The sequence below is a fragment of the Helianthus annuus genome, chromosome 9 (assembly GCF_002127325.2).
Source record: "Helianthus annuus cultivar XRQ/B chromosome 9, HanXRQr2.0-SUNRISE, whole genome shotgun sequence".
Taxonomy (NCBI): Eukaryota; Viridiplantae; Streptophyta; class Magnoliopsida; order Asterales; family Asteraceae; genus Helianthus; species Helianthus annuus.
Genome location: NC_035441.2, coordinates 179099500 through 179171588, shown reverse-complemented (window position 1 = coordinate 179171588; position 72089 = coordinate 179099500). Strand labels below are relative to the sequence as shown.

Here is a 72089-nt window from a genome sequence, read left to right as displayed (position 1 = left end):
AATTTTAAGTATATAACATTGTTGATATTTAAAATTTAAACTCTACACGTCATCAATTAGAGTAGAACACCATGTTGATAACTTAAGTTGCAAGCTTATTGTGGGGGCAGTGAATTTAATAGCCACGTTTTTTTATTGTTTGACACCTCATGCAATTTTGTTTAGCTTCGAAGAAAACTTGGGTGCAAAGGAAATAAGGTGGTACACATATATATGCGCACATAGCTTAAGTTTTGAATGACAGAAAAAATAAATAAAATATATACTAGGGGAGTTTAGAGTAACCGAGAGTATATAAATATCTATGGCATTAAACTCTGATGGTAACATGGTATATGTATTTTCCATGATATATGTATTTTATATAAAACAGGCCCTTGTAGCCCTATTTGAAAAAGTGTCAATAATAACAAAAAATGAATTTGGAGACCCTCTAAAAGAGGGAAAAAAATCCTCTAACTACACCAGGCCCTTGGTCATCATCGTCATTCACCCGACTTTAAAAATGGGAAAATGGTCACGGTAAACGGCACAGCACAAGTCAGATAAATGACCCATAAGAGTTCCCTGGAGCACTCTTTGAAAAAAGTGTCAAAAATGAAAAAAAGGATTTTCGGTCCCCTCTAATGAGGGAAAATCCTCCAATGAAACCAGACCCTTGGTCATCCTCGTCATTCTCCCGACTTTAAAACATGAAAAAAAAACAGTGACGGTAACCGGCACAGCAACGGTCAGATAAATGTCCCAAAACTGTGCACTATAGCCCTTTTTGAAAAAGTATCAAAATGACAAAAAAGGATTTTCAGGCTGCTCTTTAAGAGGAAAAACATCCTCCCACGACACCAGGCCCTTGGTCTTCCTCGTTATTCACCTGACTTTAAAACATGAAAAAGAATGGTGACGGTAAGCGAAGCAGCACCAGTTATATAAATGACCCAAAACAGGCCCTTGGAGCCCTTTTTTTAAAAGTGTTAAAATGACAAGTGAAAAGACTATTGAAATAAGGGATCACGATGAATAAACAACATTATATAAACACATATACTGCATATATACATATTTAGATAATATACCATTATTTGTTTTATGTTGTATCTAAATATATGAACAATTACTTGTTTACTGGTAATTTATATATATAGAAAATATAGTTACTAGTAGATACAGAAAATATAGTTACTAGTAGTTTATACATAAAGAAAATATAGATTGTGTGTTGGTCGTCAAAATGGATGGGTACATATTTAAGGATTATTTATATGGATAATTTTAACTATATAACATTATTAATATTTAAAATTTAAACTTTACACGTCATCAATTAGATTAGAACACCACGTTGATAACTTAAGTTGCAAGCTTATTGTGGTAGCAGTGAATTTAATAGCCATGTTTTATTGTTTGACACCTCATGCAGTTTTGTTTAGCTTCAAAGAAAACTTAGGTGTGAAGGGAATAAGGGGGTACACATATATATATGCGCACATAGTTTAAGTTTTGAATGACACAAAAAAATAAATAAAATATATACTATGTGAATTTAGAGTAACCGAGAGTGTATAAATATCTGTGGCGTTAAATTCTGGTGGTAACATGGTATATGTATTTTCCATGATATATGTATTTTTTTTAAAAAGGCCCTTGTAGCCCTATCTGGTCAAAAATAACAAAAAAAATTTTCGGGCCTCTCTAAAAAAGGGAAAAAATCCTCTAACGACACCAGGCCCTTGGTCATACTCGTCATTCACCCGACTTTGAATATGAAAAAAACGATCACGGTAAACGGCGCAGCACCGGTCAGATAAATGACCCAAAACAGGCCCCTGGATCCATTTTGAAAAAATGTCAAAAATGATAAAAAAGGATTTTTGGGCCCCTCTAAAAAAGGAAAAATATCCTCCAACGACACCAGGCCCTTGGTCTTTCTCGTCATTCACCCGACTTTAAAACATGAAAAAGAACGGTGATGGTAATCGGCGCAGCACCGGTCATATAAATGACCCAAAACAGGCCCCTGGAGTCCTTTTTTAAAATGTGTTAAAAATGACAAGTGAAAAGACTATTGAAATAAGGGATCATGATGAATAAACAAAATTATATATACATACATATTGTATATATACATATCTAGATAATATACCTTTATTAGTTTTATATAGTATCTAAATATATGAACAATTACTAGTTTACTAGTAATTTATATATATAGAAAATATAGTCACTAGTAGATATAGAAAATATAGTTACTAGTAGTTTATATATAAAGAAAATATAGATTGTGAGTTGACCGTCAAAAAGGATGGGCACATATTTAAGGATTATTTTCTTGGATAATTTTAACTATAAAACATTAATAATATTTAAAATTTAAACTCTACACGTCATCAATTAGATTAGAACACCACGTTGATAACTTAAATTACAAGGTTGTTGTGGTGGCAGTGAATTTAATAGCCACGTTTTATTGTTTGACACCTCATGCAGTTTTGTTTAGCTTCGAAGAAAACTTGGGGTGAATGGAATAAGGGGGTACACATATATATGCGCACATATCTTAAGTTTTGAATGACAGAAAAATAAATAATATATATACTATGGGAATTTGGAGTAACCGAAGAGTGTATAAATACAGTGGCATTAAATTCTGGTGGTAACATGGTATATATATTTTCTATGATATATGTATTTTATATTAAACAGTCCCTTGTTGCCCTATTTCAAAACTTGTCAAAAATAACAAAAATTGATTTTCAGACCCCTCTAAACGAGGGGAAAAAATTCCTCTAACGACACCGGTCCTTGGTCGTCCTCGTCATTCACCCAACTTTAAAAATGATAAAAACGGTCACGGTAAATGGCGTAGCACCGGTCAGATAAATGACCCAAAACAGGGCCCTGGAGCCTGTCGCAACCCCCGATCCCTTTCCCCGGGAGCGGGCCGCCGCGAGTCTAGAGCAGGTTGTATCGGTGTTTATTAGTTTAACAGCGAAAAATACATCAGGAACGTAGTTAGGAAATAGTTTATCAGAGTAAAATACCACACCATTATAATAATAAATACATGGGGAAGACCCAAGTTTCTATTACAAATATGTTTATAGGGATAAACACTAATTTATTGAAATAAAACTTCTTTCTTGTTTAAGTAACTTTTATAGCCACTTTTCCAAGCCTTTAGTGCTCTCCAACTGGCTTCTATTTGGCTTTCACATTTTGTTACCAGAAACGCATTTTAAAAAGTTTTATCGTCAAGAAATACTGGCGAGTGAATCCAAGTTTAATCAAAACAGGTTTTATCATTTCACAGTATTGAGGGCATCTGCAATTACATTTGTTTATATCTATCAATTTACCACCCACGGTACTGTCAATCCTGACTTGTAGTCATGCTACTACTCACAATGTAGTAACATGTAATGTATACAAACCCACAACATACCGACAGTAATTGTAGAATCGCAAATACTCAATCACTGTTAATTATAATTTAAAACAATTGAGGTTTTGTAAAAACAGTTTACAAAAAGGAGAATAAGTCACATTGCTATTTTAGATAATTCCTGGTGACTTCCTGGTTATAATCTATTTAAAATAAACAGTGCCCACGTTAGTATAATAACCCAATTTACATTAGCTATACCCTCCCCCCGAGACAGAACTCCAACGACTGAGTCGGGCTGAGCCTTGACATGCGTTACGGAGCTCTAGATCAATCGGGCAGAGTAACTAATACGTAAACGGGGGTTATAATACTTACAACGAGGCAGAGCTTCGCTTTTTAGTGGTATAATACCCGAGAGTTTTAGCTTTAATATTAGAGAGAGAGAAATAAATTGTGAGCGACTGAAACTGAGGCCGAAGCCCCCTTTTATAGGGCTGTTCGGGTGGCGGCTCGCGCCCCGCGACGCCCCACTCTTCCTCTTCCGCGGCCCGCGAGCTAGGCTGGCTAGGGCCTAGCCTTGGTGAGTCAACTCAGTAGCTTCAACGCGTAACCGGACACATGGCGGCCTAGGGGCTCACCTGGTGTCACCTTGTCGCGGCCCGCGACGGACATTCCTAAGGGTGTCGCGCCCCGCGAGAGCCCCCAAATTTTTGTTTTTTTTTTCTATTTTTAATTATATAAAGGTATTTTGGGGCCGTTTTTGGTATACAGGGTGTATTTTGGGACATATAGGGGTGTTTTAAGGATTTTAGGAAAGTTGTTATATCCTCTCCACCTTGTTTTAGAACTCGTCCTCGAGGTCTATTGGAACATGTGTGGATATTTCCTCTGCATCTCTGATTCGAGCTCCCAAGTGTATTCTGGTCCTCTCTTGGAATCCCATTTCACTTTGACCAGAACTAATCTTTTGTGTTTGAGATTCTTGATCTTTCTATCTTCAATCTGTAGGGGTTTCTCTACAAACTTAAGTTTCTCATTTACTTCTATGTCCATAAGAGGTACCACTAATGACTCATCTGCTAAGCATTTCTTGAGATTACATATATGAAATACATCATGTATTCCTGCCATTTCCTCTGGCAGTTGTAGCTGGTAAGCTACTGATCCTATCCTTCTAATAATCTCAAAAGGTCCAACACACCTAGGGCTTAGCTTTCCTCTTTTTATGAATCTGACCACACCTTTCCATGGAGAAGCTTTTAGTAATACTTTATCTCCTACTTGAAATTCCAACGGTTTTCGTCTGTTGTAAGCATAACTCTTTTGACGATCGCGTGTTGCTTTTAATCTTTCCTTGACATGAATAATCTTGTCCATTGTTTCTTGCACTATCTCTGGTCCAGACAGTTGCTTTTCTCCAATTTCTGCTCAACAGACTGGGGTTCGGCACTTTCGTCCATAAAGTGCTTCAAATGGTGCAGCATTGATACTGGTATGATAGCTGTTATTGTAGGAAAATTCTATTAATGGTAAATAATCGTCCCAATTTCCTCTGAAATCAATTACACAAGCTCTAAGCATATCTTCCATTGTCTGAATTTTCATTTCGCTTTGTCCGTCCGTTTAAGGATGATAAGCAGTGCTTAGATTTAGCTTGGTTCCAATTGCTTTTTGGAAACTACTCCAAAAATGAGAAGTAAAACGGCTATCTCTATCAGAAACAATAGATAAAGGAATTCCATGTAATGAAACTATTTCATTTAAATATAACTTGGCTAATTGTTCCATACTGAAAGTTTCCTTCATTGGTAAGAAATGGGCAGACTTAGTTAATCTGTCTACAATCACCCAGATTGTATCATTACCTTTTCGTGTCTTGGGTAATTTAGTAACAAAGTCCATTGTTATCAATTCCCACCTCCATATTGGCATTTCTAGTTGCTACAATAAACCTGAGGGTTTCTGATGTTCAGCTTTAACCTGTGAACAGGTTAGACATTTGGCAACATAGGTTGCTATATCCTTTTTCATTCCTATCCACCAGAAATTCTTTCTTAAGTCTTGATACATTTTATCACTACCGGGATGTATCGTATACTTAGACTTATGGGCTTCTTCAAAAATTCGGTGGCGTAGGTTTCCTTGTTTGGGTATCCAAATTCTTTTCTTATGGAATCTCCAAATTCCATCTGTTCCTTGTTCTAATTCCTTAATCATCCCTTCTAATTTTTCAGTATCGTTCTTGATTACTAATTCCTGTATTTCTCTAATTTGTTCATTTAAATCTATCTGCAGATTTAACTTAAGAGAACGTACCCGTCTTGGCTTTTCATGATACTTTCGACTTAAAGCATCAGCTACTACATTAGCCTTTCCTGCATGGTACTGGATATTACAATCATAATCACTAAGAATTTCCATCCATCGTCTCTTTCTCATATTTAACTCTTTTTGCCCGAAAACATATCTTAAACTCTTATGATCGGTGAAAATAGTAAACTTGCTACCGTAAAGATAGTGTCTCCAAATCTTAAGGGCAAAAATTATAGCTCCTAACTCTAGATCATGGGTTGTATAATTCTCTTCATGATTCTTAAGTTGTCTAGAGGCATAGGCTATAACCTTTTGACGTAGGATCAACACACATCCATAACCTAACTTAGAAGCGTCACAACAGACTACAAAGTCTTCAGTTCCTTCTAGTAACGCGAGTATGGGTGCGTTGGTTAATCTTTGCTTAAGAATTCTAAAAGCTTCTTCCTGTTTTGATCCCCATTCAAACATAACTGATTTGCAAGTCAGTTTTGTTAAAGGAATAGCTATTCTAGAAAAATCTCGGATAAACCGTCTATAATACCCTGCTAATCCAAGAAAACTTCTTACTTCTGTTGGTGACTCAGGGACTTTCCATTTAGTAATTGCTTCGATCTTTCTGGGATCCACATGAATTCCTTCAAGATTAACTAAATGTCCAAGAAATTGCACTTCTTCTAACCAAAATTCACATCTTAAGAATTTAGCATAAAGCTTTTCTTTTCTCAGTAATGTAAGGAGTGAATGCAGATGCGATGCATGTTCCTCTTTACTCTTAGAGTAAATTAGAATATCATCTATAAAGACAATTATGAATTTATCCAGATATGGTTTACATATTCTGTTCATCATGTCCATAAATGCGGCTGGGGCATTGGTTAAACCAAATGGCATGACTGTAAATTCATAATGACCATACCTTGTTCTTGAAGCAGTTTTAGGAATGTCCTCCTCCTGTAATTTCAATTGATGATATCCTGAGCGTAAATCGATCTTAGAAAAGAATCGAGCTCCTTGAAGTTAATCAAACAGATCATCGATTCTTGGTAGTGGGTACCGATTTTTAATCGTGACCTTGTTCAGTTCTCGGTAATCAATACACATACGCATTGATCCGTCCTTCTTCTTGACAAACAGGATTGGTGAACCCCATGGTGATGAACTAGGCTGTATGAAACCTTTCTCCAGTAGTTCGTCCAATTGTTACTTCAGTTCTTGCATCTCTGCTGGTGCCAAACGGTAAGGTGCCTTGGCAATCGGTGTTGTCTCTGGTAGTAGATGAATTCTGAATTCAACCTCTCTATCTGGTGGTAGTCCAGGTAGCTCTTCTGGGAAAACATCTGAGAATTGAGATACTACAGGAATATCTTTCAATTCTTTTCCTTTAGTGTTAATGATTATAGAAATCAGAAACGGGTTCAGGAGAAAACGCTCAAAAGTGTGAGAACGGTGAGAACGCTTCCTGGGCTAACACGTGTCCCGCGTCATAGAGAAGGGCGGAGGGGCTTTTTTGTCTTTTCATTCTTCTTTTATTTTCCCAACGTGGTATAATATTTTATGGCGTCTAACTTTTTTTGGCGTTAATCGTATTTTTTAAACGTTTTGGCGTTGAATTAATTGTTTTTGTGTCACATATATAATTTTTTGGCGTTACAGAGTTTTCTGGTTAATTTTTTAGGCGTTATGGCGTTTTGTACAATAATTCACGTCGAGTCTCTAATATTTGCATAAGATTACAATAAGACCAATTTTTTTTGGCGTTTAGTGAATCTTTTGGCGTTTAATAACCTTTACAATGTTTTTTGCCAGCAGCTTTCTCCCAGTTTCCATACTTCTAGCTTTTTGGTGTTTGTAGTTTTTAGCGTTTTATATAATAATGTTATTTTTTTATAGAGAACTAGTTAACATCTCCGTCCAGCACCCACCACCATCCACCGTCCACCACCACCACCATACTTCTAGCTTAATTGGTTTCTTTATACCCCCTTTCTTTTGGGTTTTGAGTGGGTTTGCATCATTGTATGTGAAAATCAAAACACAATTGGATGTACAAATGTGAACCTTCTCAAGGCCCAACATAAAGGTTACTTGCACAATTAAATTAAAGATCTTAGCCCAGTAGTATAGTATGATTGCTACTTAAATAATTAATCTCTTTTACTTAAGATAAGATACAATAATGCTTTTATCTTATACCTTTGTGGATGTGCAAGTCACCTATGCCTATGTTGATAACCGTCGTGGCTTTTTAGTTGACTTTTGTGGAACACAGCCGACAGTGTAACTGAAAAGGATTCATTTCAACTATTTTATCTTATAGAACTTTGTAAGGTTCGGTCCAGAGCTGATTTCACTGTAACCCGGTTTAGTGGTGCACAAAAAACCTAAACCCGGATCTGAACTTGAAAATAAAACTCGAAACCGGGTATTATAAAACCCGGGTTTTTTATACCCGAACCCGACCCTAACCATAGGGTAGGGGTTGGGTATGCATTTCTGTTATAAAACCCGAACCCGGAACCGGGTTTTTTATACCCGTTTTCAACCCGGGTTTTACGAGTACCCGGTTTCAACCCGAACCCGGAACCGGGTTTTTTCAATACCCAGTCCGGGTTTCCCAATACCCTGTTCAGGTTTTTTCGTTTTTTTTGTGTTTTTCGAGTTTTGTACCTTGGTAACGGCTATATAGCCGTTAGAAAGTGTATTATGATCATTTGTTTGGTTTACATTGTAACTCTGTACCCTATAAAAGGGGTCTTTAATGACGAACAATAAACGAAGACGATCAAGTTATTCGAAGCTATCTATGTTCATCAACTTATTCGATCCGGTTCAATGATTATTTAGGTGTCATGTATATCTATGTTTTATGAAATAAAAAGGTTTTGCATTTTATGTTTCTATGATTTATCCAAAAAAAAATGAATACTCGAGGCATACCCGAACCAAACCCGAACCCAACCCGATCCATACCTGACCCTACCCGAACCCGAAAATAGGGTATTATAATACCCGGGTATTAGAAAACCCGACCCGAACCCTACCTGAACCCGGGTATATAGTGTGTATATTTTTTATATAAAACCCGGACGTGGACCTGACCCGGGTATTGTCAATACCCGATTTTGTAGAACCGGATCGTACCTGAATCCGGTTCCATACCCGAAACCGGGTATTTAGAAAACCCGATTTGTGCACCACTAACCCGGTTCCAGGCAATAACATACACTGAATAAATTAAATATATTTATATCAAATACTCTTTATATATCAGATGATTAAATTTTGGTGATGGTTCAACTCAATGATTTTTTTCATTATAAAACTACAATTCCAATTTACAATAATTTAAATTTAATCGAAGCATTAATTCTTTTTATTGCCAAAACAACAAGAAACAACGGTTGAGCGATTTTTTAACACACGATAAATACATGTAAAATTGAACAAATCCTTAAACAATTGTCGTGAAAGATATCGAAACAATTTTCGATAAAAGCATTATTAACATGATAAATTAAAGTTCATGACTTCGTGACAACATATCACAATGGTTTAACCAATTCACAAGATCAGTATTAGCATAAGAAGCCATGCATAGCGATAGCCAAAAGAGTTACCGATAACCGGCCACGCTGCCGAGTCTTTTTGCTCGCTAACGACTCCATCAATCTGAATCAAGTTAGTGGCCTTGGACGCATCGGTGTTCTGGCCATAGGCGATCTCATGGTTCTTAGCGTTTATGACGTACACCCTCACGAAATATGTAGCCGAGGGGGTGTCTCTTGGAATTGTCCATATAAACGTGTTGTTTGAGCGTTTGTATGGCCCATCCGTGATGTCAAACGGGCAGGTCTTGTCAAGATCGAGATTGTCATCTGTTTTTCTGTCATCTCTGCCCGTTTGGCTCACGGGTGCATAGCATAGCTTCGCTTCAATAGTGGTGTAGTTCGCATCCGAAACTGTGAGGTTCGGGTTGTAGGCCCATGTGATGGTAATTGTATCGGTCCCTGCCTTCGACACTACAAAAAAGAATTGTTACCGGTTACATTTCACTTCATTATAAAAAATATATCCATGAGATTTTTAACAGTGACGAAACCAAAACCTATTAGTCAGGGTCATCATAAGGTTATTTTCTCTGTCAATTAAAACTAGAGGACGCAACTCATATTTTTCGTCAAAAAAAACTCGGATTTCAATTATAAATTATAAATATCCAATAAATTATGGTGACAGGGTAGCGGGCCCTCTTGACCCCCTTGGCTTACACCCATGTTTTCAAGTTCAATTTAATGCTCAATATTGGGCTTTATGGATTAGGTTTCCGAGCTAGAATTCGAGTTCATTTGAACTCGATGTTGAGCCCGGACCAGTCATAGAAGTTAGGAATTTATGAGAAACATGGCTAACCTTGGCCCGGTGTAGCGGAAGCGGTAACAATGAGAGATTGGTTAAGAGTGGAGAGGTGGACATTATGAGCATAAGAAGCAATCGTGAAGCACGAAAGAAGCAGAAGAAGAGCAGCAGGATGAACCTCCATTGAAAGGTTGACTTTTGAATGTAAAATATAGTTAATTTAAGAGGCAATTTGTGATTAAGAAGTTGGGCCGGTACACTATTTATAGATGGTTATATGAAACGATTCTATTATCAAATTATTAAATTAGATCACAAAATTTATCTATAAAGTCTAATTAACTTTAACTATACCATAATATATACATTTGAGTTGGTTGACATTTTTTAATGGTTTGTCTAAAATAGTCGGTGTTAACTACTTAGTTCCTGGAATTAGTATGTCTGTGTTAAGGATGAGATCTAAAACACACTATAAAGTTAAGCAAAATAATGTAAACTTGCCTCACACATATTTTGTATCTTAAAACGAAATAAAAATTGAAATCCTTTTACGTGTTTTATATGAAGTAAGATGTGTAACAATAATACATCAAATATATTGTCAGAAAAAAAAATCATATCAAGCATATTACAATTTTGCCAAATGTGAGAGTAACCAAGATAATTGATGTAAAGTAGATAAACATTTGTCATTCAAAAAACAAAAAAAAAAACCATGTGACAGTTTTGTTAAATCGGATTTAACAACATTACATCATATTATATAGTTCAATGGCACCAAGTTCAGGCCATCAAAAACCTCTACCTCGGCATTTTACATCAGATTTCAAAGCAACCTAAAAAACTTTCATTATTCCTCCAACTCCAAACATACACAAACTTCTACCTCACACTTAAATTTACTATAAAATTTATATAAAAAAGAAAGTTTGTGAGAGTGGTACTCACACACTTGCTCCGAATGAGTCCACATCCACGGACCAAACCACCCGGACACCTCCCCCCTTCAATGCATCATAGGATCGTGGGATAGTTTTGAAATTCTAGACCTTGCCGCATCTCTATTAAAATTTAGAGGAAAAAAACTACTAAAATATCACTTCACTATGCTGAGATTTAATTAATTTTATCATATACCTTTAAAGTTATATAACACTTTATTAAATCTCATATTGATAAATGATATTTTTATAGTTTTTTTTTCTTAAATTTAATAGAGTTAGAAAATCTTATTGAATATTTACCAAGTATAATAATTAGCTAATAGAAAAAATCAAATCAATCTAATTACATTAAAAAAATTATTAATTAATTATTTATTAAATTTTCTCAAGGTTCTAAGTTCGAACTCCTGTCAACTATGGATAATTATACCAAAAGTCAAACTAATAAAAGAAATGGGATTGTATTATACAAATAGAATAATAGGTGCATAATGTAGTACATAATATCGTACATTGTGTACTTACAAGATCGAATTACACTCCCTCATTTCATCCATTTTTTTAAGTATGGCAAATGCGTCAGGGAACGAAGATTATTGATTAGTAATTTAGTATTGAGCACAAAATGCCAATGAGGTGGTGGTGGAGTGGTATGGAAAAGATTTGGTGTTTTAAGGGACCCAAGTTCGATTCCTGCTCTCTCCATTATTTTATGCGGCACCTGGTTATGACGGGAGACTAGGCGAGTAGGCGGAGATCGCTAATTCGATCCTTGAACTGAGCTGGTTATGACGGGAGACTAGGCGAGTAGGCGGAGATCGCTAATTCGATCCTTGAACTGAGCGGGTTTTACTTCACTGCACTATCGTGCCTTCAGACGAGTGTTCACACGAATTACTTGAAATAAGATTTTTTTTTTTTTTTTACTTTTACACAAACCATATAACTTTTGTATAGTTTATAATTAGAGAATATAACGGGACCTAATTCATCAAACTTTAAAAATATGTTTTGTATACTTGTTAACGACATGATTGCTATTATATAGTTAGGTAACTATTTTTACTATACGTATAAGTTGGTTTATAAGTATGTAGGTAACTATTTTTACTGTACGTATAAGATGGTTTGTAAGTATGTGCATTTTTGAAAAGATAAAAATGTATGTTCACCAAGATAGAAACTTCAGTAGTTAAGTATTTAAGAAAAATAAGCCACTTGGGTGAAACTTATTAAAGGTTATTGACATTATAGAGATAGGGCTATCTGTTTTGTTCTATTATCATTTACGTATTAAAAAAGTAATATCCCGCATATGGTTTTTTTAATTGTTTGACCAAATGTGCATATTGCTTGGCGTCGACCTAGTTATGATCACTTTTATTTTGCATCTTGTACTTATTTCATGTATAAGAATCTACAAAATATTTGTATTAATTTTTTTATAGAATATATGCTGTTTTGAGAGACTTTGATCAATGGTTCAGCATGCACGATGCTTCTTCACCTTGTTTACTTGTTATTATGAATATCAATAGATACTTGATACTTCACATATTATGTTTTTAGTGATTAAGTGAGACTTGATTTCTAGTTGTTTGATATTAGTGCCAAATCTTTTTTATTGATTCTGTTTACAAATTTTAACAAAGCTGGATAATTTTGTATGTTAAATAAGGTGTTTGTCTTTCGGTTTAAATTGATAGCAAATGGGCTGAAAACAAGATGTCCATTTCTAATGCTGGCCCGCAGGCCCAATCTGATTTCGTTTCAACTTTATAAGATTTGTGCTACATCTTCTATTATGAATAATTTCAACTATAAAGGCCATTTTTTCGTTTGATTATGATATGACCATGAACCAGATAGGTAAAAGTTGAAATCTATTCTTTTATAAGTAATGAAAAACGGTAAAATACAAAAGTCTCTTACTGTGTGAAGCGTACGCGACCACAAAATAACATGCATGATTTTCTAATGTTTGTTCATGCGTGATTAGAATAAACATGTGTGATTAGGTTTCCTCATGCTTGATTATGTGATGTTTTGTTCATGCGTGATTACATGTGTTGTTCATGTGTGATTATGTGATGTTTGCTCATGCGTGATTAGGGTTAGAGTTTTATAGCATGCGTAATTTACTCGTGTACGCTTCGCACGTTAAGGGGCTCTTCTATGTTAACTCATAATAATAAGGTTGATACATGTATTTATAGAGGTACAAAAGGTTAAATTATAAGATCTACCTATAGCTTATGGATACATTTATACGTGTGAACTTATCCGATGTAGAGGTTTTATATGCCCCTTGCAAGTGAAAAGCAGAGATCAAAGTGGAGCTTGTCACAGAAAATGCAAACTTAGGACGTGATTTAGTGAAGATATCAAAATTGAATGTTTGTACCAATGAACTGAACTTGTACTTCTTTTGTACAACCTGTTCTTAAACAAATTGAGGTGAACTTTAATGTGGTACACACAATGAATTTGGAGTTGCTCGAAATGGGGAAGCAACACTCGATACTTGTGGAGAATTGCAGTCCATATGGTAAACTATAGAAACACCGGTTCTAATCTGCGTGGGGTTAGAACCAAAGAGATAGTCTCGACAGGGTGGTTAATCTCTAATCTCTCCATAATCGACAAGGCTCGTAAAGATCTGTAAAACAAAACACCGTGAAGCTCGTTACTAGAAGGAGAGTGAGAGTAAGTATTGCTTAAGAAGACATAAGTATCGCTTAAGAACCCCCCACAATCTCCTTCTCGTAATCACCCTCAGGCGTGAGAATAAGTATTTGCTTAAGAAGAAATAAACAAGCGTGTTAAGAGTGAGAGTGAGGGGAATCAGATCCTTAAACTTGTGATATAAGGTTGGTATTTATAGCCGAAGGGTGTAGAAAAGGAATTAGGTTGATGGGCCTTGGGTCAGGCGTCACCAACAAAGAATGTTCGGTTTTTCCCCTCTGGGTGGAGAGTCGTTGGCGCACGGTGATTGGTGGCACATGGCCTGCCGAGTGTACTTGTTGTCGAGTCTGTCATCAGTTGTGCATGGAACAGTGAATGGCGCACGTTGATTAGCTACACATCACTGTCCAATTGTACTATTTACCTTCTGCATGATTGATCATCATCGGGCTTGTACGGGCAGAAACTGGTGCACACTGATTGGTTGCATGTTCCTCCCACTTGGACTGGTTGTACCTCTATGAGTTGTCAACGCTGTGCGTACGGCTATAACACCTCGCAAGACCATGGAAAAGACTGAGTGTTGATGTGATTAAGTTTGGGTATGGTCCTTTGCGTGCATGGCTTGCGCAGGATTTGGACCACCCCTTCATGAACGAATGATATATTGGTAAAGTTATGTTCAAGTACTAAGACTAAGTTAAAATATGGCTCGGACCCTCCGTGGGTCCGGGGAAAGCCCAGACTCAACCCATAATCTAGACAATTGGGGAAGAAAAATGACCCGCAGGGTCTACCCAAGAGAAAAAAAAAAGACATCCTGAATGTAACACCTGGTCAATGACGTTTTGCGGATCACTATACCCTTTATCTCCACTAGCGATTATCATAGGAGGAACCAAAAGTACAGTAGGTAGCAACGTCTAGCCATTCACGTTCGCGGATTCCTAACCCTCTAAACATCATTAACGGTTATCACAGAAGAGACCACAAAGACAACCCGATAGCCATGCCCAAGGGTCTTGTTTATTCCACATCCGGCCCATCCCAACCACCATCAGTTTCACCTCCTAAATCGGCTTAATGGGTGAAGGACTATGTCAACATATCAAGCCAACACATCTTCTCATAAGGAATGACCTTCAGGTCTTCAACATTGGCATCAAGATGGCGAAAACTCATTGCCACCTGAATGACTTCAGAATGAATATAGAAAAATTTTGTCCTCCATCCATGAAAGCTTTATGGAGATTCACTCGCACGATGGGTAATCCCATTCTTCCAACTAAAGGAAAACCAACTCGCCTGCCCTAGAGTTTATAAAAAAACATGGACATGTCATTGGTCGGCACTATTCCCAAGGGCTTGCAACAGAATTCGAAATGAGCCATCTGGAAAATGCCCATAGGATGTATCTGGGAAATATGCACCTTGTAGAAGGTCAAAAGACTCACCAAGAACTTGGTGTTAGGAAAACGGAAGTTGCAACTAGTAAAGAATTGTGCATGCAAAGGGATATTCTCGGTCGATGGGTTGGCCACCGTACGGCCTTCAGCTAGATATTCGGCCTCCCATAACTCATCAATGTCATAGTTGTGTTAAAGAGTCTGGAAGTCTTCAGCCTTCCACTTAATTGGAATGTCAATAATGGTAGTAGGCGGCACACCACATTGACCACCTTTCTTCTTTGCCTGAATAGGGTATGATGATGAAGCCACCAGAAAATATAGAGAAAGCTCAAGAAAAGAAAGAGGATTTTGGATTTCTGGAAGAAAGAGGATGAAACGTATGAAGGCGATGAGGGAAAAGCGAAGGTTTTCGCCCCTTTTATCAGCATTGTGTTAAATGTGACCGGGAAACGTGCCTACTCAAGTGCTTTCGTCGACCAATAGGTGGATGACACATCACATGAGAAACATATTGGCGGCCTAAAGAAGGAAGCGAGACTCACTACTTCTGAAAAAGCATAAAGCATGATGATGGAAAGGTACGTCGAGGCGTCCCCCAGAGTGTCAGATGTCCTTTCAAAATTCAAATAACAAAGGCACTCCAGTCCCACAGCCAACATACCACATCAGCATATAAAGGAGAATATACACAAGGGACCAACCCTGGGCAGAACAAGCCACACATCAGGAAATCAAACCCGTGAAAAAAACAAAACAACAGCACAAGTCCAGTACTCCACCCACACGTCTACATACACAGGAGAAACACTAGAGTGTGGGGACTTGAAGAGATATGGGTCTGGACTCCCCGTGGGTCCGGGGAAAGCTTAGAATCAACCCATATCCCAAACAGTTGGCAAAGACAAACGAGCCATGGGGTTTACCTGCCATTCAAATTCACCAGGACAAATGAGATAAAAAAAGACATCCTGAAAGCGATGTCTGACCAATGACATTCCATGGATCACTATACCCTTGATCTTCATTTACGGTTATCACAGGAGGATCCAAAAGTACAACATATATCGACGTCTAGCTTCTTACCACAATCACATTCCTCGAATTCGTGATCCTTTGAACCTCCATTAGCGGTTATCACAAAAGAGGCCACAAGGACATCCCGTTAAAGACGTCCAGCTAATGACGTTCCGAGAATGCACACCCTCCTTTGCCGCCACTAATGATCAGCAAGGGTGGGACCAAAGAGATATTTCGAAATTGACATCTCAACCAATAGCTTCTTACCATCGTGGCTATAAATACCACTCTCCTCATTCAGGTGAAATAATCATGCACTCTCTATTCTCACTCATACTCACAAAAGAGCAATTACTTATTCTCACGTCGAAGGGTGGTTACGAGAAGAACCCCCAAACTCTCCTTCTTGTGACGAGCCTAAGTGCTATTTAATTTTGTAGATCAAACCATCATAGGGAATTCTTGAAGATCAGAGTTCCATATCTTGTGGAACATTATCTAATCGACCCAATTAGATTGGTGTTTCTTCAGTAATAATGGAAAAATGTTATTAGTAATCCTACCGATAGCAGCATGGGTTCTAGTATTCCTACCGATTGCTACATGGGTTTTAATATGCCTATTGATGGCTAATGTTCCTATTGATAGGGCAACATTGTGCTTCCTTCTCTTAATCCCTTGTGCTTCCTTCTCTTAATCCCTCGATCGGGTCAATGATTTTCTTAAGAAAGTGGTATTGATCTGAGTCTATATTTTAATTAATAGTAGCGAGTTGGCGAATGGCGGATGTGCATTTTTGTATCGGCGTGAAACTTCGTTTGCCCCTCCTGTCGTAACGTTCTTGAAACCATTCTTCGCTTGCTTCGATGTCTCCTACAATCTTTAAAAATAAATCTTTTGGTAAACGAAACCGATCTCTAAACGTTTCGGCATTCTAGACCAGATTCTCCACAAAATAATCCTTCATTAACACTTCGTTGGCATGTATACGATCACAATCCACCATTTTCTTCTTTGGGCGGCTCAAACCTTCAAGTTCGTTATACGCCTTCTCGAAAAATTCAAGCGTGTCATTGTCGGAAGACGTAGAGCTATGGCTGTCTAACGGAAAGGAATCGGTGGGAAATTCCATTTTTAAAATTATGCAAGATTGTATTTTTGTAGGTGAAAAGGATGGTATTTTTTTTTTTTTTTTTTTTTTTTTTGAGTTTGAAGATTGTATGTATACATATAGCATGGAACACAAGGTTTTTTATAAAACCTCCTCCCAACGGTAAAAAACAACGGTCATAATTCACACACACAATGGTAACAAAATTCAAGTTTCACGCGTGATCATGGCAATACGTTACAAAGTCCACGCGTGAAAACATGGAGCTGCGGCAGTGTATAACGGGCAATCACGAGTGATCAGATTTTAATAACGCGGCGCCCCTACACCTAATAGTCCTAGCCCGCTTATACAGTTGGGCATAAAGCCCATCTACACTAGGTTTTTTAAGCTGAATTAATATACCATAAAAACCTAAACCTTCACTCAAAAAAGATGAAATATAATGCTGCAAGTGGTACAATAAATTACATCATAAATTGGGTTTGTGATGCATCTTTTATCACGGTGACTGTTTAGCTAATGAAAGAACACAATCTTGTTCACAAAAGGTTAAGATTCGGAAACCAAGAACAAACAATTGCATGTTATATGACTCATCACTTCAATCCAGTCCCCACCAACCAGATGCCCAAAGATGTTTCTTCCTCCAATGACATCATAATTTTCAACTTATTTGGTCTCTTCAAGTCCATGAGGTGTTTCAATCTCATAGCCCATATTCCATTCAAAAGACAATTTTAACCTTTTTTATATGGTTTTATTGTTTTTGTGATCAGTCACTTTGTAAAAGTTGGTGGTCCAAAAAGAAGAACCGGAAGGAATCCCATTTCCATGGATAACCAAACACTCGATAAGTGACCTTTTTCTTGGCCCCTTCCACAAATAACCTACTTAGCTAGCCCTTAATTCCACATGCCATGTTATCATCAACCATCATGTATATTTCAAATGTATATACACATACTATAAAACTATCAATTATGATACGATTGGATTGTATCCACAAACATTTGCACCCTTAAAATATAATAAGTAGCCTTGTTAACTTAAATAATTCAATGTATGTATACATATACACTTAGTATCGAAATTTTGACACATATGGTCTCAATATCTCATTCAACCTTCCATGCATATAGAAAGAGGCAAAACTCATGTAACCCACTTGGATCAAGCCCATCTACCGAACCCGAACTCTGAGACGACAATGGTGAAGACGGAACGGATATCGCCCGAGAAGTCGCCGGAATAGAGAGTTTAAAAATAAACAATGCATGCCTTAAACCAGGACTAAAAAGCCAATCATGAATATCCCAATAAACTTCAATTCTCACTTTACTAAAATGAATACATTCATTACCTCTAAACTTCCATTGAAGATGCTTCACATTAATCATCAAATGCCCATCTATTCTTATCTCCATCGCCGGAGCAACCCCATCTCCACCGGTTTTGTTCTTGCATTCGATTGAAAGCTCATGTAATCTCCCTTTTTCATGAAACTTTAATCGTGTCGAAAACTTTTTCTTACCAAAAACATGTTCTTTTCTTGATACTAAAACTGGATCAATTAAAGCCGGTCTACAACCGGTTTTTCTATAAGCATCTTTCTTCAAATCACCTAGCAAAAGCACCACTTCTTGATCACAAACCACCGCAACATAATACTCCGAACTCGGTTCGGTCTCACCATTAAATTTAGCAGCTTTAAGGTCCCAAAAAACATCAAGACTTTTAGTACCACCAATGCTAAACCTTTTGGATCCTTGTTTTCTCCAAAAGCTCCATGGTTTTAGCTCCACTTTACATGTGGATAACTCAGCCTCCGGTGACTCATCTCCGTCAACAGAAACCGTTAACCCGTGAAGCAGCAGGTGCTTGAACCATGTGACGGTGATGCAACGGCAGTTACCGGCGATTTGGGTCTTGTAAACGGACATGAAGAGGGTCTGACCGGACTTTGTGATGGTTGCATGGTGGGTGGTTGATGAAAAACAAGATGGGATTCCGATTGGGTCCTGTAGCATCTTTAGGGTTTGAAGGTGGATGATGAGAAATGTGAGGGTTTTGGCTGTTTTATGGCAGAAAATGTTTGTTGTCAGTAATGAAATACAAGAAAGTGTTCAAAGTTCAAACTAGAGGGTAGATGAGCAGTCAGAGAATGAAAGTGAGTGCATTAAACCATTGTTTTGATTTTTGAATATCCAAATATCTGTTGTTTGCATTGAAATATATAATATTATATGCTTCTCAACCACTTGGATTTGCCTTGCAAGAGTAGATAATTATTCCTACTTTCAACACTTGATTGTAGAGGTGCATAAAGCGGGTATATACATGGGTTCGGGTATATACTCGGATACGGGTATGAGCGGGTTTTGATTTTTTGGGTATTGGTCATATCCGGGTCAGGTTCGGGTCCGGGTATTGGCCAGAAAATCTATACCCTGTATACCTGGGTTCGGGTTTTCAATACCCGGGTATTAGAATACCCTATTTCCGGGTCCGGGTAGGGTTTGGGTATGGTTCAGGTTCGGGTATAGATCGGGTTTTTCGATTCATTTTTTGGGCATAAAACATAGAAATATAATAGAAACATTTATTTATACATATCCTATGCCTTAAAATCTACCTAAAAAAGTCTTACACAAGCTCTAAATGTTCAAAAAAAGTTGTTGTACACAACGGGTCGGGTATTACGAAAACCCAGGTCCGGTATTAAAACCCGATTACGGGTATTACGAAAACCCGGGTACGGATTTTATGGAAACCCGGGTATGCTAAAAACTCGGGTACAAACCGGGTACGAAAAAACCCGGGTTCGGGTTCTGGTATTGAACAGAATATGCATACCCGGTCCCTAGGGTCGGGTTCGGGTTTTTTCCCGGGTTCAATTCCGGGTCTGGGTTTTTTTGTGCACCTCAACTTTGCTGTTTGCTGGTTAAAAAATATGTAAAGAAAAGTCATTAGATATAATTAATTGTTTTTTACATTTATAATTGCAAAATACGTAAATAAAATTTACATATTTATATGTAGAATATTTGACTCTCTAATATTATATACTAGTCTTAAGCTTCCCGCGTTGCGGGCCAGTGAACATAAAAACGTGCTATCAACGTTGAGGAGATGGGAACGTAAAACCATGCTAAGTAGCATCGAACGAAAACCAAAACCGGGTAAAGCGTAAAAAAACACGAATTTCCAACACAAAGTGACTTACGTGAAATAATACATAGAAGGAGTCGAATTTATAACGATGTGTATTAGAAAATGGAGGGGGTAAAAAAAACTTAAAAAACCAAATGTGACCACCAAATACGAATGAAATAAAAAACCCTGAAGGGCCAAATGTGACTATTAAACACTGTGCTAAATAGTAACGAACGACGAACAAGTCCGAGAAAAAACGTAAAATAAAAACTAATAAAAAAACTAAAATATTTAACCTTTGTGACACAAATTATAAAAACTAAAGTTTTGTTACAAAATGAAAAATCATAATGCCTAAAAAAAGAAGACAAAAAGACAAAAAAGATACTATTCCTCTGTATGTTATTAAAATTAAAATTGAGAGATTTAATAATAATAATAATAATAATAAATAATAATAATAATTATAATAATAATAATAATAATAAGGATAACCATAAAATATTAAAATTGAAATTAAGAGATTTATAGATAATAATAATAATAATAATAATAATAATAATAATAAGGATAACAAAATATTTTAAATAAAAATATAATTGTGAAGTTGAAGGAGAAATTGCCACGTGGCATTAATAGTAGTCTTTTATTAATATTTAGATTAGATAAATAAAAAAAATAAAAAGCAAGTTAGGTTTATATCACTCTAAAAACTATATATGAATACAAAAGATAGAAAGTAAGTTAGCTTAACATATCTTATGTTATTTCAAATGAAACAGGATTAGATATGAAAAATATATAAGTTATATATCATAGAGCTAAAAATTTGACTGGTATGAACATTAATGTTTTTGTCCCGTGCGATGCGGTGGTGAACATAACACTTAAAGGCCCGGTCGAACCAAGGTTAGCCTCAAAATTGTACCGAGCTAGCTCGGGTCAACTCAAATTTAAAATCTAGCTTAATTCTTAAACTCAAGTTTGGCTCGATCAAAAATTAAGTTGACTTACTCAACTTAATTTGGCTTGATTTTATAACTTAATTTATCATAAGGGTCAAACATATAATTTACTAGGTTATCACCCGCGAATTTCGCGGGTAGAAAAAATTACTTTATATTAATCGAGTTATGTCATTAAATAAAATAAAAATACATGTTTTCAAACGTAATTTTTTTTATAATTGTTTTGAATTGAAAGTTGTAGTCAATGGGTTGCGAGTAAGGTCAGAAACTTCGGGCAAGAACCGGAGGCAGAAACTTGCCTCTCTGAACGACCCATGAAACAAAAAAAAACTTTTCTTTTTTATAATAAAATATACACATGAAGTTGTTCGAACCTGCAAAACAAACTCATTTAATTAAATTTAGAAGTTAATTAAAAGTTTAAATCAGAAAATAAAAACAACAAAAACTTTATTCATTAAAATATACACATGAAGTTGTTAACCTGAGCTTCACCAACATCTCTGCATCATCGACATCGCAGAGTACATCCAAAATCATTTAACATCCTAAACCTGTAACAACCACCTAGATAAGAGACTTAATCTTCCAAGTACCTCGAATGGTTTGTCGGATCGTTCAAAATCCAGTATGTTTAACGCAACTTTACAGCTCTATGAAACAATCGGCTCTGGATCTTTGGAGAATTTCTCAAATAGATATATACATTGGTCATCTACAAAAATGGTTTATTAAGGTCAGAAACATTAAGTTTTTCATAAAAGTGTCCCGAGTCAACCCAACACAGCCGTTTTGACCCTAAAAACCATGTTTGACTACCTACCTAATATAGTCTATTTTCCACAAAATATAATTAAAAATTATAGTAGATTTTAGAAGCATGGTTACCTTATATTTTTGGTTTTAAAAATGTGGCAACTCTCTCTCTATCCTCTTTTCTCTGTATTAAATTATTCTTTTTTCCTTTTCCTTTCAATTTTTCGTTCAGAATATAATTCAGATTATAACAACCTCTCATTTTTTGTACTTAAATGTGAATCTAATTGTTCAAACTTATTTGTCTACAATCAACAAAATCTCATATAACCAGCAATTTCATGCACAATCAAAGGTGTCACAATCAAACACAAACATAATTCAATCTACACATTTCTCAAAACACAATCTCTAACATCACTAACCTGTAGCAATTATTCAAAACCCTAACTAATGTGTTGTGCACTCACTAATATCTGCTACACATGTCTCACTTATTCATCTTCACAACTTCAAACACATCTTATCTAACACCTTATGCCAATCAACAAAATCTCATATATACATAAACCTTGAATATTACTCAAACACATCTTATTTAATGAATCAAAATAAAAACACATAAACCTTGAATATTACTCAATTTATGACTACTATCCCACAAAACAAAACTTTGTCAACAAATTATATTAACTTATGCAATGGTAAACCATAAAAATAACAAATTAATTTAGATGATTAGCCTTGCAGAAAACCCAAATCGGGAAAGTTTACCAGAATCGTTAACGAAAAAAATCAGACTCAGATTGGATTACTCAAACGGATATTAATCACGAAAAAAATCAGACTCAGATTGCCATTACTTCAAATTTTAAATTTAAAATAATGATTGAATTCAAAATTTAAAATCTGAAAATCAAATCACTAATATCCAATCCTGTAAATCAAGCAAACTTATTAGAAAAGTCTAACCTTTCAAATTTAAATTCAATATACAGATTCGAAATTTAAAATCAAACACATTAATGACAAACTTTCAAATCTAATAAGTTCTGTTCAAACTTATTTGTCTACAATCAACAAAATCTCATATAACCAGCAATTTCATGCACAATCAAAGGTGTCACAATCAAACACAGACATAATTCAATCTACACATTTCTCATAACACAATCTCTAACATCACTAACCTGTAGCAATAATTCAAAACCCTAACTAATGTGTTGTGCACTCACTAATATCTGCTACACATGTCTCACTTATTCATCTTCACAACTTCAAACACATCTTATCTAATACCTTATGCCAATCAACAAAATCTCATACATCAATCAGCAATACAATGCACATTCAAAGATCTCACAATCAATTTCAAACATCAATCAATATACAAAATTTCTCAAGGCAAAAATTTTAATATCACTAACCTAATGCGCTACTACTCAATAATGTGTCGGTGCCATGAAAAAACATCATAACCTTAACTAATGTGTTAACTTACCAAGGCTCAAGGCTGTATATTTTCCCAATTTTGTTTGTCCGACGCATCATCACAAATCTAACAACCGAGTCAATCAAATTATTAGTTAAAACCCAATAAACAAAGTATACTAATATCCAATCCCGTAAATCAAGCAAACTTATTAGGAAAGACTAACTTTTCAAATTTAAATTCAATTTACAGATTCGAAATTTAAAATCAAACACATTAATGGCAAACTTTAAAATTTAAATTTAACATAATAATTGACTTCGAAATTGAAAATTTAAAATTTAAAATCAAACACAATAATGGTTTATTCCAAAATTTAAATTTAGAATAATGATTAACTTCAAAATTTAAAATTTAAAATCTGAAAATCAAATCACTAATATCTAATCCCGTAAATCAAGCAAACTTATTAGAAAAGTCTAACCTTACCAAGCAAAACCAACCGACATGATACCAATTTACAGCAATAGCAAGCCTATCTCTGTCCAATATAGTTGCAGCCAAAAACTCCGGACCATCCAAAATAAACACCTAATGAATCAAAATAAAAGCACATCCCTAAAATTACAAATAATATAGTTAAATCATCTCATAAAAAAACATCAGGATTTCAAAGCATTCAAAATTTAAAATCAAACACAATAATGGTTTACTTTAAAATTTAAATTTAAAATAATGATTGACTTCAAAATTTAAAATTTAAAATCTGAAAATCAAATCACTAATATCCAATCCCGTAAATCAAGCAAACTTATTAGGAAAGTCTAACCTTTCAAATTTAAATTCAATTTACAGATTCAAAATTTAAAATCAAACACATTAATGGAAAACTTTCAAATTTAAATTTAAAATAATGATTGATTTCAAAATTTAAAATTTAAAAATTAAATCACTAAGGAAACATACAAAAAATATAGGATCATATTCCTCAATCAACTTTAACAACGAATGAGAGTTGTTTTTAGGATCCATAACTGCAAAGGAAGTAACCATTGTTTTAAAAAATTATATAATGGTGATATATTTATAGAAACAAAGTCTATTTACAGAAACCGAATCATAATTCCGAATACAAAAATAATCTTTAACAACAGTAATCTGTTTATAGAAACAAAAACAACTTTAAAATTGAAATCAAAGGCATCTTTAAAGAATTAACAACTAACTATATACAAAAATTATAACTCAATGACTCACGATAAATCATCATCACTAATTTTAAGACATTGAGATATGGAAGTTGTTCTCCCCACAATAAGGTTGCAAAATCATATGGTATTTCCTATAAATCGAAACAAAAAAAAAACATATAAGTTGCAATAACTTATTGTGTGCACAAAACTGAAAACTTAAGAAACATACCAAAAATATAGGATCATAGTCCTCAATCAACTTTAACAACGAAGGAGCATTGTTTTCATGATCCATAACTGCAATGGAAGTAACCACTGTTTAAAAAAAAATATAACGGTAATCTATTTATAGAAACAAAGTCTATTTACATAAACCGAATCATAATTTCGAATACAAAAATCATCTTTAACAACACTAATCTATTTATAGAAACAAAAACAACTTTAAAAAGAAATTAAAGACATATTTAAAGAATTAACAATTAACTAAGTACAAAAATCATAACTAAATACAAAAAATTATAACTCACAAAACAAACCATAAGAACTTCAAAAGATAATCACATAAAATTTCAAATTAACACCTAAAGACAAAAATAAAAAAGAAAGACTATACATATCAAAAAACAAACAACACCAACAAAACTGAACTAACCTGTTTTTGGTCGACGAACAATTCGAAAAATATAGGATCATAGTCCTCAATCGACTTTAATAACGAAGGAGCATTGTTTTCATTATCCATAACTGCAAAGGAAGTAACCATTGTTTAAAAAAAATATAACGGTAATCTATTTATAGAAACAAAGTCTATTTACAGAAACCGAATCATAATTTCGAATACAAAAATCATCTTTAACAACACTAATCTATTTATAGAAAAAAAACAGATTTAAAAAGAAACTAAAGACATCTTTAAAGAATTAAAAACTAATTAAATACAAAAATTATAACTAAAATATAAAAAATTATAACTCACAAAACAGTGCAAGATATACCTTTTCTTCAACTTTTCATAGGAACTCATTCAATAGTTCCTTGTAGGGGAAGGAGTCTGAAAGAAGCTCTTCACCTAAAATTACAAAACACAAAAAGTTTGTGAGATATGCAACTCGAGTACAAAAACAATAGTCAAAGACTCGAAGCATCCCTAAAATTACAAATAATATAGTCAAAGCATCTCATAAAAAAAATCAAGATTTCAAAGCATACTAAATTTAAAATCAAACACAATAATGGTTTACTTCAAAATTTAAATTTAAAATAATGATTGACTTCAAAATTTAAAATTTAAAATTTAAAATTTAAAATCTGAAAATCAAATCACTAATATCCAATCCCGTAAATCAAGCAAACTTATTAGGAAAATCTAACCTTTCAAATTTAAATTCAATTTACAGATTCAAAATTTAAAATGAAACACATTAATGGAAAACTTTTAAATTTAAAATTTAAATAGAAACCCTAATTCCGGAAAAATTATCATACTAAAAATAAATCACTAAAATTTAAATTTGAGGTTCCAAAAAAAAATCATTAACAAAATTTAAAATTGCTCAAAAATATAAATTTAAAATTTGAATCCCGGAAATAGAAACCCTAATTCCGGAAAATAATCATACTAAAAATAATTCACTAACGAAATTTAAAATTGATCAAAATTTTAAATTTAAAATTTAAATTCCGGAAATATAAATAGAAACCTTAAAATTTTAAATTTGAGGTTTTTAAAAAACGTAACACCATTTATTTATAGAAACAGAAACCTTAATTCCGCAAAATTATCATACTAAAAATAAATCACTAACGAAATTTAAAATTGCTCAAAATTTTAAGTTTAAAATTTAAAATAGAAACCTCAAAATTTAAAATTTAAAATTTAAAATTTGAATTCTGAAAATTATATCACTAACATCCAATGCCATAAATTATCATACTAAATATAAATCACCATTTATTTGCTATAAGTTTAAAACAAAATAAAAAAAAAGATAAATATCAGTTTACTTAAAATATAATTAGTAATTAGAATACACATAAACGTACCAAAAATATCGGGTCATCTTCATCAATAAGTTTTAAAAATGAAGGACTGTTGTGCAAGGGATGCATATCTGAAAAATATATATGAAGGTTTAAAAAAAAATAAAACGGTAAAGTATTTATAGAAAAACAATCAATATTCTTAAATCAACAATCAATAAGTTTTAAAAGATAATTTAATCAATTGAGAAACTTCCAAATTCAAAAATAAAAAGAAACGGTTTAAAAAAATAAAAAATATTTATTTTTTAGAACCAAAATCAATATTCCGAAGACAAAAACATTATACCGGATGAAAAAATATCAGACCACTGTAAATCTTCATCAACACAATCAAAAAACATCGGACACAATCAAAACATATCATCATCAACAACAAACTAAAAGACTGTAAATAAAAATATGAGTAACATGAGAACAAAATCAAAACATCAACAAAATATCATTTCATATGATTGAATCGGATAATGCAAAATCATCATCAACAAACAACCAACAAACAACGAAAAAAAAAAGAAATACCGAACAGAAAGGATAAAATCAAACCTACACAAACTTAAAAAAAAAAAAAAAAAACAACTATAACATTTAACTAACCTCTGTTGTTTCACGAATGATTGGAGTCCGATTTTATCCAAGATTTAGGGTTCCATATGAAAAACAAAATCAACAGAAATCAGTAACTTTGATATATGTAGATGATGATAATAAAACCTCTGATCTTGATTTTGTTTGCAAAAAAACAGAAAGATAAATGTTCAATCGCTTGATTAAAGATACACAATAGATAAACAACAAATTAAAACAACATACCTTCAATTTTTATGATCAGATCTACAAAGTTTAGGACAAAGAAGAAGTTAATAGCATTCGACACAATCTTTATAAAATCAAGTTTCTATAGAATTGAATAACATAAATAAAGTAGATTTAGGATCGATTGTGTAGATTACAATCGTAAAACAAAGAAATCAGAAACAATAAAATCAAAAACATAGAAACATACCTTTGATTGGTTAATAGGATTGATTTTTGTGAAGAAGATGATGTTGCAGAGATTTGGCTATGGTTTAGAATTGAGGATCTTGGTGGTGGTGATAGGAGAGAGGATGCAACTTAGTTTTTTAGGGTTTGTAAAGTGTGTGCAAGAAGAATGAAAAAAAAAAGGAAATATATACTATGACCCGAATTCGAAAAACCCGACCCAACTCAATTCGGATCCCGCATTTTTTCCTTGGAATCGTGAATGTACAAAGCAAATTGGGATTTCCCTCCTAAACCAAATTGCCACATCAGCCTAGATGGTCAAAGACAAAGGACACATAGCCCAAATCCATCTCATTTATATATATATATAGATTCTTGCTAATGGACTAAACTAAAATTTACTTAGCCAAAAGACTAAGTATGTATGTTAAACAATTTATTAACTCTTGCAAAGGCGCTTTTATTAAAAATGAAATTGATGACTTTTTTAAGAAAACAAGGGGCTCTTTGAGCCATTTCTTTTCATAAGTTTTTTCTAGTCCAATGTGGGTTGGAAAAATACAAGAATTCCAAAAAAAAACTAATGCTTTAAACAATTGTACCTTATGTTTTAATATTTAAAAGTAATTAGTATTAAGCACCTCTTGCGTTGCGGCGGGACCATCAACACTGAACTTGCGGCGTGTTAATGCGAATAACTTAGACCGAAACGTAAAACATAGAAAAGAATAACTAGGTTGACCTAGGACTCGTGTGTTGCAACGAACCTATCAAATTGCAAAAAAAAAAATAGACAACGTAAAAATGTCGACCCGCACACATGTTGCGTCGTGTTAACTCGCAGAATCTAAAATGGAACGTAAAACGAAAAATTTGCGTAAGATGGAAAATATAAGGGACCAAAGTTGAAAGTAAAAAAATTGTGATGTTAAATTTCAAAAGACGAAAACTTTTGGGTTAAAAGTAAAAAATCTAATAAGTTTGGGTTAAAAGTGAAAAATCAAGATTCTTTTTTTATGAAAATCCCCCTAACAATTGGGTACACCCACTCTATGCATAACGTTGTTGAAAATTTATAGTATGGAAATTATTTTTATTATTATCCCTAATATTCATATATCACTCTGATTGTTATATAGTATATTTATGTCATATATAATTGTTAGGATATTGTTAACAATTAAATTAACATGGACACAAATAAGTTTTAACAGAAAAAAAATCTGAAAACAAATTTTTAATCTTCCTATATTAATAAACGAAAATCTTTTCTGGACACATGTCACTTTCTGGTGATTTCTCACCTTATTTTCCTATTTATCTCTTATATTAAATAATAATAATTTTAAACAGAAAATTACTTTCTGGTGATTTCTCACCTTATTTTCCTATTTATCTCTTATATTAAATAATAATAATTTTAAACAGAAAATTAGATAAAGATAATTAATAATTTTAAACAGAAAATTAGATAAGAAGAAATATTTGTTTTTCAATAAATAATTTTAAACAGAAATTTAGATAAAAATAAACATTTGTTTTTTTATATAAACATAAAATTATATCTCGAATATTATGAGTAGATATATATACTTTAGAGTTCGATGATTTAAATTACGGTAAATTAGGAATTAAAGGTTCTCATATTTTTTTGGAAGATGACTTTCTATGTACTGGACCTATTGGTCACCGGGTTCATGTCGAAGACAATCCCCCGTCAGCCCCACACTCTCGGACGCGATGTTCGATCGAGCCCCGGCCACCGCGCAAGCTGACTTCCGCCCGGAAACCATACTGCCCCCACACGAGAGACTCGCTGGAGTAACAGCTGAGTAAAACCGGGTTGCCCTCAAGACCGCACCATGCCTCAGTAGGATACGATCTATCATTGGGACGTCCCACCCCCCGTATGCAACACCCGGGAGTCGAACCGGCGACCTCCAAGGAGGAAGCCGGCCCAACCCAAACCACATGGGGATTGCCAAGTGAGCTAGGGGGCGGGATAAAGGTTCCCATATGATATATACTTAATAATTGTAATGAAGTTTTTTATTTAAAGATATATTTTCTTATTATTTAGTGTATAAATTATTTATGCAACTCGTGTAATACACGGGGTTTTAACCTAGTTACTAACAAACAAGAAAACCTACAAGTTCTAGTGAACAAGTAATGCATAAAGTAAATACAATTACAACTTGCCATTATGTAAATGTTTAGTCAAATCTAGAAAGTTGTCAACTTCAAATTTGAAATGATTGATAAATAGTTAAAAACTATTCTTACAGTATTGTAATTTTTATAATTTATCATTCATTATCTGATACAATAAATGAAAATTTACGAATGAATAAAATTTTACCTTTACAAAAACATTTATTTAATTCATGAAATTATTATTAATCAGTGTATGAAAAATACTATTAACAACTTATGCTTTTTTTGTTTTTTTTTTTTTTTTGTTTTTTTTTTTGTTTTTTTTTTTTTTTGTTGGAGAAACAAGATAGTGGGCAAGTGGAATCTAGACAGCAGGATGCTAGGTGTAACTTTACGTAGAATCTCTCCGACAAATATAAAATATCTCGAACTTTTAGAAAATTGTAAAGATAATTATTGGGTTAGATTAACCAATTATTAGAAACAACAAGTTTCGAATCAAATTTATTGGTTGGTATGATAAAGTATAAACTAGCTGTAAATTTATATGAATTAATTAAATATCACATGCGATTATGGATTGGTTGGGGAAAAACTTGGTGTTATTTGTGACCCAGGTTCGACTCCCACTCTTACCATTATTTTCTATGGCATCCAGATGAAGGGCGAATATGGGTAGCGGCGGTTCGTCTTGGATGAGTGGCGAGATTTTACCGATTATTCTACTGACCTGCCTTCAGGCAGGTGGAGGTCTGGTTTCCGCACATCTGGGAGAGCCAGGGGGCTGGCTGCGGTCGAATAGTAGACCTTGACCACAGCGCCCAGTGTCACGGTGGTTGGCACATCGTTCCTTACCATTCAAAAAAAAATTAAACATCACATTTTTTATGATCGTTGATATATAAATAGTTGAAATTTTCAATGGAAACTTCGCTTTGATGGTGATAACTGAAAATACAAAATTATTAACATCTTGAAATCATGTATTAACGAATCAAATTGGTTTAGGAGGCAATCTGATGACTTTCTAATGTGAAGGTTATGGGTTGGAATCTCATTTGGTGCAATTTGCCCCGTGTGGGTTAGGGGTTTATCACAATGAGCCTTCGAGCGGTGTGTTTCCCCAGGAATGATGGGCAGACCTGGTCATTAGCGATGTTTGTGTTCGCAGGGCGTGAGTGGCCTTTCGCCAATTTGTTTGCCCGGATTGCCAAGCTTGTATAGTATTCGTTGATCGTTTCAAAAACGAATTAAAGTTGTTTATTGTTTAACTTTAAATGCTAAACTCGATAACTATGTCGTTTTAATTAAAACCAAGTCCCTATATTTTTATACTTTTATCTCCATTAATCGACCTCCAATAGATGGACCTGCTGTTATCATTCTCCAAATGCATATGTAGACCACTCAACAAATTGATGCAAACACACATTTCTTTGTGTTCTATAATTGCTTAAAACAAACCCAATGCAAAGCATTAACCTAGCATTTAGGTTGAGTTGGCAGTGTATGCATCACATTTTGTATTAGAGAGAAAATAATTTGTGGAAGGCGCATCTCACTACGGGCAGAAGAAATGGCAGAGCTGGTGGGACCTCCATCAAAGAGTTCATTGTTCGTTTAATTTTAATATTATTTCTCTTATTTTGTTGAAGTTGTTCAACATTTAATTGTTTTTTTCACAACTTAAATGGTAAAACCTTCAAATAATACTAACAGTATAGTATATATTATGTTTTCTTTTATTAGTGTTTGTTTATTTATGCAGATGTCTAATTTTTTTAGTTTCAAAATTTTAATCTTTAAACTTCTACTTAGAGGATGTTCGTTTTTTTTTTTTTTAAAAGCTCTTCTTGACCTCTTACGTCTGCCCCACGCAGATCACGCGCAGACTTTAACTCTGCAGCGTGTTTCTCGAAGTGATTTCATTAAAAAATCTAGTCCTCTTCTTGGGGCAGATATAGACTCAAGTCTTCAGCCCTCTTTTCCTCTCCTCTGCCCTATTTTCAAAACACAGATCCTCAACCCTAGCATCTTCTCTTCTCCTCCACCCCTTCCTCCTCCCAACTGACACCTCCACATCTCCGCCACCTCCACATCTCTGTCGTCACCTCCCCCACCTCTATAGTCCCCCGTCACCTCCTCCACCTCCACCTCCACAGTCCACTACCGCCACTCTCCACAGACCGACTTGACAGGCATGTAAAACTGTATACATGATATTTATTATTGTCCCAAGTTATTTTGGTCATAATATGGCATAATTCATGAACTTCTATAAAAACTTATGTTATAAACAAGTTCATTCTGCCAAAACATGTTAATTGTATTACCATATCAGTAGGTAATTCGTTTTGTATGTTTATCATTGATTAAAACCATGTTCTGCACAAAAGGGCATTTTGGTCATTATTAGGCATATTATAAGAATTTGTGTAAAACTCAAAATCTGATTATGATTAAGTAGTATAACTGATGCGTGTCAGTGTGTATATATTTTAGGTGTATATTTTAAGCCATTTTTACACTTTTTAGCCAAGTTTTAAATTTATAAACACGATATTCACTAACACTAAACACACATATGGGCAAGTGCACCCATCGTGGACGTAGTATAGTGTTGGTAAGATACCGAGGTCGTCCAAGGACACAAGAGCTTTTAGTACCGGTTTATCCTCAACGTCTAATCAAATCAAAATGTTAAAAAAAGGTTTTTAAACTAGAAAAATAAAACTAACTAAAATGCTAAAAAATAAAATAAAAAGAAAAACAGATAGACAAGATGAATCACTTGGATCCGACTCATGTGTAGTGTAACCTTTGATTATTTTCGCACTTTTGCACTTGTTTAAGAGATTATCTTAGTTATGGAGGTAGTGATTGAAAAATTAAGGAAGAAGGCAATGAACAAAGTGGAAAAGACAAGATGGCTCTTGAGAACATTCTTTTAGAACATACCTAGGATAGTATGAGTGAAGATCTCAGGAATCTCTGTCTTTTGAAGTGGTCCAAATGAGCAGGAAACCTGTTGTATTTATAGAAAACGACAGCACGCTGGACACGGCCCTGTGTTGGCTGGGCACGGCCCTGTGTGCAGACAGAATCCTGACACATTTTTGTTCGTATTCTGATGAAATCAGAAGAGAATCTTTTGGTGGACACGGGGGCGTGTTGACCTGGGCACGGCCCCGTGTCTGGAAGCTGTCTTATGGAAGTTGCCTATTATCAAGGAACTTATCCGGATCGGGCGGTTCGTTACTGGATGGAACAACCCCAAAGTGCCTAAGATACCTTAATTGCTCTAGACTAAGACAAGAACGCAAGAGGTTGTCGGTGAGGGTGATTCCTATTCTAAATGTAGGTGGACAAGTCCAACGCTTTTCCGGGCTCTCGTTAAAGAAGGTGTATGCCGAATCGCTCAGGTCTATGTATGCATCGAACGAAGTCGATAGGGAGTCCTTCACGGCACAATCGGCACAGGGACGACTATCGTCCAAGTCCTCGCTAGAGTGGAAGGTATTGTTGGGAGCAACGAGGTTGTTTGAATGCGAACCCAACAATTCTTCTTGGTCATCGTCTTGAGATGAATTAAGGAAATCCATCTTAAGTTCTTTTAACCAATTAAGAACTAGATTTTCTAGTTGAAATAGTTCGTCGAGGAGCATTTCTCCTAGAATATCTGGTTGAGCGCGTTCAAGGGAGAGATAAGGATTATTTTTACTTTCGCCCCTCTTAAGGCTACCGGAAAACGATGGGTCTTATATAGTGGGGCTTATAGTTTAGAAAATAGCATTCTAATTCTTTATGACCGCCACCACATAATTGACACCACGTACCATAAGAGTGCCGAAAGTAAAAAATATCATTATCACTCATGTTTGTGTCAGAAATTACCAACCGTCGGGATCTTACGGTTCTGTGTTCAGTAACTGAATCTTGGGCACGGGGGCGTGTTCAGTGGGCACGGCCCCGTGTTCAGCTTACTGTCTGACTTAAAACAAGATTGTCAGTTCCAATGATTGGGCATGGGACGTGTTCAGCGGGCACAGCCCGTGCTGAGTTCTGCAGAAGCTGAAAAGGTAAGAAAATCCTAAAAAAAATAAAAAATAAAATAGAAAAAATGATTAGGCCGCCGATTCCTAACTTTCTTAAAATCCTTGTGTCCCAGGCAACGGCGCCAAAAACTTGATGCGTGTCAGTGCGTATATATTTTAGGTGTATATTTTAAGCCCTTTTTACACTTTTTAGCCAAGTTTTAAATTTATAAACACGATATTCACTAACACTAAACACACATATGGGCAAGTGCACCCATCGTGGATGTAGTATAGTTTTGGTAAGATACCGAGGTCGTCCAAGGACACAAGAGCTTTTAGTACCGGTTTATCCTCAACGTCTAATCAAATCAAAATGTTAGAAAAAAGGTTTTTAAACTAGAAAAATAAAACTAACTAAAATGCTGAAAAATAAAATAAAAAGAAAAACAGATAGAAAAGATGAATCACTTGGATCCGACTCATGTGTAGTGTAACCTTTGATTATTTTTGCACTTTTGCACTTGTTTAAGAGATTATCTTAGTTATTGTAGTAGACCCCTCTTTTGAAGGTGACGTTACCCTCAACCCAGTAGTTTGAGTCAGCAAGGATACAATCCTAAAGGGTCGGATTATTGAAAGATAATTAATTAAGTTATTAATGCATAATGTGGTAGGCCCCTCTTTTGAAGGTGACGTTACCCTCGGCTAAGTAGTCTGAGTCAGCAGGGATACAGTCCTAAGTAGCCGGGTTAAAGTTTTAATAGTAGTTTCACTTATGAGGGGATCAAAGAGTTTGGACCCCCGCCATCCAATACCGTTGGGTATTGAAGGAGGTCCTACTAAATTTGACCCAGGTCCTTTGCAGGATCTATACACTGAACAATGGCAAGACTCTTACCAACCCGTTCCCTTAACCCCCGACCAGGTAGCCAACATACCTCCATATAGACCGTGGAGATATGAATGATGAAAATCTTTTATTTTATATAGACAGTAAAATAATGCCAAGACACCACGGACAAACGATAAGGAAGAATCACCTTCAACATAAGAAACTAGTAATTAAAGTCATTAATACAAAACCAATTAAAAAGTGCAAAAGATTAAGAATAAAAAGTATTACACTAAACACTTGTCTTCATCGGCAAACATGGCCTTTGATTGTCAAGAACTCTTACGATCAATCTTGGATCCCGAGACAACTCACACACTCAATGATGGACAATGGATGATGGTGGTGGATGATGGTGTTGTGATGGTGATGGGTGGTGGGTGAAGTGTGAGAGAGGTGGTGTGCCAAGGGATCAGTTGCAAGAGCTCCAAGCACTCCTATTTATAGGCTGAACAGAAGCCTAGGCACGACCCTGTGTCCATCCGAGTCTCTCTCTTCATTAATTGCAATTCGCAATTTCATTAAATGCGTCTGCAACAATTGACCACGCCCCCGTGTCCGCTGAGCACGGCCCCGTGGTGGGCAGTAGAAGCTTCTATCACTTTGTCTTTTCTACTGACACTTGGGCACGCCCCCGTGCTTACTGAGCACGGGGCATGTTCAGTCTTCTGTCTTCTTGTTTTGCTTTGGGAAGATGCTGTCAGGAGGTCGGGCATGCCACGTTTGTTCCTTTTCTTGTATTTATGTTAGATTTAGCTGTATTTTTGCTTCTTTTGTTCATTTGAGCTCATTTAATCCTGAAAATACAAAAGGAAGACAAAAGCACACTTTTTCCAACATTAGTACTAAAAAAGGGTTAGTTTTATGCCACAATTGATGTAATTTATATGTTGCATTTTGTGCACATCAATAACCACAGAGAGTTATACTACACTATAATATGATCATAATACAACTAATAATCAGTAGCTAAAGTTGCTAAATCGGGTCGGAATCGAAAGTCAAAGCAGAAGTCAAACTGCTCGACTTTCGGTTGCGAACCACAACATAAACTGGAAATGACTGGCTGAACATGTTCATACATGTTCTAATATTAGTTACTAACTTATTTAGTGTCAAAAACATAAGTTTAAACATTTACAACTTCATTTTATAAAGTTTCTGAAAATCTGCCTTTTGACTTTTTAATTAACTTAACTTTGACCCGTCATTTGACCAACTTAACGTGATTTCTAGGAGGTGCCCTTTTATGAGATTAACACCTATCTTATTATGATCACGTAGCCATGTTCGATTCGAACAATGGCTAAACCATAATGGTCTAAACCGAAAGTCAAAGCAAAAGTCAATTTGCTTGACTTTCGGCTAATAAAAGCCTATAAAAATGAAAAGAGCTGGAAAGGAACACTTACAAGTGATCCTTAGAATGCTTAGAACTCTGATGGATACTCCTTTATGATCAGGAATTTCCAAATAGAGTGTAGAGAAGAAATATGTGAAAGGTGCAAGTATGAATGTATGATCAAGGGTCTATTTATAGTTGAAGAGCTTGGATTAGGATCAAGACAGGTGTTAGAGCTCATCTAAGATCATTCCAAGTGTGTATGGACGTGTTAAGAGCAGCTTCAAGGTGGCAATGTGCTAGAAAGGTGGCACAAGGGCAGAGTTTCTTGGCCTCCAAACAAAATTCTGACACTGGCAGTCCTTTACGGACCGTATGGCCTTCTGGCTTACGGTCCGTAAGCCTTGTAAGCGCACACTAATTTCAAACCCCTTACAGACCGTAAGGTATATTTCCTTGCGGTCCGTATCCGTTACTCAGAATCAAAAATAAAATGTGCTTGCGGTCCGTAAGCACCAAGGCTTACGGTCCGTAAAGTGGCACTCAGGGGCCTTAAATTGGCATGTGGACACCTTTAGTCCCTCCACATTCATACTTTCATAATTTGGCAAAATTAGTCCCTCTCGTCCAATTAATAGGCATATTTGAGAGTACGGACACGTGTCATTATATAATTCGACACGAATTTACGAGGTGTTACAATAACACGTGTTTGAAACTAAGATGGTGACTACACACTGGGGGTTGTTGATCTTGAAGAATAAATTGTCATGGAGGAAAATGGAGTCGAAGACTTTGATAATAGGGTTGTTCAATAAACGCTGGAACTGATCGGATTGTATAAACTATAAACCGAGTCAAATCAATGGATTCGGCCGGGTAAGAGTAACATGATTCGATTCACGGTTTACAATATTTTTTAAACTAGCTGTAACAGTTTGGCTCGCATTTTTTTAGCTTAGAGTTGAGTGTGTAAACGTAACCAGAAAGCTAATATATACATTCTGAAATAAAAATGTAGTTGGCTCTAGATGGAGTTGCAATTTCAATTAGACTAGAGTCGAAGTAAGCTCGCACTTCGTCGAGAGCCAGCAATTTTTCCACATTACCCAGTGTGATGAAACGAAACGGTAATTCGATCGGTATTGTTTCTATTCATTACACGTAGAAAATTTGATTGAACGGGGCGAGTGACAAGCCAAATTTTAACAAAATTTAAATGCCGTTAATAATAAAAAAGAAACCTAAAGCTAAAATATCTAAAAAAAGAAAATAAAACAACGAAGAAAATCACAAGGTTAAGCTAGCCTGAGTAAGAATCGAACCAAGGATGTTTAGGTTACGGGAGTGGAGGTGGTCACAAGTGATGGAATTCTATTACTCACAAGCATCCAATCAAGTCCCGCCATGTCATCAACCACTATTCTATCACTCACAAGCAATTTTTAGTGGCGGTGGTCATCACTAGTGTTGGAATTCCATCACTCACAAATTTTTTTAATTTTTTTTAAATTAGAAATTAACAATAAAACACTAAAATTATAAATTTCATTAAAATTAAAACATACTAGTTCAATTTAACATACTAAAAATATTTTAGGCTACAATTTAAAAAAAAATACTAAAAAAACTCTACTCCTCGTTCGACTCATGAAACTCCAAACCTAAAGAACCTACTAGTTCGATTAAATGTATCTCAACCGAAAGTGAGTTTCTTCATCACGCAAGTCTTGTTGGATATTTTCTGGAACTTGAACTTGTGTATGAGGATCCGACACCCAATCCGGAGATATTGCACGTCCATCTTCTTTGATTATCATATTGTGCAATATGATTGATGTGTGTAAAATGCAACATATAAAACACATCAATTAAGGCATAAAACTAACCCTTTTTAAGTACTAATGTTGGAAAAAGAGTGTTTTTGTCTTCCTTTTGTATTTTCAGGATGAAATGAGCTCAAAATCACAAAAGAAGCAAAAAGACCACTAATTCTATCATAAATACAAGAAAAGGAACAAAAGTAAACTGCCCGGACCCTCAACGGCACCTCCCAAGACAAAGAGAAGAGAACAGAAGTCTGAACACGCCCCGTGTCCAGTGAACACGGGGGCGTGCCCAGGAAGCAGCAGAAAAGACAAACCAGTAGAAGCTTCCATTGCTCACCACGGGGCCGTGCCCAGCGGACACGGGGGCGTGTTGAAAGTACAGCAGGCGCATTAATTGTAATTCGCAATTACAATTAATGAAGAGAGAGAATGTCAGACGGGCACGGGGCCGTGTCCAGCGGACACGGGGCCGTGTCCAGCGTTCTGTTCAGCCTATAAATAGAGGAGCTTGGTTTCATTCTCTCTCATCCCTTGGCACACCACCTCTCTCACACTTCATCCACCACCCATCACCACCATAACACCATCATCCACCACCATCATCCATTGTCCATCATAGAGTGTGTGAGTCGTCTCGGGATCCAAGATTGATCGTAAGAGTTCTTGACAATCAAGGCCATGTTTGCCTAAGTCTCTTACATCACTTGGTGAAGACAAGTGTTTAGTATAATACTTTTTATTTTTAATCTTTTGCACTTTTTATTTGGTTTTGTATTAATGACTTTAATAACTAGTTACTTATGTTGAAGGTGATCTTTCCTTATCGTTTGTCCGTGGTGTCTTGGCATTATTTTACTGTCTATATAAAATAAAAGATTTTCACCATTCATATCTCCACGGTCTATATGGAGGTATGTTGGCTACCTGGTCGGGGGTTAAGGGAACGGTTTGGTAAAGGTCTTGCCCTTGTTCAGCGTTTAGAGGTCCTGCTTGGGACCTGGGTCAAATTTAGTAGGATCTCCTTCAATGCCCATAGGTATTGGATGGCGGGGATCCAAACTCTTTGACCCCCTCATAAGCTAACTACTATTAATACTATAACCCGGCTATTTAGGACTGTATCCCTGCTGACTCAGACTACTTAGCCGAGGGTAACGTCACCGCCGAAAGCGGGGCCTACCATAATTTGCATTAATAACTTAATTCATTATCTTTCAATAATCCGACCCTTTAGGATTGTATCCTTGCTGACTCAAACTACTGGGTTGAGGGTAACGTCGCCTTCGAAAAAGGGGCCTACTACAATAACTAAGATAATCTCTTAAACAAGTGCAAAAGTGCGAAAATAATCAAAGGTTATACTAATACACGTGTCGGATCCAAGTGATTCATCTTGTCTATCTGTTTTTATTTTATTTTTATTTTTCAGCATTTAGTTAGTTTTTATTTTTCTTAGTTTAAAACATTTTTCTAACTTTTTGATTTGATTAGACGTTGAGGATAAACCGGTATTAAAAGCTCTTGTGTCCTTGGACGACCTCGGTATCTTACCAACACTATACTACGTCCACGATGGGTGCACTTGCCCATATGTGTGCTTAGTGTTAGTAAATATCGTGTTTTATAAATTTAAAACTTGGCTAAAAGTGTAAAAAGGGCTTAAATAAACATCTAAAAACATATATACACTAACACGCATCAATGATACATACATATACTATGCTATGTATGGAGTTCTTGTTCATCGCACGAACCGGTCGGTGTAGTATACCCCCATCTACCCTTTAAAATACCAAAAGCCCTCTCAACATCTTTTCTTGCCAATTCTTGTAATTTTTTGAACACGATTTATTTAGCCTCGACAGGAAATGAAGGAGCTTTCACAAAAACAGACCATGATACGTAGATATCATCCACAAGAAAAAAGCCTCGTCTGTAATATCGTCCGTTAACATAGAATGGAGAGAAGGGTGCGGTACCATCTGTTACGGTTTGAAACAACGGCGACGTGTGCAACACATTGATGTCATTGTTTGAACCTTGAACACTGAAATATGAATGCCAAATCCATAAATCATTCGACGCCACCGCTTATAGTATGATGGTTGGTCTTTTGATGTCACCCCTAACATACGCCCCTTGCAACTCTCTTGGACAATTTTTCCACTCGATATGTGTACAATCGATGCTACCGAGCATCCGTGGAAAATGCCATCTAGCCTCATGTGTGGCGTAAATACGTGAGATGTCGTGGCTCGTGGGTTTACGTTAAAACTCTTTACCATACAACTTAATGACTGCGTTGCAAAAAAAAAATTGCAGACATTCACGGGAAATTCTGGCCGCCATAGCTAGGTATTCATCATATTGATCGGGAGGGTTACCTGTTGCTAGTTTCCGAATGGCGGACGTACATTTTTGTATTGGCGTGAAACTTGGTTTGCCCCTCGCATCGTAACGTTCTTGAAACCATTCCTCGCTTGCTTCGATGTCTCCAACAATCTTTAAACGTTTCAGCATTGTAGAGCGGATTCTCCCCAAAATAATCGTTCATTAACACTTCGTTGGCACATATACGATCACGGTCTAACATCTTCTTCTTTGGGCCAACGAACTAGATTCAAGTTCGTTATACACCGACACAAAATATTTTAGCATCTCATTGTCGGAAGACGACTCGGTATCGCTATCATTGTCCATCGGAAACGTCGAATCCGTAGGAAACTCCATTTGAGAAAGATGTAGATTGTGTGAAATGTGTTTGTGTTTTGGTGTGGGTGAAATGTTTAAAAATGGAGAAGTATATATAAAGGGTTTAAAGGTTATTTTTTTTATTTAAGTTTACCGTTACAAAACGGTCAAAAATTAAAGGTCCAACGTTCAAATTTGCCAAGTTCCACGCGTTATTTCTTCCACGCCTGAGGGAAATGGTGGCGGCGGTGTGCTATAAAAAACGAGTGATGGGTTGCCATCACGGACCACCCCACTCCCCTTAGTGTGACTGTGTGCCGTCATTAGGCCTTCAATATTTTTTTAGTTGATTCAACTAAAACACACAAACTAATTTTGGAAAATCTATAAAAAGCCACCCAATATTAGGCTGACGCATAGCCCAATAAACACTACAAGAAATCTGAATGCAAACCAGGCTTTTTTGGGGAGCTCATGTTTTGACCCGTTTGACCACCAGAGGCATTACAACATTGGATGAATCACAGAAATCTGAATCACAAGATGCTTCTACTATTGCCACGGAGGTTGTACCTCGCATCAAATTCAAAAGGCTCGATAAAACAGCGACACACATAATGCAGGCAGGCCGATATGCATACTTACCCTTTTGTAACGTTTTTTTTTTATGTTGTGTTAAAACTGTAATTTATTTGCAGATACTTGATAGAGATGTAAGATTAAATATATTATGTATTAATATTTAATCTATAGCCATCATAATCATTTACATGATAGAGATCAAAATATATTAGAACCTATTAAATAATTAGTTGGTAATTGTTGATGGACCATATTACCATTATTAACTAATTAGGTTTCCTCCTGGGTGCTTATATAAGGAGAGTTATGTGGAGGTTAAGGGGTTACTCAGTTACACAATTACACACACCCCATTAGCCATAACATCATAATTCGACCTCCTCTCCTAACCGATACCCTTTTCGGTTTTCTAAGTCCCCATCATTAGTCAGTACCCTAAGGAGGAACCAGATCAAGATGACAAGCATGTCGAACTCCATTACTGGATTCTCAAACGCACTGTCTGCTATAACAGGTATGTTTTATTGTTTTCCTTCATGTATAAACAGAACTGAACCAACATGTGGTATCAGAGCATATGTTGATTAGTCAGTTCTGTTTTGCATCCAAAAATCTGGATTAAATCTGGAAAACAGACTTGAAAACTATAACAGAATCCGTTTTCTGCCATCCGAAATATCATTCCGGATGGATCACGGATGAAGTTTTCATATAACTGCATCCGAGATGCCATTCCGGATGAAATAGATGTCATTCCGGATCATCTCGGATCCATTACGGATCAGACATTTATCCATTATAACTGATCCGAAATCATCAGTCTTGATTTCGGATGAATGTTTGAATTTTCTGATTTAGGGTTCATCATGAGTTCTTGATTAAATTCGAAAAATTCCTTTAGTTTTGGAATGAATTCGGATTATTGGGTGTTTTTGTTCCTGTTTGATCCATTTTATCTAATTAAATTTTTGAAAATATGTTTTTCTATTAATGGATATAAATTTCGGAATAAACGGATAAGTATAATTAACATTTAAACAGGAAACTCAATCCCATAATCCCTAAGATTTCGGATTTAAATCTTATCATTATTAACTGCCTAAATTAAGGATATGACAGCTTGAGGAACACATTTCGGATGATCATTACGGATGATCATTCCGGATGAACATTGTTCACCCATTACGGATCAGCAACTATCTGATCATTCCGGATGAACATTGTTAACCCATTACGGATCAACAACTGATCATTTCGGACTAACCATTTCGGACTAAGCATCCATTACGGATCAACATCTGCCTGATCATTACGGACCATCATGGATCATTTCGGACTAACTATTTCGGACTAAGCATTAATCATTTCGGATGATTTCAAGGCATATTTCATCCGGAATCATTCATCCGAAATCATCCGAAATACATCCGAAATCATGAGTGTTCATAAAATGTCAAGACTTGTCCGAAATCCTATTATTTCATTAAGCAGTTAATATGAACCAGCGAACTCACCGCGGAGTTCGATCCGCGCTAACGGGTGGTTTGCTATTAGATAATTGGTTTTGTAATTAATTAGTTAAATAATCAGAATCAGATAATGTAATGTTTTGCAAAACCAAAATAGCTTAACTTGAATGAGCTTCTGATGTATCATTTATGGCCAAAGCTGACTTGATACATCTACTTATCATTCAAGTATTACGAAAGCTATGTTAAGTGTGCATCATAAGCATGAATGTTTTAATATCTGGCCAAAGCTGATTTAATTCTTTCATAGATGGCATACTTAACAAATGCATAACTAAAGTGATTATTTCAATTTCTGGCCAAAGCTGATTTGTTACAACCACTTTGCACATATGCTTAAATGATTACACTTCTGGCCAAAGTTGTTTTGTCTTCGTTTAAGTAGAATTTTAACTAAGTCTATTATTTTGATGTTAGTAATAGACAATATCACAGCTTCATAATGTAAAATGGTCATTATTTATGCCTGCCTTAGTTTAACGTGCCCTTAGATCACATTAGGACTTCTTCCTTAGTATCATAACTTGCTCATCTTATTTCCACTATCAGCGCCCAATCAGGGGATTCCATCTTTCACTGGTGATAACTTTGCTGCATGGAAGGATGCTCTCATGCTTACGCTTGGGCTGCTGGATTTTGATTATGCTTTAAGGGAGAATAAGCCAGCGGACCTTACCACTCAGAGTACTGCTGCTGAGCAGATACTTCATGAAAAGTGGACTAGGTGTAACCGCATGTGTCTCATGTTTATGAAGCAGTCCATAAGCAATGCTATCAGGGGAGCTATTCCTAATTCTGAAGATGCTAAAACCTACTTGGCTTATGTGGAGGCGCAGTTCAAGGGGACGTCTAAAGCACACGCTAGTACCCTTATTCTCAAGCTGGTGACTACTAAGTATGATGGGAGGAGCGGCATTCGCGAGCACATCATGATGATGAATGACATGGCCAATAAGCTGAAGGGGCTGGAAATGGAAATCAGTGATGGTTTCCTCGTTCATTTTATCATCACTTCGCTTCCTTCGTCCTTTGAAGCATTCAAGATCAATTACAACACTCAGAAGGACAAGTGGACAATGAGTGAACTGGTCGCTATGTGCGTGCAGGAGGAAGAGCGTATGAGGATGGATCGCCATACTGATGTTGCAAACTTCACTACCTCCAATTCTAAGAAAAGGAAGAACAATTATCAGAGGAAGGATGCTTCAAAAGTACAAAGGCCTAATTCTAATACAAGTGCACCTTCCAGCTCTAAGAACTCCTTAGGCAGTATCCGCTGCAAGTTCTGTAAAAAGACAGGACACATGCAGAAGGAATGCCCTGACTTTAAGGAGTGGCTGGCTAAGAAAGGTAACGATTATTTTATGATACTTGAGTCCTATAATTTAAGTGTTCCTGCTAATTCTTGGTGGTTTGATTCTGGTTCTATGGTTCATGTTACCAATTCTACTCAGGGATTCCTTTCAATCCGGAAGCTGGAAAGAAACCAAAGAACGCTTAAGGTTGGGGATGATCGAGAATTAGAAGTGAAGGCCATTGGGACATTACAATTAGTTATGAAAACTGGTTTATGTATTAAACTTTATGATACCTTATATGTTCCTGAGGTAACTCGGAACCTTGTATCAGGACCAAAGTTAGACATGGACGGTTTTATTGTTTCCCATGGCCATCGCAAACTCTCTATCCTCTATGATTCTGTTCTTTATGGTACTGGTGTTCTGGATGGTGGTCTCTATAGATTAGAACTAGAAGATAACTTTTCCAAATCTTTGTTGTCATATAACATTAATGAATCACTCACAAAGATGGAAGAGAAACGAGACTTAGAGACTTCATCCATGTTGTGGCATCAGCCTTTAGGCCACATTTGAAAAGAACGATTAAATCGTCTCGTAAAGGATGAAGTCTTACCTCCTCTCGATTTCTCTGATTTTGGAACATGTGTCAAATGTCTTAAAGGTAGAATGACATTAGCGAATAAGAAAGGTGCCACTAGGACTTCTAATTTATTAGAACTTATTCACACTGACATTAGTGGTCCCTACCAAATCGCTGGCATAACAGGACATACTTCATTTATCACTTTTATTGATGATTATTCTCGTTACATGTACTTGTATCTTATTAAGGAGAAATCTGAATCTCTTACAACTTTTAAAGATTATAAGGCTGAAGTTGAAAAGCAATTAGATCGTCAAATTAAAGTTGTGAGATCAGATAGAGGCGGTGAATATTATGGAAGACATACTGATGTGGGTCAAGCTCCTGGTTCATTTTATGAGTTTTGTAAGGGCCAGGGGATTGTCAACCAATACACCATGCCTGGTACACCTCAGCAGAACGGTGTCGCTGAAAGAAGAAACCGTACCCTTATGAACATGGTGCGCAGTATATTAGCCAACACTAATTTACCATTATTCCTCTGGACTGAAGCGTTAAAAGCAGCTGTTCATATACTCAATAGAGTTCCTTCTAAGTCTGTCCCTAAAACTCCTTATGAACTTTGGACAGGAAGGAAACCGAGTCTTAAATATATGAAAGTATGGGGCTGCATTGCTGAAGCAAAACTTTACAATCCTTTCCTAAGGAAACTTGACCCTAAAACAGTTACCTGTTTCTTTATTGGGTATCCTGAGAACTCGAAGGGTTATCGTTTCTATTGTCCTTCCCATGTCACCCGTATTGTTGAAACCAAGCGTGCCGCGTTCCTGGAGGATTTCAAGGTCAGTGGGAGCAGTACCAACCCTTACGAAGAATTGCAAGAAGTACAAGACGCGGGGGGGAGAGACTCGTCGCTTACCATTACCCGGATTACTCCTCTTGTACCCAATGCAACTACTGCACCTGAAGCTACTGCACCAACTCCAAACTCACCTCCACAGTTAGAACCCATTATACCTCATGACGAAGGCACATCAAACGCTCAAAACCAAGACAACGATGTACCCGATAATCCACTCAGGAGGTCATCTAGGCAAAGAAGGCCTACTAATTGGGATGATTATGTTACCTACCTGACTGAAATGGATCCCGGAAAGCTCAATGATCCTATCTCTTACAATGAAGCCATTAGCAGTGATCAGTCTTCTGAATGGAATAAAGCAATGATTGATGAGCTTGAATCCATGAAGAAAAATGACGTTTGGGATTTGGTAGAATTACCCAACGGAGTCAAACCCGTAGGATGCAAATGGGTGTTCAAAACAAAACTGGATCCGAATGGGAACGTTGAACGCTACAAAGCGAGATTGGTTGCAAAGGGCTACACTCAGAAAGAGGGAATTGATTATCAAGAGACGTTTTCACCTGTCTCTCGTAAAGATTCATTAAGGATCGTTATGGCCCTAGTAGCTCATTTTGATTTGGAGTTACATCAGATGGACGTTAAAACCGCTTTCCTTAACGGAGATTTGGACGAAGATGTTTACATGAAACAACCTGAAGGCTTTAAACCTGAGGGTCAGGAGCATCTAGTTTGTAAGTTGAAGAAATCCATTTACGGGTTAAAACAAGCATCACGTCAGTGGTACCTCAAGTTTGATGAAGTCATGAAGAGGCAAGGTTTTATGAAGAATCAAGTGGATCAATGCACCTACCTCAAGATGAGTGGGAGTAACTTTACTATACTTGTCCTTTACGTAGATGATATTCTATTGGCAAGTAATAGTTTAGACATGTTGCATGAGTCGAAGCGGTTACTTTCGCATAACTTCGACATGAAGGATCTTGGAGATGCTTCTTACGTCATTGGCATCGAAATTCACCGAGATAGAAACAAAGGGATTTTAGGATTGTCCCAAAGGGCCTACATAGATCGTGTCCTTACACGTTACAACATGCAACAGTGTAAACCCTCCGTCGCTCCAGTAGTTAAGGGAGACGTTTTCGGTTCATTCCAGTGTCCGACAACAGAGGTTGAGAAGGAGCAAATGAGCCAGATACCTTATGCGTCAGTAGTTGGGAGCCTGATGTATGCTCAAGTCTGTACACGTCCAGATATCGCTTATATTGCTGGAATGCTAGGCCGTTATCAGACTAATCCTGGCCTAGATCACTGGAAAGCAGCTAAGAAGGTTCTTCGATATCTGCAAGGGACGAAAGACTATAAACTGACTTACAGAAGAAGTGATCATTTAGAAGTGGTGGGCTATTCTGATTCTGACTTTGCCAAATGCAAAGATGACAAGAAATCCACTTCGGGTTATATCTTTATGTTAGCAGGCGGCCCTATCTCATGGAAGAGTCATAAACAACAGTTGACCACAACTTCCACAATGATGGCAGAGTACATTGCCGTTTATAACGCAACCTGTCATGTAATGTTACTTAGAAACTTGGTCACTGGACTCAAAATTGTTAATTCCATTTCTAGACCATTGAAGCTTTACTGTGATAATTCAGCTGCCGTTAGTTTCTCGAACAGTAACAGTTCGACTGGAGCTGGTTTATATCTCGATACAAAATATCTATTTGTACGTGAACGAGTTGAGGAAAATAATCTTTGTATCGAGTATATTAGTACTAAGAATATGCTTGCGGATCCGATGACTAAAGGTCTCCCTCCTAAGGTTTATGAAGAACATGTTCGGAATATGGGATTTAGTAAAGACCTTATTTGAGCATATTGTACTAGCTTATGTTTATGATTAATGAAATTTCCTCATTTTGATTTTGTATGTCTGTTAGAATATGTTCAACCGGTATAATGGCATATAGACAAATAAAGTTACAAGTCAAACAAAGGACTTACGCGTATTTTGATCATGACGATTAGATTTTAAATTAAGGCTATAGTATGATTAATGGGGGTCCTGAGTCGCATAATGATTCAACGGCTGTATTTTTCTGCTATAGTACTTGTTTAAGGCTAAAATGAGTGTTAACTCCTGATCAGGCTTATCTAATACTCATAGTAAATGATTACTCGGCTAAGTGGGAGAATGTAAGATTAAATATATTATGTATTAATATTTAATCTATAGCCATCATAATCATTTACATGATAGAGATCAAAATATATTAGAACCTATTAAATAATTAGTTGGTAATTGTTGATGGACCATATTACCCTTATTAACTAATTAGGTTTCCTCCTGGGTGCTTATATAAGGAGAGTTATGTGGAGGTTAAGGGGTTACTCAGTTACACAATTACACACACCCCATTAGCCATAACATCATAATTCGACCTCCTCTCCTAACTGATACCCTTTTCGGTTTTCTAAGTCCCCATCATTAGTCAGTACCCTAAGGAGGAACCAGATCAAGATGACAAGCATGTCGAACTCCATTACTGGATTCTCAAACGCACTGTCTGCTATAACAGGTATGTTTTATTGTTTTCCTTCATGTATAAACAGAACTGAAACAACAAGAGAAGCAGTGGAGGAAGTGCGCACGCAAAGAGAAATACCTGATATAAGGCCAGGTTATATAATCCAGCTCAGATTGGTACCAACAGTGTATTTATTTGCGGTTATTATCGTTTTTGAAACTTATATAAACCATGAAATACAGGAAGTGCATGAGAACAAGAGACGTGTATCAACAGTGAAAGGAATCGTGATAGCAGGACGCAATGTGGGTCTAAATACAACCATCAGATTAAGAAGACTTGTTGCAGGAGTTGGGGTTGAATCTCTATTACCTCTGTAAGATTTATATGTTGTTTTGCATAAATTAACAGCAGAAAATGGTTATTTTTAGTTTTTTACACGTTGTTGATGATTATATTGAAATAAATGGTTTGATGATACCAAATGTGAAAGAGATAAAGGTTTTGGACAAGAAGAAAGTGAGAAGGGCGAAGCTTTATTATCTCAGGGACAAGATGAACGCGCTTAAAAAATAATAACCTCTAAACGGGTCAGTTTGGTTTGGTCGGGTTGGTTACTGTGCATCAAGCATTCTTCTTGCATGATGAATCATACAATCTTAAATTTATTCTCTTTCATATGCTTGTTTAAGAACGTTAGAAGTGCGAACCAATCTTTTTATACATAAAATGATCACAATGAAACAAGGTGAAATATGATTCAATTCATTATTCAGCCCCATAATCACAAAATTAAACAAGAAATTATGGCGAATTCAGAAATCCTCGTAAATCACAAATTTACTTAGACCATGTGTAGTGGTGAACTAACATAATGCCCCCACCATGGGGCATTATCCGACACGTGGATCCTAGTCAGCGTTGGGGCATTATAGCAAAAGTGGCGTAGTTGGGCATTATTCCAATAACGCCCCTTCCAATCATTAAAAAGGATAAAAAAAAATATATTATTTAAAAAGCTGCTTTGTCATAATGTGTCACCCACTTGGTCCCTTCCCATTGGTAAGTCAAAGTCCCCTTACACTTGGACCCCTTTGATTGGCCACATGCTAAATCCTTTTCCTCACTTCAGCGTTTTCATTAAAACGCCCGCATGCAAAATTGTGAAATATAACGCGCAAAAGCGCCCTGTGTAGTGGGGGGGGACGGCGTTTTGGGGCGTTTTTTTATTTTTTTTTTAAAAACACGCCCCACTACAGGTGGTCTTACCGGTGGTTGAAGAATTGAAGCCCGATTTAAAAAAGTTATGAACTTATTGTAATTAGGGGTGCGTTATATAACTAATTACTGAACCCGGACCCGTTTAAGGCTTTACCTGAATAAACTGAACCCGGTTAAGGCTATACCCGAACCCAATTGTAGTTATATGGATTGGTTAATGGACTGAATGATTGGTATTCGGGTTAGCCCGTATAAGGTTTAAGTTTGTAGCAAGCAGCCCTAATGTTCTTGTATTTTAACATGTCAAGTTTGATTTTTAGTCCAATTCTTTCTTTACCCATTTAGCAGCTTAATGATTTTTTAAGTCCAATAAGTTCTTATATTTCTAGGCTTCCAGCAGCCTATCTAATAGTTTTTGTTCAATAGTTTTTGTATTTGTAGCAGCACATTTAATAGTTTTGCAGGCCCTATTGTTTTTTGTGTAGCATCGGCCCAATTAGTTTTGTTCAAGCAGAAGTTGGTAGCAACTAGCAAGGCTAGCAGCCCAAGGTTTATTTTTAGCAGCACAATCGGTGCTACTCACACAAAACAACCCATATCTTTATTTGGTAAGTCGGGGTCGAGCAGTTCGTGTTTCGCTTTAAACGGGTCGGCTTGGTTTTAAAATGCGCGCATAATGCGTGATGCGCCCGATGCCCTAATGAGAGCGCATCGCAACAGCTGATGCGGTGCGTTTACGTGATGCGAGAATATTGCGCGCATTTCGCATAATGCGCTCTGATGCACGCAACATTGTTTCTTATGCTTTTTTTCCAGATTTTATGAACTGTGTTTGGTTTTTTCCATAATTAACATCTTAGTATGCTTGATTTGAACCAAAAAACACAACTCTTATCTTCAAATTACGTTAGTTGTTTTACTTTAAGTATGTTTTTATAAGTTTTTATGTATAAATAATTTTTAACTATTTTTTTATAAAGAACGCATCATATACGTGATGCGCTCGCGCATCACGCATCAGCATCAGATTTTTGGAATAAACGCATCAGAGCGCATCACGCAATTTAAAACCAAGCGGGTCGGGTAAATAGGTTATTTGGCTTGCAGAAAAGGATATGGGGCCGATGATAACACTTTTAGTTTGCGATACGAATCCGACAATGTCATTTCTTTAGGTCCAACCATACTTGGCTCGCATGTTCAACCAATTCCATCATAACCTACTGTTACAATCCGCACGACACCGTAAATGCCAACTGCTTTACAACGGTGTTAACTAGAAGTTAATTAACATATAAAGGTTAACAAGTTATCTGATACAATAATATTAAAAAATAGCATAAGGGATTCACTAGATAGAGCAAGGGGTTCAACAACTTCAACTAGAACTCCACCGCAACCACTTTGATCTCACTAGATACGGGGTTCCTCGGGTTCACGAACCAGCTCTAGATGGAGGTGAATGTAGGGGAATTTCTTGGGAAGCAGGGGTTCAAATGAGGAGCTAACACCGTTGCAATCCTTTTGATCTTGTAAACCAGTATTTTAAGGAAATGGGGTGACATAACATGATTGGTTGTTGATACGGATTCAACAGAATGCCTTTGAAAAAATAATGATATAAATCTTGATTGTGATATTTCCATTTGAATGAACATATATGAAAGTTACACTAACCACTAACCAAGAATTATAAGTGGATTATTTTTGTGGTGGAAAGATTGAAGACATACCAAAATGCTATGAACAAAGATTGTACACGTCACACACCATCCGGATCCTTCATAACCCACCATTTCAACCCGATAAAACCCCCAAATTTCAATTCACTATTTCATCTACACACACCACACCACACTCACCCTATCCATCTTCTCCACCAAATCCTATCTGCAACTCCAATGGCTTCCATCTCCGCCGCAGCCACCGCTGCCGCCTCCTTCACCTCCTCCTCCTCCCCCTCACACCCTCTCTTCACCCTACCAAAACCCTCCACCAAATTCCACCTTTCCTCCACCTTCATCACCAACCTCTCCCTCCACAACCCTAATTTCACCTCTTCCACCCCCACCACCACCACCCACCGCCGCCGTGCCCTCACCGTCCGCGCAGCCCGCGGCAAATTCGAACGCACCAAACCCCACGTCAACATCGGCACCATCGGCCACGTCGACCACGGCAAAACCACCCTCACCGCCGCCTTAACAATGGCCTTAGCCTCCACCGGCGGCGGCGTTGCCAAAAAGTACGACGAAATCGACGCCGCACCTGAAGAACGCGCCCGTGGGATTACAATCAACACCGCCACCGTCGAATACGAGACAGAAAACCGTCACTACGCCCACGTTGACTGCCCCGGTCACGCTGATTACGTCAAAAACATGATCACCGGAGCTGCCCAGATGGACGGAGCTATCCTCGTCGTCTCCGGCGCCGACGGCCCCATGCCGCAGACAAAAGAGCACGTGCTTTTAGCTAAACAAGTAGGTGTTCCCAACATGGTTGTGTTTTTAAACAAACAAGATCAGGTTGATGATGAGGAGTTGTTAGAATTGGTTGAGTTAGAAGTAAGAGAATTGTTATCTTCTTATGAGTTTCCGGGTGATGATATTCCGATTATTTCGGGTTCGGCTTTGTTAGCTTTGGAAGCTTTGACTGAGAATCCAAAGATTGCAAAGGGGGAGAACAAATGGGTGGATAAGATTTATGATTTAATGGCTGCTGTTGATGACTACATTCCAATTCCACAAAGGCAGACTGAGTTGCCGTTCTTGTTGGCGATTGAGGATGTGTTTTCGATTACGGGGCGTGGGACGGTGGCCACGGGTCGGGTTGAGAGAGGTACGGTTAGGATTGGAGATAGTGTCGAGATTGTCGGGTTGAAGGATACCCGAACTACAACCGTTACCGGTGTTGAGATGTTTCAGAAGCTGCTTGATGAAGCGATGGCGGGTGATAATGTAGGGCTTTTGTTGAGAGGGATACAGAAGATTGATATTCAGAGAGGTATGGTGTTGGCGAAGCCTGCGACGATTACCCCGCATACAAAGTTTGAAGCTTTGGTTTACGTGTTGAAGAAGGAAGAGGGTGGGAGGCATTCGCCGTTTTTTGCAGGGTACAGACCGCAGTTTTACATGAGGACTACTGATGTTACAGGGAAGGTGACATCGATTATGAATGATAAGGATGAAGAGTCGAAGATGGTTATGCCAGGTGACCGTGTGAAGATGGTGGTTGAGCTTATTATGCCGGTTGCTTGTGAGCAAGGTATGCGGTTTGCTATTAGAGAAGGTGGGAAGACAGTCGGTGCTGGTGTTATCCAGTCGATTATCGAGTGATTTCGCTTAAATCTGTGGTTTTATAATGAGTTGTTTGGAGGTTTTATTCATGAAGCTGTATGCACTTGGTTTTGCATTCTTATGATATAACACATATTTATGCTAGTCTGTTAGTTTAATCATTGAAAATATGATCTTGGTTTGATGTTGCTACATTATTTAATCTTTATTGCTAATTTTTTGTTATGATTATGTGTGAACTTGCATTCTATAATAAAGATTTTGATTTGATTCACATGATAACTTGCTTAAGTTATAAAGACATGATGGATACATCAAAGTGATGATCAACATAAGTGTAGCAAAGACATAAATAAATACTATGTTAACCTCCTCTACTAACATGCTTTGTGCTTTTGGGACATTTACTTTAGAAAATGGTTGAAAAGACGAGTTCTTGAACGAATGCTGCTCGACACCTCTCCTCTTCGTGATCTTTCACTTCTTTTTCATCTTCATTTGAGCTGCACATGAAACATAAAGTGAGCCACCATTACTGCACACTAAATACATAAGGGTCTGGTTCTGTTAATAAGCTCTGAGAAAGGCTGATTGTATACCTCTTGACTTGAGAAGTGGCACTTGATATATTTTCTTCTTGAAGATCTGAAAAGGGAACATTGCCCAGGAATGCCGACAGTGGGTCGGGTGTGGTTTCATGCATGTGTCCCCTGTCGGGTGTGGTTTCTCGTGTGTGGCTTGCCCCGTTACTCCACAACCCTGATCTTTGGGACTTTCTCCTTCTCTACAACCAACAAATGAATGTGTTAAAACTCGTTTTACAAATATGATATTGAATTATAAATGTTTAATGAAGTCTGAGTATTTAAAAAGCTAATAGATATGATGAAAGAAGATTTGGTTCCTTTGGTTTTAGGACAGGAGAATTTCCTTTAAAACTTTCAAAATTTAATGAATTAGTGTTACATGCGACTAAATGACATCTACTTTGGCAGAAGCTCCTACGTATTTAGGTTGGTACAGACAAACGTACGCGGTAAAATCTCATTCACAGAGAACAAACTTTACCTCTATCCCATGAGATAGAGAGGTTGCTATCAATAAGATCCCGACTCTACAAAACCTTTTTTTTGTTATACAAATACAAATATTATAAAGTATATACTAGGAAACAAATACTAATAATAATAGTAAAATACCAATTAAAAAGGTGATAAAACTAGAAATAATAGCGACAGTAGTAGAAGAGAAAAGAATACAACCACAAACCATCTAGAAAGTAACTAACACCGACACCAATGAAGAAACGCAAACCAAATGGCAGGAAAAACCATGACACTAAGACAAACCAAAGACAATTTTGTACGTTGCCTAAAAATTTCTAACCTTTATTTGACGTCTTCAAGAGGTCCCATCACTAAGCAAGTACTCGGAAATGTGCATATCCCTTAACATAAGCGATGATTGTGCTAATAACCGACTTTTACAACGTATTTCATATATTCCAAACAAGTTTAGGGATTTTAAATTCTAAACAGGGAGACGAAATATTTTCATATGAAATGGAAAAGAATATTGGTTTAATATTTGTGGTTGATGTTAAAATGACCATAAAACCTAAACTAGATGTTGAAGATAATACATCATGTGTACCTTTATTGAATGGACATGGTGAGATGTGAAATGAGCAAGTGCATCTTTGCCCAAATTTGCAGCACATATTGGACAAACCTAAACAAAAACTTCATCTCTCTCAGAAACAATTGATTACAGAAACCTAAATGTTTGATTCAAGATTATTATTATTAATAAAAGAAAAAATTATGGGAAATTATACCGCGTTTTTGAGGTCGAAACAGTGTTCTTCCTGCAAATGGTAACAAAGCACAGGGATTTCAATTTCAATATAACAAAAGGGGCAGGGAAACCAAGCTCCAACATCATCATCTCCATCCATTGTTAGATGGTTATCTGCATCAAAAAAGAAACAATCTACCATTAGATTTTGATATTATTTATTTAACATTTTGGATGTAATTACAATGAGAACTACAACCACTTGCAGTTTGACTGAGGGTCAATGGTAGGTAAACTTTGGATACAGGATCAAAAGGGACAACATTTCTAAAGTCTATTAAGAACCACAAAAACATATAGTTTGACTTTTCATAGAAATAATACAAATCAAGAACAAACACAGCCACAAATTATCATTAATTAATTAATTAAAGTGGATTTTATAAGCTTTTTCTTTATCTATGATTTTGAACATCATAATATTCTGATTCTTGTGTATGGAAAGTAACATAGATGATCAGATCTTATATTCCAACAGAAAACACACACAGTTAAGAAAATCTTGAATGTTCTCATGTGTTCCAAAAAGATGGGATTTTTCACAACAAAGACTGGATAAAGATTGTAAAAACAAAGACCCATTTGCAATCAATCAATCAATGAAACAAGATTTATAAAAAAGAAAAGTTAAAAGGGGGTACCGGAGTTGTTGTGACGGTTAGATTGGAGAGTGTGGAAGTGGTGGTGTTTTGATGAGTGAGCCCTTGAACCCCAGAAATCCATTTCCGGCAAGATGAAGCAGAAAAAGGCTGAAAGTTTGATGCTTTTTTGTTGTTGTGAAGGTTGAGAGGTGGAGTGTACTTTGACGACTATTTAGTGTGTGTTATTTAGTGTGTGTGAGAAGTGAAGCAGGGAGATGAAGGTAAGAGTCCAAAGGCAAAGGGGGGTTGAATATTTAACATCCACATTGATTGTACGCCTTAAATGTTTTATTTTTCTTAACACTAAGCAGTTTTTTTTAAACAACTTTTTTTTTTACTTTTAAATACCAAAATTAATCAATATACTTCGTATTAAACACTAAGCAGTTTAATTTTTTTAAACAACTTTTTTTTTCTTTACTTTTAAATACCAATTAATCAATATGCTTCGTAGCGATTTGTACTAACATCAGATTTATGATGCTCAATCACTAATGTCACTATACCACAAAACAATGGAAGAAAACAAGGAGTTTGAAACGCGATAACATGTCCTAACAATTTGATCTAGTGGTTAGTCATTTGGGTTCTTTCCTTGAACTCCAACTAGCATTACTTTGAAGGACATTGGTGGTGGGCCTGGTGGCAATGAAGTGTAGAACTATGCCTCTTTAGAGGTCGCCAGCTCGAAATTGAGCTGAACCGGGTTTTACCACAGTGGGCCTTCGGGTGGGCGGGTTTTCCTCGAAACTGGTGGCTTGGTTGCTTGGGTATGCATCCAACTCTGACCGTTATGGAGGAATTGATGCATTTGCTCGATAAAGCGCATCTCAGGATACTTATCCGGTGATTTAGTTGGTCGTTCAAGAAAAATAAACAGGATGACGTGACATGTCTAATACGATTATTCACACAATTTACTAAATAATAATTGAGAAAAATAATGCACAATTAGCATGATAGAATCAGGTTTACCAAAATTACAATTCAGATTTAACAATAACGCCACTAGCGTTCAACTAATTTATAATTATGATGTTACTATGTCGACACATTTATAAATAGAAGTTGTTTATCCTGAATATTAACTTCATAATTTGTTAGGTCATGCTAACAGGTTGTGTTGACTGTAGAGCTCCAACAGGGCCGTCTCGGAAAATCACAAAAAAAAATTGGCCCTGTTCGAGATAAAAAATTTGAGCCCTATTCGCAAGTCTTCATATAATATAAACTCATCAATCATTCAATCAAATATATAAATACGAAAAACTCATAATACTGCGATAATTGTTATGAAATAGATAAAACAAATTAACAAAAATAGTGTGGCAAAAATGATCAAATTATCGACCTACTCGCTAAGCGAACAGTGTGATTCTTCTAGCAGGCCCTTATTTTTGTTTAGACTAGTCATTTTAGCTTGTTAATTGGGCCATTTTTTAAAAACTTTTAAACAGACACTTATTTAAAAAACTTTGGGTCTTTTACTAGGCCCTTATTTATACAAACATCCAGATTTTTTTTTAATAGATATAAAAAAATTAAAAAATTTTCGGGCCCTATATTGATTTGGGCCCTGATCGCAGACACCTCCTGCACCCCCTGATAGACGGCCCTAAGCTTCAATATAATATTCATAGTATATTATAAGCTTATGAAATTTTCGTTAAGCTTATAATAATATAAATTAATTAAATATCCAACTCTAATAAATTAATCATGGGAAATATTCTTAAAAGGGATTTTTACTTATTTATTTCAGGGCCCGCAAGGTATTTCCATTTCCATTTCAGTGGAAATAAAGTTTCTTTTTTGTTTTTGAGGAAAATGAGAAGAAGAAAAAAGGAAAAGCTTTCCTGACGAAGAGAAGCTAAGTTGATATAATATGACACGTGGCAGATAGATTGTGGGTGTGTTAGGTGTCTTTTGGCTTTTTTAGGCTGTGCCTTGTCATACACAAAATTGTACGCATCACTGTCGAGTCATATTTGCACAACCCCCCAAAATATTTCCTTTTTCCAATTTTCACCTTCTATTTACTTTTTTTAAGGAATTTTTTTTTGAACAGCAAACTTCATATATTTTTTTTTCTTTAAATATTTTATTTATATATAAAATACTGGCCGAGTTACATCAATATCGCAGATATATTAAAATTCATCATCAAAATGTGTACAATGATTGGAAAGCAAGACACTAGACCATAACATTCTACACAAACACTTTATATCACCTAGCCCAAATACATTACTCTGCTATATTAAAATTTAACCAGCTTCTCCACTCCAAATTGCTCCGCCTCGCCCTATGCTTTGCCCAAAGGAAAGACGATGTTTGTATTTCTCTGAAGATTTTTTTCAATATCAATACGTTTGCCGGAGAATATAAGATCGTTGCGTGCCTTCCATATCTCCCAACATGAGGTTAGAAATATCAGTTGAATCATTCTTCTTTTCTGTTTTTGTACCATCACCCGTTTGTAGTATCCGACGAGTATTTCTTGCATTATCCTCACAACCACCCTTGGAATATTACACCAGGAGCATACCTTGTTCCAAATTATGGTCGAGATACCACAAGTTGCAAAAAGATGGTCAGCGTCCTCCTCCTCCGATCCGCATAATCTGCAGGTGGTTGGCCATTAAAAACATTAGGTTTTTGAAGATTTTTTAATGTAGCCAGCCTATTTTGAGTTCCCCTCCAGCCAAATATATTGGTTTTTTTTTTGCGCCAATTTAACCTAGTCAATCGGGCAATACGCAACTGCGAATCGTGTAAGAACCTCTCTGCAAGACGAAACTGAAAAAATCCCATCTTTGTTTGGTTCCCACCGCCAGTGATCGTCAACGGCATATAACACCGTATTGTTGTTGATCTTGTATCTTGGTCCACTGATCTCGTTCCGCAATTGAGAAAAAACTGTCGTTTCCACTCCCATCATTCCTTCCTTGCTGCAACAGTAGCTTTCTTATTCTTTTCCAGAATGAACAAGTCTGGAAACAAGTCTTTCATCAACCTTTCATTGTGCCAGTTATCTAGCCAAAAGCGTATATTGTTGCCATTCCCAATCTCCGCTCTGATAAGACTCGGGACCTGCACATTTAAAATAGAAAGGTCGCTTTGAATACTGACAATCCCGTTCCAAACCCAGCAATGCCCGCCTTAATCGGAAGGTACGACCAAGAGTTTGGGTTGTAGTGAATAGCCGTCACAGTGCGATGCCATAGACTCTTTTCATCTTTTTTGTATCTCCACCACCACTTTAGAAGAAGACTAGCGTTCATGTCTTTTAAAGCGCCCAAGCCGAGCCCTCCTTTTTCATTTGGACCAATAATCTGATCCCAACATATCCATGCCATTTTAGACTTCTCTTCATCCCCTCCCCAAAAAAAACCGTCTTCTAAGTGCCTCTAAATTATCCAAAACTCCTTTCGGGGCTTTGTATAAAGAGAAATAGTATAGAGACAAACTATCTAAAACTGCTTTCAATAACGTGGTACGACCTCCAATTGACAACGTTTTTGCTTTCCAATTCGATAGTCTTGCTTTGAAAACATCAATCACCCCTTTTCCAATGTTTTTTCTAGTTCATATTAGCACCAACTAATAAACCAAGATATTTGCAAGGAAATTTTCCAACGTTGCATTTTATGGAATTGGCTAAATCTGTTACCGCCTCATCATTCACCCCAATCCCAAATAAGTTAGATTTTTTGTGGTTTATTTTCAGCCCAGAGATGAGGTAAAAACATCTCATAAGCCTCATAATATTTCGTATGTTATTCTCCCCCCATTCTCCCATAAAAACTACGTCGTCCGCATACATTAGATGGGTCAATACCGGCCCGTTGTTTGGTAGATTAATTCCCGAGATGCTTCCTATCGAGGCTGCCTTTTTCATAAAGCCAGACAAAGCTTCCATTGCAATAATGAAAATAAACGGAGACAACGGATCCCCTAGACGAACTCCACGGAAACATTCAAATTCGAGCGTAGATGACCCATTTATTAAAACAGAAGCACGAGAAGATGCTAAGATACCTCGAACCCATTTTCTCCATACCATTGGAAATCCCATCTGATCCAATATGGATTCGATGAAATCCCAATTGATTGTATCGGTAGGATCGTGTAATTGACCCGAATGAGTCGTTCAGAGGAGTTTTGATCTGTTTCAGGTGCGGAAAACAAGAAACAGACTTAGACACAGCTTGTTTTTCACTTTAAACACTGATTTGATTGATATAACACTGATTACAATCAAACTTCACACCGGCAACACCTCGGTATGGAATTCAGAAACTGTTACAATGATTTCGCTCCAACTATCTATATATACTACCATGATTCCGCTTGAAACACCCAATCATCAGTTCAAGCGGAATAAGACAGATGGTGATTCCGCTTGAAAGTGACTAAGGTCATTTCAAGCGGAATAGCATACTCAAGCGAAATCACTTACTATTCAACCTTAAACTTCCTATTTTCTAGTACAACGTGCCCTGATCTATCATATCTAGCATAAGACTCGATACAAGACGAAGTCGACAGATGCATGCACTAACAGTATCGTACGCCTTTTTAATATCGATCTTGAGAATGAAAGCTTGTTTTCTAACCTTCTTAACCCAAGATAGCATTTCATTGATTATATCTATAAGAACCATATTATACGGGTTGAAATAATGTAATTTTATATACCAAATAAAAAAGTTATATCTTTAAAACTACGTGTATTACACAGGCTGAATAAATGTAATATTGTTTACCAAATAATAAAATAATACGTCTTTAAGAAACCTCATTTATTACACGGGTTGAATAAATGTAATTTTATATACCAAACATTAAAAAAATTACATGTTAAAAAATATGCGCATTACACGGTTTGAATAAATGTAATTTTCTGTACTAAATAATAAAAAATATATATCCTTAAAAAACCCCGTGTATTGTACGAATTGAATAAATCCAATTTTATATATCTAATAATAAAAAGTTATATCTTAAAAAACCTCATGTGTTACATGGGTCGAGTAAATGTAATTTTGTATAATGAAAATAAAAATATTTAATATATTAATACAAAGTTTGGTTTCGTGATAAAAATAGATTATTCTGTTGTTGCAAAATTTGTTAATGAAGTCTCAATAAATTTAACCCTTTATTTAAAACTCTGTAAATGTATAATTGATAAATAATATTAGTTAGTTTAATTTTAAGTTTCGTAAAATTTATTTGATACCAAACTGAACAAAACGTTCAAATATAATTAATTCAAATAAATAATATTATAAATGAGAAGGAGACTAAACTAAATAATAATTATCCATAAGATATTAAACTAATAATATTTAGTAGGATGGTTATCTATAATATAATATATTAAATTAGATAATATTTAATAGGAGGGTTATCTATAATTAATTAAAAGAGGTTAAATTAAAATAATAATTATCTATAAGAGATGACCTAATATGATGAGAAGTGGCTCTAAATGATTTCTTTTATTATATAATAAGATAAGATATACTCTATAAAAAATAAAATAAACCACGTAAAATAATTCAACTCAACCAAACAATAAATATATATGTGCAGCGGCTTTTATCACAAACTTATTAAATCTATACATATAATAAAGTAAATCATATGAGTGACACATGGCACTCTATAAGGTGATCTCAATAATTTTTTCCCTCCTAAATAAATAGATATAGATAATATTTGTTAATAAGATTTAAATAAAAAATATATTATTTTAATCCCTAAATTTTATCTTTGTATCTTTACCCTAAACAACTAGATTGATCGCATAAAACAAACTTATAATAATCAAACAGTTTAATATACTTTTTGTAATTTTTATGATTTTAATCAATTTATTCTATTAATCGCATAAAACAAACTATAATAATAAAACAGTTTAATATACTTTTTTGTAATTTTTATTATTTTAATCAATTTATTCTATTAAGAACACAAAATGAATTGGGTATTTTTTCAGAAGATTTAAATAAAGAATAACATATATAAAAGTACATTTATTCAACCCGTATAATACATGAGGCTTTTTAAAAATTAATACACAAGGGATTTTTAATGATATACAAAATTACATTTATTCAACTTGTAGAATACACAAGATTTTTAAAGATATAACTTTTTTTATTATTTGGTGTATAAAATTACATTTATTCAACCCATACACTACACAATGTTATATAATAAAAGAAATAAAATGGGGACATTTTCCATTGGATTGAGATGCATGTATTGATACCAAGACTTTTCTTTTCAATTAACGCACAGAAGGTAGTAAAAGTGAGTAAAAAGAATCAAAACAGTTGCATGTTTCTTTAGGGAATATTGGATTTCAATAATAACAACTATTCGTCGTTGGCCGCCAATAGTCCCAACTTAATAAGTAACCACACTGGCAGTCCCAACTATTAACATATTGACCTCCAATGGACCCTGACTAACAGAACCCTAACGTCGTTAGTCTTCGGTCGCCGAAAAAACGTTTTTGGCCGGAAAACTCATTTTTTTTGTCTCAAACCTCTCTGTAACCGTATTACTTATTTTAGGAACCTTTTTCTACTAAAAGGCCCAATTATTAAGGGCGCCGTAAATTCCTTCATCGCTAGAAAACTGCTTTTTGTCCGAAAAACTCAAGTTTTTTGCCAGAAAACTCAACATTTTCGTTCCAAACCCTTTTGTAACCCTATATCGGACCTTTTAGAACCTTTTTCTGGCTAAAAAACGTTTTTCTGGCGATCGAAAACTAACAACGTTAAAGTTCTGTTAGTCAGGTTCTATTGGAAGCCAATATGTTAATAGTTGGGACGGCCAGTGGTCATTTTCAAAATTGGAACTGTTAGCGGCCAACGACGAATAGTTAAGATTATTAAAATCCAATATTTCTTTCTTTAATTAAACTTTTACCAAGTTTTCTTGGTGTGAATTTTAATGACTTTGTTTTTTATTTTATAATTTTAGGATGTTTATCCCATGAAATTCATTGTTATTAAAAGGTTTGTCCCGAAATTCAATGTTATTAATGACAACCTATGAATTTATCATGTATGTTCAATCAAAATTATCAAAAGTAGATTAAAAATAATAAGTATTTACAAATAATAAATTATATCATTTTCACTAATCAACCCGTGTAACACACGGGGTCATAACCTAGTAAGAACATATTTAAGGGTTGTCAACTATATTTTTTTTTAAGTTCAACAAAATCAATATCGAATAGTTTTGGGGCACTCACTTAACCAAACGAAGTACTCCGAGAGTAACCTGAGTCCATCACCAATCCGGGGAAAACTCGATAACTCACCCTCTCATAGGTACGACGGTGAAATTATCGGTAAAACTCATTTGGCTCAAGCATTAAACCCATATTTCCCTAGGTCTCTTATCATTGTCCACTAACGACTCACTCTACACTAAGTGAAAGTTAAACTTGCATCTCACAAAAAGAATATAAGGGGTTGTTTGTTTGAATCTGAATGGATCCATTCAGAGCTTAACCTCTGAATCCATCAGAGGTTGGGTTGTTTGGTTCACAAAACCCTTACCTCTGAATGGTTTCATTCAGTCTGAATGGTTCAGATTTGAGAAGTTGCTGAATGAAAAACTTGACATACCTGCCCCTTCCTCCCATCTCCTCCACAGCTCCTCCTCCCCCTCCACTGCTCCTCCACCGTCTCCTCCTCACCACCGAAAATGGTGAACTTCACGATGAACAACTCTCTCATCTCAATCGTAACACTCCTCCTCATCATTTCATCATCGGTAATCGCCACTGCCGATTCTCCCTTCATCGTAGCGCACAAGAAAGCTACACTCAACCGACTCAAATCCGGCGCCGAAAAAGTCTCCGTTTCGATCGATCTTTACAATCAAGGATCCGCGCAAGTAGATTTATCGTTTTTTTTTCTTCTAAAATTACTTTCGATCGGTTGATGTTGTAGCTCGAATTGATTGTTGAACAAGTTTGATTTAGGTTTTATGTGTTTTGTTGATTGATTGTGTGTGGATCTGAGTAGATTTGTTGAATTGGAGCTGGATTGTGCTTAATTTGTTTGATTGTTTGTCGATTTGAGTAGATCGATTGAATGGTGGTGACGGTGTAGTTCAGAGGAGAGGAATTGAGGAAGAACATGTAACGGTTTTTTTAATTAAAAGGGGGTAAAAATGTCATTTTACACAGTCATTCAGATGTGTAACCAAACAGCACTTTACTGGTTCAGCACTTACTGGTTCAGAGCCTCTTACCCATTCAGACCTCTTATTCATTCAGCACTTATTGATTCAGATGTTGCCAAAGAGCCCCTAAGTGTTTCACCACTTGATCAGTATGCTTATATATGGCATATAACATTTTCATAAAAAGCTGTATTTAACAATTATAGTTATAATATAAAATTGAGTAGGAGGGTACTAATGACTTTTCATATGGTTACCGCCATGAGGTTAAATAAATGTGTCTGTACTTAACACAAATTTCCCTTTTATGGAGAAGATTTAGGTCAATGACTTGTACGTTAAAAGCTATCCTTTTAGATATTCACCCAATTTATTTCTAAGACCGCTTACACGATCAAATTAATTATCTATGAGATCCGTATTATAATTATTTAATAATCACTATTATTCTTAGTATCATAAACGATGAGTTTATTATTTTGTAGCACAATACAATGTTTTATAAAATTTTCAAATATATTGTTTTTAGTGAATTTATTCTTATGCTCTTTTCAATATAAATTTTACCGTAGATGTTTTTTGTTTTTGAACGGTAAATTTGGATCACTGACGGACCACTGGAATATTATCGTGCAACTAGCGGAACCACGTCTCCATTAGGCATAATGCTTATACACCAATTCAGAATTTTTTGATTTTTTTTTATTATTTTTTTATTTTTTAGAGTTTTTTTATTATATTTTTTGAGAAGGATCGATCCGGATAATGATCCGTCCATTTTAAATTATTTGGATATGGATCAGACGACGATTCATTATGTTGGATTATGGATCAGTTCTAAGTTGAATCATTAATAGATCAGATCATGATCCAATTAGTGATGTTCACGAGCCGAGCCGAACCGAGCGGACCTTTGCTCATGCTTGGCTCGTTTACAAACCGAACCGAGCGGAGCGGCTCATTTAAAACCGAGCATCAAATCAAGCGAGCGTTTTTCGAGCAGTAAAAATTCCGAGCGAGCGTCGAGCGAAGTTCGAGCGATTTGGACAACCGTGTCACCCAATTTAAATTTGCTGAGAGAGATAGTGACAATGTTGGGTCTCAAGTTTTTATATCTTTAAAAACATGCACATTTCATGGCATAATATTTTTCTTATGAATAACAATGTTGTGGCTGATGAGGCGATGATCATATTGCACGAACAATTACATTGAGAGCAGGAGATGATCGACTTAGGGTAACGACATAAAACATTGAGGCGATAAACAGACTGTCGTTTATTGGTTTAGGGTTTAACTTTTAGTTTTGATTTTAATTTTTCATTGGCGTGGTTGGGCTAGTACGTATAGATATAGTTGTAAATTTGTATATAGTTGACCAAAATCTAATAGATTGGTACATATAAAACTATAAATTTAATTTATATTTAAGTATATATGTATGTATAAGTGTGTGTATATATATAGGTGTATGTGTGTATATATATGTATAATTTATATTTGTGTATATATATGTGTATATACATGTTTATAGATGTATGTGTATATGTATATGTATATATATACTAATTATAAAATAATAATTCGAGCCGAACCGAGCCGAGCGGACCTTTGCTCATGCTTGGCTCGTTTACAAACCGAACCGAGCAGAGCGGCTCGTTTACAACCGAGCGTCAAATCGAACGAGCATTTTTCAAGCAATTTTCGAACGAGCGGCGAGTGATTTTAACGCCCTAGATCCAATCAATATCAATCCTTGATAGTCCTAGCCTTGGTGGTTTCGTCCTACCTAAATTTTCTCCTATCCCCATATTGTACAGAACAAAGAAAATAATTGAGCCTATGAAGAATATCGTACTGTCAACTTTTTCAAAACTTAAATTTTCAGGTTTCTTAACATGTAAGGGTTTTCTATATGATTCTTTCAAAAAGTATTCATGAAGACTATCATGGGGGGTCTACTACTTTTATTGATTTTTAATGCAAATTTGTCTTTTATGTTTCGTTATGAAATATGAAAGTGGGTGAGGGTATATTTTAAGGTTATAACATGGTATGGTGGGGTTTGGGTTGGGCATTGGTTGACACGTGAAATGGGGTGGCAGACATGGGTTAAACCCACATTCAACACGGTATGGTGGGGCGAGAGTTTGGGGCGTGGGTTTGGTGGGTTCGTGGGCTGACTGGCTGGGCTGACCCAATATTATTTAAAAAACAAATTTAATTTTTTTAATATTTTTAAATAAAGAAAATTACAAAAAAAAAAAATTCCTGACTTTTATATTTGTTTTTTATCTCTTCTCTCAACGCCAAGACTAGTTCTAACTCGTCACCCTGTATGTGATCAATCGGCTGGGATAGAATTTTCAAATCATCCCGTCTTTGTTTCAGGGCATCTCTAGCGGCATCTCTAGCTTCTTTGCTCCTTCGTATTTCGGCCCTTTGTTGTTGGAATACGTTGAATGTATCCAACTTGCATGAAATGTCATCCAACTGGTCGCTGTATATTCCCCTACGTGAGCCAGAACTCCCAGCTGAAGGCGATAGGGCATCAGATCTATATTTTTGAGCACGCCTTCTTGAGGCATTTCTTCCATGCTCAGGCTGGTTTGGGCTTGACGAATCATCCAAAAGGTTCTCAAACTCTTGATCTCGTGCATCAGATTGGGCTTGGGACGAGGCCCTTGACCTTTTGGAAGACGAGTTAGTTTCGCTACCAATGGGGATAGTCGCCCACTTTGGATGGAATTTACAAATCTCCCAACAATGCATGAAAAGGAAGTCAGTCTTCATATTTGATTTGAATGCGACCACTGCATTTGTAAAAATGTCGGCTTCGGTTTCACCACTTTTAGGGTTTTGCTTTGCTTTATTTAAAAACCCACTAAATTTTGTAAGTTGGGAGCTTATCTCGCTCCACTTTGAGGATAAGCTATCGTTTTCACGATAAGTCTCCCTACCCATATGTAATAGTCTACTAACCGATTCCCACATGGCGGTTCGATGTTGCGAATTTCCTATTTTAATAAAAGAATATTAATATATTACAAACTTATATAAAAAATAACCATTCTATTAATATAAACAAAGGTTAAGAATACCTAAAGTTAAATGTTGAGATTGTTCACACCAAGCCCTCGCCAATGCAACTTCTTCAGCATAGACCCATTTTTTGTTGTTTTCGTTTGGCGGTTTCAACTACTTTATCCTCCTCGGTTTTTTTCTTATGACTTATCTTTTTGATGGGTTTTGATGCGGAAGGACCATCATTGGGTGGTTGAGTTTCGGGAACGGATTCGTTTTGTGAAAGGTCGATGGAGGTTGGTGAAAGGTCGATGGGCGATTGTGAAAACGGGGTAGGTATTGAATCTTCGGTGTGTGGGAAGTTGGTAAATAAACGATTCCCGAGATACGATGCATAACCCGCCATGTTGGGCATAGGAGAGTGTATGAAAAATGGACGAGCTATTGGACGAGTGGGTGGTGGGCTAGGATTATTTTCTTGGAATCCATACGGGTTGTTCGGGTCATAAGGACGATTGTAAGGATGCATTTTTTCGTTTTGTAGAAGGAGAATTGAAGATGTGGTTGAATGCGGTAAAAAATGAAAGAAAAATGTGAGTTTTATAGTGAAAAAATGGAAGAAAAAATTATTTCCATATTATAAATAAGCAACATTTTGTTGCTTTATGTTCTTGTAACATATGTATTGGGAGTGTTTCAAAAAAAAATTTGATTTTTCATTTATCACCCAAAGGTTTTTATCTTTCCATTTTAACCTTTTTGAACTTTTTACTTTTAACCCAAAGATTTTCATATTTTTCAATTTAACCCCAACACTTTTTTTATTTTTCAACTTTGGTCCTCTATATATTTTGCATCTTTCCGAAGTTTTTCGTTTTACGTTTCGTTCAAAATTCTGCGAGTTACCACGCCGGAACGTGTGTGTGTGTGGTTCAACGTTTTTTTGTATGTTTTTCCCGTTTGACAGGCCTGTCGTAACGCGTCTATTATTCTCCGTTTGACAAGTTTGTTCCAATACGCGGGTCCTAAATCGACTTAGTTTTTTCTTTCTACGTTTTACGTTTCGGTCTAATTTCTTCGCATTAACATGCCGCAACAGGTGTGCGTCATTCAACGATTTTACATCTGTCTTTCGTTCAGTGTTATGTTTTCTTTTTTTAATATTTTATTCTACGAGCTCTTCCGTTGTTGGTGGTATGGCATTGGGGCTACCTGACATGATTTTACAAACGTGTTTACCCCTATACCTCCTTTATTTAAAAAAAATATATATTTTTTTACGTGCATATTTTTATGTACGTGTCGGTATGAATTTGATTTGCTCTATCGACGTAAACTTTTTTCTGGAAACGAGTCAGATTAAATATAATACGTTTTTTTTAAAATATACATTTTTTACGTGTATACTTTTATGTCTGCTTTGGTATAAATTTGAGTTAGTGTATGTTTCAACGTAAACTTTTTTGGAAGTGAGTGAGGTCAAATATAATATGTTTTCGTGCTTATTTTATGAATGTTTCGTTAATTTTGTTTCGAACCAAGTAGAGTTAAATTGTGGTTTTTTCCCTTTTTTTTTCAAAAGTTCTAATTAATCTCTTTTGATTGCACGTGTTAGTTTTTTCGTTATACCCGTTACGTTTTCTATGATATGTCGAAATGCATGTTTTCATATGGGTAACGCATTACATAACGTTTGGACTAATCCATTCGATGTTTGCGATGCACCCGCGACGCAACGCGCGCGGATGTTATTGCTAGTTATTATTATTTTTTAATATAGTCGTTGGCCAACGGCTAGCCCAACAGCTCTTTTCTTTTGGCCATTCACAAACCGCTATGTCACCTTGCTCCCCCGCCCCACGCCCGGCTTGAAACCCAAGCCCCAAGGGGCCACGCCCCAACCCAAGTCCACCCGGGGTGGTGCCTTAGGCGTTTTCCCCCAACCCAAGCCCCATACCCCATGGCCTTAAAGAAATAGTACACACATGCTTTACAAAAAATATTGGAAAAATCTACACGTATCAAACTTTATAGAGAATGTTTATATTGATTTTTTTGGTCGATAAACGGTTCAAAAGTTGTTTAAAGTACACTAAAATACTTCAATTTGTCGAAATTATTTTATATTTTAAAAAAGTATTACTTTATTGACACAACTTTTGTAAGATCATAGGAATATACATGCATGGAGTTGAGCATGAGATGACAAGAGGGTTTCCACGGTGTGGAACATTGTGCCTGGAGTTGGGTGTGGAAGTTATTGAAAAATAATTTAATCAAACAATTAATTTATTAATTACCGAGTTATCAGCCAAACCAGTTTGTTCCAACTTGAGCAAACTGATTAAAGAAAGGTAGAAGGAGACTGTCCCGTTGTCGGACGAATTTAAAGAACACGAAAATTAAAACCAACCTGGCGAAGATCGTTGAACGAAAGCCTTGAACTGCACGGATGATTCCTGTCCTTAAAGGATTTTACGCGCTCGTATTGCTGTGAGCTACAGCGTAAACTCCCAGGATTTAATGCAGAACTGATCTGGTATTCCAACAGCAATGGAAACCAGAAAACGCAGAAGCTGGAACGAAAACAGAATCACACAATAGAGAGAGAGAGAGCTGCGAATTTGATGTGTATAAATGGGTAGCAGGAAGCCTTTATTTATAGGTGTGGGTTATACCTGAGAATGAGAAAAATAGGGAGAGATATACCAATCCCATACGAATTCGTTTTTCTGGATGCATATCCATACGAATTCGGTTACAGAATAGCTATCCCATACGAATTCGAATCAGTATGGGATAACCCCCACTGTTTCGAATTAATCTCTATCTCCCTATCTCATTTGAACCACAGATCTGACCCACCTGACCAGACCTTAGCTAAAAATAAAAGCTCCTCAGCTCCTCGCGACGATGCGTACGTGCGAAGTGCAAAGTGCGCCTCAAACGCGCCCATTCGCGCCTCAAACGCGACCATTCGCGAGCTCGCGGCTCGGCTCGGCTCGGCGCGTGTGGGCTTCACCCACTTCTCAACCCATTTAACACTTTGGAGGCCCATAAGGGGTAACCCCTTATAAACCACTCAAACTTCAATCACCCCACGCCCGGCTTGAAACCCAAGCCCCAAGGGGCCACGCCCCAACCCAAGTCCACCCGGGGTGGTGCCTTAGGCGTTTTCCCCCAACCCACACCCCAACCCAAGCCCCATAACCCATGGCCTTAAAGAAATAGTACACACATGCTTTACAAAAAATATTGGAAAAATCTACACGGATCAAACTTTATAGAGAAGGTTTTGAATGATTTTTTTGGTCGATAAACGGTTCAAAAGTTGTTTAAAGTACACTAAAATACTTCAATTTGTCGAAATTATTTTATATTTTAAAAAAGTATTACTTTATTGACACAACTTTTGTAAGATCATAGGAATATACATGCATGGAGTTGAGCGTGAGATGACAAGAGGGTTTCCACGGTGTGGAACATTGTGCCTGGAGTTGGGTGTGGAAGTTGGCCGTGTTTCTCCACTTGCGTGGAGGGGTAAATAGAAGTTAGTTGTATCTTTCTACTTAGCTTTAAGGACTCATAATGTAGTAGAATGGAAAGTAAAGGGACTCATGTATCCATGTTTTGAAAATAGCGACTAAGGTTAATGTCAGTAACATACCACAAAGACGGAAATCACACTTTACTCTTTTTTATTTTTAAATATATAATTAATTAAACAAATAAACTAATTTTTCATCAATAACTTGTATTGTTAACTTAAAAAAAATTATTACACAATATTATTAATCTTTAGTTTACGAACATTCCTATATAGATGTCAATGAAAACCGAATTAGTTTCAAAATATATAGTTTTTTATGTTTGGTTTTTTAAAACATGTTAGGTTTTTTTAAACTTTATTTTGTATTTTAATATTTTGTATTTTAATATTTATGTGTGTTATTTTAATTCATATGTGATGCTATTAATTATTAATGTAAAAAAAATATATGACATGGTATTTAGCTATTAAGGAAACCCTAATTAAGAAACCCAAGTAAATCTGCACTAACCCTAAAATTTCCAGAACAATCAAAATCAGGATCAGGGCCCCTAAAACTCAGGGGGGGATAAACCCTAGCCAACGATTATCCTCATAACTATTTGTAAAATTCGAAAATTTAAAAAACTGTCGACACAGCAAGCCTAGTTACACACGTAGCTACCCTATGAACATAGGTTACCACTCGCGTAGCGCGACACCTATAGGGGGTACCCCTCGCGCTACGCGACGGTGTCAAATTTCGGGTATAAATAGAGGGGGTTGGGACTTGAATTCTGTCTTTGGAACGACGTAAATCCGAGTTACGTAGATCAAGTTATCACAGAAACAGTCCAACACACACACACAATTATCGAAACGCTGCCGCAATCAGGATAATAACTCGATCGCTATTACGATTCAACGTCCGATCGATTATAACTATCCAACGATAGTCCAGGTGCTGCTCAATTGAGCTTGTACTTTGATTATTCGTCGTGATTTCGACTTGAATATTAGAGTGCTGTTCGAATTCGGACTATGCTCTGTTATTCGTTGTGAATCCGATTGAATTATCGATTATCGCACTGATTAATCGCTGTGAAGGTTTAATCTCGTGAATTGACGTAACTGCTATTAAGTTACCTACCTAATTATGTGCACTAGGTTACAAGGATAAATCAATAGGCTAAGCTCTGCCTGTATAAATCTGCAATATATCAAAGCTTATCTGTAGACTAAACTTTGGCCGTATGAAACTGCATGATTATAAGGTGAGTCATTCCTCTTTTATAAACTCTTTTCTCACAATTTGTGAGTCATTCTTCTTTTTAAATTGTTTTCTCACCGTTTGTGAGTAAGTATTACAATACCTCAAATTATTTTCAAAGTGTTATAATTACAGGGATTAAGTCGTGGTTATCTTAACCGCTGGTTAGTGAGGTATTGTGCACATTACTAATTTCTCACCGTTAGGCAATAAGCCCTAACATGGGTAAGGCTAATAAGACCTAACAGTGACAAAACGTCACTAATTGGGTGACTGGACCCAATAGTGGTATGACCATCGTCACACGGGTGGCAAAACCAGATATTAATTAAGATACTGCCATAGTAATCGCTCTTATGCTGTAATTTATAACTATGTGTCATTTTTATCAAAATGAATGATTCACTCAGTATTTCCCCGCTGACAAAACCTTTTTAAAACGCGTTTCAGGTAATCAGAGTATGTTGGAGTAAGAATTGGATCCGGCACCGAAGGCATCAAGAAGTGGCTTATTCTATTAATTAAATCAACTTAAGAAATATTGTTTTTATTAAAAGCTACCTTTGTAAAACATGGAATTTATTCCATCTATTTAAATAAAATCCGGTGTTTTCTAAACTCTGATATTTTTCCTAACTCACGGTCCTGATGAAATTTCCGCTGCAATGTTTTTTTCAAAAATAACCACCGGTACCACGGGACTGCTCACGGCACCCGATTCCGTCCAGAATTAAGTACACGTGCTACGGAGCACTATCAAGCTTGAAGTGGTGGCTCAAATAAAATAAATAAACATGTTTGTAAAATAATGAAATTATGATATTTACGGAGTTTATCCTAAATATAAATAAATAATACTCGGGCAAAATTTTCAAGTTTAAAACGATCCTGTTAAGACTTCCGCTATAAAAATAAATACCACGGGATTTTCTGT

General features: G+C 36.1%; 5 protein-coding genes and 1 long non-coding RNA gene across 6 annotated transcripts; 2 read left to right on the top strand and 4 right to left on the bottom strand.

The window, feature by feature from the left end:
• Nucleotides 1-9048: 9048 nt before the first annotated feature.
• LOC110885199 (high-affinity nitrate transporter 3.1) lies at nucleotides 9049-10273 on the bottom strand. Its single transcript, XM_022132889.2, has 2 exons — nucleotides 10109-10273; nucleotides 9049-9717 (listed from the first exon to the last, which is right to left on the bottom strand). The coding sequence occupies exons 1-2, from the start codon at nucleotides 10236-10238 to the stop codon at nucleotides 9260-9262; spliced, it is 588 nt and encodes a 195-aa protein (XP_021988581.1). The 5' UTR covers nucleotides 10239-10273; the 3' UTR covers nucleotides 9049-9259.
• Nucleotides 10274-18341: 8068 nt separating this feature from the next.
• Nucleotides 18342-19253, bottom strand: LOC110881819. The gene has a single exon (XM_022129969.1). It carries the CDS (start codon nucleotides 19251-19253, stop codon nucleotides 18342-18344), a length of 912 nt encoding a protein of 303 aa, XP_021985661.1.
• A 5735-nt stretch (nucleotides 19254-24988) lies between these two features.
• LOC110881917 lies at nucleotides 24989-25746 on the bottom strand. Its single transcript, XR_002559940.2, has 3 exons — nucleotides 25727-25746; nucleotides 25384-25475; nucleotides 24989-25025 (listed from the first exon to the last, which is right to left on the bottom strand). It is a non-coding gene; the product is annotated as an uncharacterized LOC110881917 (long non-coding RNA).
• Nucleotides 25747-41152: 15406 nt separating this feature from the next.
• On the top strand, nucleotides 41153-48670 carry LOC110881820 (50S ribosomal protein L19, chloroplastic-like). Its single transcript, XM_022129970.1, has 4 exons — nucleotides 41153-41337; nucleotides 48192-48270; nucleotides 48337-48467; nucleotides 48565-48670. The coding sequence occupies exons 1-4, from the start codon at nucleotides 41153-41155 to the stop codon at nucleotides 48668-48670; spliced, it is 501 nt and encodes a 166-aa protein (XP_021985662.1).
• A 2369-nt stretch (nucleotides 48671-51039) lies between these two features.
• LOC110885200 (elongation factor Tu, chloroplastic-like) lies at nucleotides 51040-52839 on the top strand. Its single transcript, XM_022132890.2, has one exon. It carries the CDS (start codon nucleotides 51058-51060, stop codon nucleotides 52651-52653), a length of 1596 nt encoding a protein of 531 aa, XP_021988582.2. The 5' UTR covers nucleotides 51040-51057; the 3' UTR covers nucleotides 52654-52839.
• LOC110885201 (protein DEHYDRATION-INDUCED 19 homolog 5) lies at nucleotides 52437-55353 on the bottom strand. The gene is made up of 5 exons (XM_022132891.2): nucleotides 55113-55353; nucleotides 54452-54585; nucleotides 54268-54345; nucleotides 53214-53398; nucleotides 52437-53117 (listed from the first exon to the last, which is right to left on the bottom strand). The coding sequence occupies exons 1-5, from the start codon at nucleotides 55192-55194 to the stop codon at nucleotides 53024-53026; spliced, it is 573 nt and encodes a 190-aa protein (XP_021988583.1). The 5' UTR covers nucleotides 55195-55353; the 3' UTR covers nucleotides 52437-53023.
• Between the last annotated feature and the right edge of the window lie 16736 nt (nucleotides 55354-72089).

Coding starts and splice junctions, on each gene's coding strand:
- LOC110885201 (XM_022132891.2), bottom strand. CDS start 55,194: ATGGATTTCTGGGGTTCAAGGGCTCACTCATCAAAACACCACCACTTC. Junction 54,586..55,112: donor TAACCGTCACAACAACTCCG/GTACCCCCTTTT, acceptor TTTTTGATGCAG/ATAACCATCTAACAATGGAT. Junction 53,118..53,213: donor GCCACTTCTCAAGTCAAGAG/GTATACAATCAG, acceptor TTTCATGTGCAG/CTCAAATGAAGATGAAAAAG.
- LOC110881820 (XM_022129970.1), top strand. CDS start 41,153: ATGCAAACCAGGCTTTTTTGGGGAGCTCATGTTTTGACCCGTTTGACC. Junction 41,338..48,191: donor CACATAATGCAGGCAGGCCG/ATATGCATACTT, acceptor AACTGAAACAAC/AAGAGAAGCAGTGGAGGAAG. Junction 48,271..48,336: donor ATATAATCCAGCTCAGATTG/GTACCAACAGTG, acceptor CATGAAATACAG/GAAGTGCATGAGAACAAGAG.
- LOC110885200 (XM_022132890.2), top strand. CDS start 51,058: ATGAACAAAGATTGTACACGTCACACACCATCCGGATCCTTCATAACC.
- LOC110881819 (XM_022129969.1), bottom strand. CDS start 19,253: ATGCTACAGGACCCAATCGGAATCCCATCTTGTTTTTCATCAACCACC.
- LOC110885199 (XM_022132889.2), bottom strand. CDS start 10,238: ATGGAGGTTCATCCTGCTGCTCTTCTTCTGCTTCTTTCGTGCTTCACG. Junction 9,718..10,108: donor TTCCGCTACACCGGGCCAAG/GTTAGCCATGTT, acceptor TCTTTTTTGTAG/TGTCGAAGGCAGGGACCGAT.